Raw genomic sequence first — 55004 nt, forward strand, 5'->3', positions numbered from 1 at the left:
GAGCTTGAAATTTTATAAACAATGATGAGAAAGAGGAAGAAGAAGAAGCCCATTTAGAGCTTACCTCCTGATATTCAAATGCCATATGAAACTGAAACACTTAAAAGCAAGAAAGATCTGAGCTTGGAAATAGGATAAAACCAAAGGAACGGAACAACAGCTAACAAAAGCAGAAGCTTTTTTTTCTTCTTCTTTTTATTTGTAGAAAGAAAGAGAGTGGTGGAGGGTTAGCTACTCAGCTGCTGCCTGCTTTATATAGCTGTGATATTAGTTCAATTCATAATTTTATAATAAAAAAAGGTTTGCCTTGCTTTGCTGGCTTTTTAAGACATTATAATTAAGTAGTGAGAAAGTGGATCGTCAACCTATTTTTTTCAGTTCTTATAAATGTATTCTTTTAACATTCACACTGATTATAGAATTTCATAATGTAAATGTAATAATGGGAAATTGAGTTGATATGCATTAATCATGATTTAAATATAAGGTCCCAAATCGACAAAGATAGTCCCAGCGACGAGAGTCCATCATCTGAGCTATTTAACGAAGCCCACTTACCTTTTATTAGGAAAGGATTACCCCATCCATTCCCCATTAATTGCATCATTTATTATTGCAAGCTGCAAGCTCTGACGCATTGGGCTTCCCAACTCTACTCCCCTACCTAATCATCAAGCAACACTTCCATCCCTGCCTTTTTCTTCCCCTCTCTTATTTTTCAATAATAATACGTTTGAGGTGATGGTATCCATCAACAAAGATGTGACCTGGGTGAATTTCTTAAATATGAAAAATTTATGGGATTAGAGTTTTTTTTTTAATTTATTGGGACAAGTCGATTGTAAGGAGAGTATATATTGGACATATCTTCGGTGGATTTTACAGAAAAATACTTTTAATTAAATGTGCTTCTAATTTTAGTTAGATGGTTAAATATTAATGTTTTTATCTTTGAGTCTTTAATTCGAATCATTTCCTACTTATATTTGTATTTTTTATTTCATGTTGTTACTTTTTAAATTTTTAATTAATTTTTTTAACATGTTAGTTATTTTTGTTAGATGTTTAGATAATTACAGTTACATTCTTGAGTCTTGAGTTCGATTTTTCTTTTACTATTTTTTATTTTATGTTGCTTAAGCTTTTTTAATTTTTAATTAATTCTTTTTAACATATTAATTACTTTGTTAGATGGTTAGATAGTTGCAATTACATCCTTAAATCTTGAGGTTGATTTCTCTTTCACTCATATTTGTATTTTTTTTATTTTATATTTCTTCAAGCTTTTTTATTTTTAATTAATATTTTTAACATATTATCTCATTTTGATAGATTGTTAGATAATTGCGATTACATCCTTGAGTTTGAGGCTTCATTATTTTTATAAGTATATTAATGTATTTTTTATTTCATGTTGTTTCAAACTTTTTTTTATTTTTAATTAATGCTTTTAATTAATAAATATATTATTTTTAATTTTTTGCTATTAATCCATTTTTAATTAATAATTCTTTTATTAATTAAAACAATATATTTATTAATTAAAAATAAAAAAAGTTTGAAACAACATGAAATAAAAAATACATTAATATACTTATAAAAATAATGAAACTTCAAACTCAAAGATGTAATTACAATTATTTAACCATCTAACAAAAAGAGCTAATATGTTAAAAATATTAATTAAAAATAAAAAAATAGTTGGAAGCAACATGAAATAAAATATATATATAAATGTGAGTAGGAGAGGAATCAAACTCAGAACTGAATGATATAATTACAAATATCTAACCATCTAACAAAACTACTCATATATTAAAAAAATTAATTAAAATTTTAAAAAGCTTAAAGTAACATGAAATAAAAAATACAAATATGAGTAGGAAAGGAGTTGAACTCAAAACTCAAGAATAAAAGCACTACTATTTAACTATTGAGCAAAGTTGAAAGCACATCTAATTTGAAGCGTTTTCTTGTAAAATCTGTTGAAAATAAACGCGTTTTCACACTTCCTCCAAAATAAACCTATTCCAATAAATTTTTTAAAAAATCCTAATTTGTAATTTTCCCTAAAAACCAACATATTTAAGGAATTCACCCTATTATTATACGTGATAATCTTGTTCAAGTTGATTGTCTTGTCTGAAAGGGATAATAAGGAAGCGCTCAACCAACGTACAAACAATCAAGGAGCCACCTTGTTAGGTGACAAAAAGCTATCATGCCTAGACGGTCTAGTCAGATGAGTCCCTCTTCAAAACTTGTCTCTTCCATGTTGAACAAATGTACAAATTGATTTTATATAAAGGTTTTTCATTGGAAAAATTAGTTTAAAAATAATGTTTTAAAATATAAGATCTAGTGTTTTAAGTGTAGTGTTTTTATTATTTTGTATTTATAATTTTTTGAATTGAATGATTTAAATAAAATTTCATTATACATTAATATCATTTGTATTTGTCCTTAACGGTTTTTACACACAAAATAAAATGCAAGTAAACATTAGTTGATTGATTATCTAATATTTAACTAATATTAAGTTGCATTATATGGTCAGATCATAATGCAAAAAAGACAATTTATATCAAGTTCAATCGAGGAGATACATTGTCTTAAGCATCGGAGTGGATAACTCCAAAAGATAGAGATATAGATGTGATTGTTTGGGCCGACAATACATCGGACAAGACCCTAGTTAAATTTATCCTAGTTCTGTTTATGAATTTATTCACTTATGACGTTTATAGTATGACATACATTAATCTTGAATGGACGATGGACTATGTTTGCATAGTTAATATACTTTAATGTATAAAAAGCATGAGTTTAAATAGATAAGGAACCAAAAGCTAGTAGGTTGGGTATACAACTTCTGCATGATGTAGCATTATTCCACAACAGTGGGATCATAGCCCTATAAGGGTAAATGATATCCTCTCATTGGCATTGCATGATTGATGAAAAAAGAACGTGTCTACGGGTCATTTGTAATAAGGCAAATAATTTAATTACTATGTGTTAGTAATTGACTTTTTCACATTGGACATTCTATGAGAGTAACACTTATGACAAATTCATTAGACAAGCAGTTAATGAGTAACTTTCGTAATGATATTATAATAAGAAAGAGTTTAATCATGGTACTATAATGACTAAATGATTAAATAATGTTATAATTAATAGGTAAAGAGCTAAAACTTAATTGCGAATTATTTGAGCCCTAAATATATCCAACTGATCCCTCCGTTAACTCGAGATAAATCGAAACGAATTATTTACTTTGTAAATAAAAAGATATTTTAATAAATTTTCAATTGAGTTTATTATAATTAATTTTTGACACCAAATCAACTATGTATAGAAGATATTTATCTTTTACCTAAAATTATAAAATATCCTCATGTTAGTATACACTCCCACACTCATTAAAAAAACCAAAATGAACCATAAAATTAACATTGAAATTGATATAATTTATTTATGCATTTGAACTAATTCAACAAGTAATATAGCAAAAAATTATGCGCAAAAATGTTCTATTATCTGGGGCTAAGAAAAACTGAAAAATTGAAAATTGACCTAAGTCAAGATATTTTAACTATTTATGGAATGTAATTTTAAAAATTGTTGTTAATCGATTTTTTTTAATTGGGGATAGGGAACAGGGTTGTTGGGGATTGAACTCAAGCTCTTATGCATATAACTTGATACTCTTGCCACTAAGGCTGAGTAAAGAAACTAAGAAAACTAAAAAAGTATTGTTTGGTTCGATTTCAGGTTGGTGTTATCACCCAAACCGCACAATTGAGTTCGGGTTTGATTTTTTTCACATAGAACCCATTGTATCCAAATCATACCAAATGAAAAAAAAATCTATGTTTAAAGGAATAGTCCTAATAGAATAATAAATTGTCCATTTCAATATTTATATGGACTAATTCATTTAACCTTATTATTATTATTATTATTATTATTATTATTATTATTATTATTATTATTATAAACAACAACAACTAGATAGGACCATACAAAAAGATAAAGTTATAAAAAAAACTTTCATAAAAAAGTAATAAAAGTGTAATTTTATATTAGAATGAGGGGGTGTTTGATAAATTGAAAATTTAAGTGCTAAAAATTATGTACTGAATTTTTAGTGTTAAATTTTTATAAGTGTTGAATTTATATTAGAAATTTGTTTGATAAATTAATACATATAAGTATTGAATAAAAGTAAATACTGATTTTAAAAGATTATTTATTTTTTAATTATGATCTTATTAATATAATATTTTATACTATTTTAGATAGTTTTGGATAAAAGATAGGTAGGGAAATTTGAAAACCTCTTTTTTTTAATATGATAATTTATTTTAATTTTTAAAATCAACTTTATATTTTATATATTAAGTGATAAGTAGCCTACCTACTTATTTTATTCAACATTTTTTTATTGAAAATTTTATATTAGGTAAAAAAATTAAAATGATTATCAAACACATTTAAATTAAATGAAAGTTTTCAATGGTTTATCAAATACACTCTAAGTGAATCATTTCTTAAATTTAATAATTATAAGTATAAGCCTAATTCTAATTTTAGGAAAATAATTTATTAAACTTTATAATATTTTATTTATAAAAGACACAATTTTTTACAATTATATAAGTTTGATAGTTTTGAATTTAATTATATGACATTATTGTTGTAACACCCCTCGCCTAGTCCGGTTGCTGGACCCGAGCTATAGGATACTACAACAGTATAACTTGCACCTAAGGTGAATAGATAAAATGCGAGTAGACCTCGCAGGTAGACACAATGTGAACAACCTCGTGTACTGACATCTCGCGAAGAGTCTTATTGCAGTACGTTCCTCTAACAGATACATTACGGACTGTCCTGCGAACAACTACATTACGGACTGTCCCGTGAACAGATAAACTGCAGACAATCACGCGAACAAACAAACTACGGTCTGTCTCACTAACAGTCCAACAACGAACAAATTCAATATCTAAACTCAACCTAGCATATTCAGACGTTTGATAAATGCCAAAAGTAACATATTTTAGCCTTATTCTTAATGTGTTTTTGGATGATTATTCAATTTAAAATGGTGAATTTTATTCTCCTAATTCTTTAAATTCATGTTTCTATACTTAGAAGAGCATTTGGGAGCAAAAGGAGTAAAAACGAGCCAAAATCAAAAAATCGAAGCAAGTTTCAAGAGTCACACGGGTTAGACACACGGCATTGTGAGCTATACGGCCATGTTCCAGACCGTGTGGATTTTGCGAATCGCATTTCAAACATGCGAGAAAAATGTATTTTTTAGGTTTTTCGGGCATTCTAAAACCTATATATGACACAAATAAGAAGATAGGAGAGAGCTGTCATAGAATATTGAAGAAAACAACTCGAAAAACACCATTGAAGTAGATTCTGAAGTAGATTTTCATCAAGATTGAAGATCTCATTTTGATTTCTTTGAAGTTTATTATGAGTTTATTTTTTTTTCTTATGGTTATACTGTCTTTGGGATGTTTTTATTTGCTAGCATGAACTAATTTTCCAAATACCTAGGGAGATGAACCCTAAGATGGATTCTGTTATTTGATTTCTAATTTTACGCAATAAATACTTGGATCTTGTTTTCAATTATGTGTGATTAATTCTTGGTTTAATATTTCTAGATTATTAATTCATGTTTGATGTGCTTAAATCAGGGAGGAATAGACCCTGTTTAAGAATAGATCTAGCGTAATTGAGTGGAGTTGTATGCAATCCTAGAAATAGGACGACATAAATCTACCAGATTAGAGTCAAATCTAATAAGGGATCTATAGATCGAGTTAATGCGACAATAGGGTTTTTAATTAGAAAAAAAATTCAATTAATCAATCTAGAGTCAGTTGCCATTAGTCTTGAAGAAAGATATTAGCATAATTTATGGATTTCTTCAAATCAAGATACTAAGTGAAGAAATTGCATAATTTAGATTGATAGTGACAAATAAAGTCAAGGTGAATTCTTTATTAGGTATTGTCTCGCTTCTTGGTTGTTAATCGTTTATTTTCCTGATTTGTTATTTGTCGTGTTCTTTAGTTAATTAATTTAGTTAATTTTAGTTTTAATCAATCACTCTAATTATTCGGTTAAATAATAGAAAGACAGTAATTACTAATACTTTTAGTCCTCGTGGGAACGATATATTTGCTCACCATAGCTATACTATTAATTGATAGGTGCACTTGCGTTAGTCAGATTTTTAGTTGGTTTGCAACTGCATCAACGTTTATCAAACATATTAACAACTACAACATGCCAAAACATATATACACATACATAATCAACAACTTATATTACTTCTACATCCAAATGCCAATTACACTTGGTTACCATTGTAATAACCCATTTTGCCCGGCCCAATAAATACCAAAAAAGAAAAAACAAATAAATTAAATTAAAATATCCACTATTAACAATCTAGTTTTTTACAAATATTAAAATTAAACCAAAAATTCAATTAAATAAATGCCCATTTACAGACTCACAGCCCAATCAGCCCAAACCATAATTACAATTACCAAATACTAAACCCATGCCCCAAATATATAACCCAAGTCATTCTAACCTAAACTACCCAAAATTAACCCAATTTGACCCAGCTATAATGGCCCAAACAGCCCAAATTTTTCTAGAAACCCCTAGCGTTTCTAGATCCTTCTGGAGCTGCAGCAGTCAACAGCTCTAGCATCCAAGCACATACACGCGCCTTCAACTCCTTGCACACCAGATCCACGCGCGTTCCCTCCAGGCTGGCCTCGCACCTGCAACAAACAGCAACAACAGATAAGGGGCAACGAAAATCCGAGGAAAAAAAACAATAATAGAAAATATAGCGAAAAAGAGAAATTTCTCTGTATTTTTCTTTTATTTTTTTTGGCTATATAAAGCCATTTCTGAATCTGTAAAAGAGGATGGAATACTCGCATATTGAATATAAATAAAAAAATCAAAGCAGAAAGTTTTTTAGGAAAGGTGATTTTCTTCGTTTTTTCTTTCTTTTTTTTTATTTCTTTGGTTCTTTGTTTTCTTCTTTTGCACCAAACGAAAATAAAAAGAGGAAGAGAAGAAGTGTCTTACCAGGGTAGACGCCATTGGAACCTGGTTTGCTCCGTCTGAATCGGAGTAAGATCAGGTTCATGATTGGAAACAGCGGAGAAAGGCTAGGCCATTGATTTGTTTTAGAATGGCAAAACAACTTATTAGGGTTTTATTTTTTAGTTTTTCATGATAATAAAACGGTGCCGTTTAAGCCTCATTTAATGGCTTCAAAACGTCACCGTGTGGGATGACCCGGTGATCCGACTTGATCCGGGGTAGGATCCGCACATTTTGGTTCATTGGTTTATTTGCGCAACGAGCCCCTCTATGTATTGTGTTGTTTCAATTTGATTTTCTCTAATTTTTTTAAATCTGTACCGCACATTTGGTTCCGATTCCATTTGGATCCATATTTAAATGGCGTTGTTTTCAACAATTGGATTTGAGTATCCAGATTTGTGCGTCTAATTGCAGCAATAGTCCCTCTGGTGTGCAATGGTTCTCAATTTGGTCGTTTTCCTACTAATTTAAAAGTCGTCCATGAGATTTAGTTTTATTTTCGAAATTGTCCTTGTTTTTACTATTTTTTAATTTATTAATACTATTATTATTATAAGTATTATTATCGTATTAGTTTATATTTTTTTACATTATTTTATTTTATTATGTATTGTTATTTTAATTATTTTTATCATTTATTATTATCTAATTACATAATGCATTATTTTAAATATTCTTTATGACTAATTTGTACACATTTTTATGATTTTATTTTACAATATATTCATAAATTCCATTTTTATATATTTCTAACTTTAAAGATTTAGACAATAACATTTCATGATTCTTTCATATATGTATATATAATTTATATTGAATTATTTTTAGTATACATGTAACATCCCTTACCCGTATCCAACACCGGAATAGGGTACGAGGCATTACCAAAACACATACACTTGTAAACGTATTTAACCGAGTTATAAAATTTCATCTAAATTAAAACTTTCAAAATAATTAACATGATTCTATAACTTTTCACAATATATCCTCAAAACATTATAATCATAATAATTAGGGCCTACGAGACCCGATACATACTCATGCAATTCAATGTTTCATTTCCATTTCATTCAATTCACAACTTCTCATGCGCACAATTTAAATCAATTCACTAGCAATTTCCATTTAATTCACGTACAATTCAATGACATTAAGTTCAACACTAATACGTATTTACCATTTAACTCAACGTTTATCGATTATACCATTCAATAACACATTTATGAAATTCTCAATTTTGCAATGAAAATATCACTTTAGCTTAAATAACAACATCATCCTGGTATAAATACACTACCACTTATCCATTTACTTTAATTCTTTTGGGCCCATTTGTCACTTACCATCCTTAATCAAATTAGGGAACGGTTACGGAAAATTGAGTACTTCACTTTGATTTTGCCATAGTATAACTATGGTCTTACGTATGATCACTTATCATTTGTCCTTGATCAGATAAGTGTAGCTAAGGCTACCACTTATCACTTTGTCACTTGATCAGATAAGTGTAGCTAAAGCTACCACTTATCACTTTGTCACTTGATCAGATAAGTGTAGCTAAAGCTAACACTTATCACTTTGTCACTGATCAAAAGTACTCAAATCCGGCGTTCCGCTCAATTTGATCATTTATTCAGTTTTTCGCGTTTTTGTTTTATTCTCATTTCAACAATAAATATATTTCATCACACATTATATTATTCGTGAAATTAACATTTAATCATTAAATTTCAACCATATGAACTTATTATTTCATTATATTTCCACACTTGTTTCTATGCACATCACACAAGATATAAGCATATCATTCAACCATAGTTGCAAAGCTAGTGTATTTAAACATAACTCTTTTTGGAACTAACCACACGATAAACCATTTCAATGCATAACTTATAAATTTAACGTGGCATAATCTAGCCACTACTTGGCCAAAGCCTAAGCATATACACCAAATATGTTAGCCAAATACACATATAGCATAAGCATTATAAGCATGGATGAGCACAACATTTATTCATGTATCAGACTTACCAACATGTGTTAATTCATAAACCATTCATGACATTATTTCATGCCAAATCATATACCGAATATACCATACACACATACTATGAAACTTTATTTTCACACATGAGCTTAAACCATGACCAATAATGCACAGATATAAGCATCATTTCTATTTCATCGTTTATCAATTAAAATCAAGCATATGACCAATTAATTATACACAAATCACTCATATAATTCTCAATTTTCCTCTTCCTCCTCTCCATTCCACATCCTTAATGTGTATAACACACTTAAACAACATTAGCTATAATTTCACTATTCACTCACATGTATATTCAAAACTGTTTATTTGAGTTAGAGTCACTAAATTATTTTTATCCGGAGCTACAGAGCTCCAAATTAAGATCCGTTAATTTTTCCTGAAACTAGACTCACATACCTTCCTACCATAAAATTTTAAGAATTTTTGGTTCAGCCAAATAGTACAGTTTATTCTTTAAAGTTTCCCCTGTTTCACTGTCTGACAGTTCCAACCACTCTTCACTAAAAATGAATTATCTAATTTTACAGAATTTGGATGATGTTTCCGTTTATTTCCTTTGAAAATAAACTCATTAAGGATTCTAAGCATATAAATTATAACTCATAATTCTTTTTATTCAATTTTTTATGATTTTCCAAATTCAGAAAAGGGGAACCCGAAATCATTCTGACATTGTCTCACAAAATTTATTATATCTCATGATTTACAATTCCATTGCTTACACCGTTTCTTCTATGAGAAACTAGACTCAATAAACTTTAATTTCATATTTTATTCACCCTCTAATTCAATTCCCAAAATTTTTGGTGATTTTTCAAAGTTATACTACTGCTGCTGTCCAAAACTGCTTTAGTGCAAAATGTTGATTTCCATTTTGCCCCAAATTTCACAGTTTATACAATTCGGTCCTTTCTCAATTAACCTCTCAATTAATCTGATTTTCTCAATTAATACTTTACCTAGACATTATAAGTTGTTTCACAACTATTGAAATTTAGAATTTCCACATATAATTCTATCTTCAAACTCTTTTACTATTAGGTCCCAAACATTCACTTTCTATTCAATTCTTTTAATAAAATCAGCATATGAACAATTTAAAGCTCTAATTCCATGCTAAATCATCATATATTTCCAACATGTATTCATAGCAACTTTCAAATTCTTTCATAGAATCAAAAACTAATGAATACAACAAGTGGGCCTAGTTGTAAAAGTCACAAAAACACCAAATTTCAAGAAATAATCAAGAATTGAACTTACCTGCAGTAAAAATAGGAAGAACCAGCTTAAGGAAACCCTTCTATGGTGTTTTTGCTGATGAGAATGCAGAAAAATAAAGAGAAATCTAGATAATTCCACTTTGGTCCTAACTTTATTAAGTAAATTTTGCAATATTCCAATTTTGCTCTTAATTCTCCTTACTTTGCTGCTGATTTCATGCCTTTGCCGTCCAGCCCAAATAGACCTTGGGTCTATTTGCCTTTGAAGCCCTCTTCCTTTTATCATTTAAGCTATTTAATCATTTCCCATAATTTTACATTTATTACAATTTAGTCCTTTTTGTTCAATTAATTATCGGAACTTCAAAATTTCTTAACGAAACTTTAATACTAACTTTTTAACACTCCATAAATATTTATAAAAATATTTATGGCTCGATTTAAAATCTCTGAGGTCTCGATACCCTATTTTTTATTCTAATTATTTTAATATTTATTTCTAGTGCACTATTCACTATTTCAAAAATTTTCCTAACTTCACATTTAACTTATACTCACTAAATTAATAATATTTTCTACTCATTTGTCGAATTTAGTGATCTCGAATCACCGTTCCGACACCTCTGAAAATTCAAGCCATTACATTTTTTTTCTCGTCGAATTTGTGGTCCAAAAACCACTATTCTGTCTAGACCCAAAATCGGGCTGTTATAATACATATGTATATATAATAATATATTATTAATTTCAAATTTTAAATTTTTACCTATTTCCTATACATAAATACTCTATTTCTTTTAAAATTTCTATTTCATTTTACTTATTTCGACTTTTACATATGTTATTATTATATGTATATTATTATTTACATTAGGTCTTTTACTTATCTAGATTAATATATATATATTAATTTTAAGATTTATTCATTTTTATTTTCTTCTCACTTTCTTTAAAATTCATTTAAACTTTTTATTCGTTTTTAGTTCTATTATTATATTGTTTCAAATCTTCACATTAATTACTTATTTTATTTTTTTTATATTTTTAAAATGTATAATTTTGTGTACAAACTTTTTTAATCCCAAATTTCTTTTCTCTCATTTTTGTTTTTTATGAGTTACATTTTACTTTTCTTTTAGATTAATAGTTTTTAAATGTTGATGTTGATATTCGCATAATGTATGATTGAAATTATTGTTATTATACTTGTTTATGTTTATTTATTGTTCATTACTCATTAGTGTGCATTTTATATTCAAATTTTGCATGGTACGGCGCCGTTTAATCACACTACATTTTTTGAAAACCCTGTTTCATTAAAAATATTAAAATCATCTTATTTCGTAAATTGTCAAAATACTCGGTATTCACGATTCTCGAGAGGATTGTGCCCTAACTTACTGGACTTCAATTTTTCTCGATGAATTTAGATAGCCAAGTATTTCTTTTGCAATAAAACCATACAAATTCTCAAATAAAGTTTTTTGGGATTTCAAAAGTGTTGGATCCAAACTCACTGGATATGAAATTTTGTTACCTCGAGTTAAGGATTTTAAAATAAAGGCAATATTCGGTGTTTAGGAATTTCGAGAAATTGAACCCTAACTTATTGGATTCTGATTTCTCGTTTGACTCAAATAACCAAATATCCTTCTCAAAATGCATGAATTTTAAAATTTAAAAAGATAAACTTAATTTCGAAGATTGAACTTAATTTCGAAGATTGAACTGTTGCACCCTAACTCACTGAGTGTGACAATTTATTTCTTTGAAATAGGTATGTCTTATTATCCAATTCGATTATTCAGGTTTTCTTTTCAAAGGATCGTATTTTAAGTTCTTTTCAAATTTTCAACACTAAGACATTAAACAATTAGTTTGCTACCAAGTTTTGGGCGTTGCGAGGGTGCTAACTCCTCCTCGTGCGTAACCGACTCCCGAACCTATTTTCTAAAAATTCGTAGACCTAAAATCGTTTTCAAGGTGATCCAATCACACCTCAATAAAAGATTGGTGGCGACTCTCATTTTCATTTTCAATGTCGATTCTCGTTTTTTTTTCAAAAAAAATGGTTTCGACAACCATCAGATTTACATATATGTTTAAGCATTCCATTTCAACATATTAACTCCATCATCACACATTCAAAAATGACCATTCATATGCTTCAAGCATAGTTTGACAATTTACTACCATATATTTTTTGCAAGCATTATGCTCAAACAACCAAAACCATAACAATCTCAAATCAAATTCCAAAGCATGAAAAATAACATATATATAAAACAATTCCTATTTACGTGCACATAATCACATTTGGAACATTTAAAAGACTACTGAATTAGAAGTTGGATAGTGTGTGCTCCTAGTTTATCCGATTGACGTGTTCCGCAAATGACAACTACAGAAGCAAAAAAAATAAGACAGAGTAAGCATTACGAATGCTTAATAAGTTCATAGGTTTAAAACAATAAAACTCACCTCAATTCATATTTTACATAACAAAATAGCTAACTACGCACTTTCCTGTTACCGCAATTCACAACAGTAAGTGAGTTCATCACATAAGAGTCATATAACATTTCAATTTAGTCAATTCGATCCAATTCGATACCATTCCATCGAAATCATATGCAACATCAATCAGTCAAATTCCTTTTAACATTAATCGACTAGCCCGATAAACTATAATAAACAGATATAGATACACAGGTAGCTACACCACATTAGATAGCTTGTCAAAGTAATAACTACATTACACCAAAGCACTATATTGCAAAGCTCAAAGGCATCTATAACTTTTAACATGTCATCTTTCCACCACACCAAAAATCTCCGTAGAGATAACTTAGTAATCCGTAACAAATGTTGGATTCTGATAAATAGTGATTTCTCCGTACCTCAGTGAATTCGGTATCATTTCTTTTACATATCCTTTACAAGAACACAAATAACCCTATTGGCATGCCAATTGTATCCTATCCTATCATGCGTTCATCCAGGCACAATTTAATTCATTCATTCATTTCTTTTTAATTCGGTTCATTACTCACATTTTTGTAATAATTCAGAAAACAACTCACATACAAATCCATATTACAATTTCATAATTCAATTTTACACAATAAATTTATTCATATATTTGCACTGTATGAACTTACCTGACAAAAAACGATAATATACAAGGTGTCCGGGACTACTTCGCAACTTTCCCTTTTCCTCGATTAATTTCCAGTTAGTTCGAATCTTGATTTATAAGGTAATTCATTTCAATCTACCAGTTCTAAATACCTTATAATATTCAATTTCATGTATATGACATCTTACTTGTATTTTTTATAATTCCCTTAAAGTTTCACACTTTATTCAATTTAATCCGTAAAACCGAAACATGTACAAGTTTCACGCTTGGACATCATTCTACAATCCGCTTTTGAATACATTCTCTATACTCCTCTACTATCCATTTATATCAAAGACACATTTTACCAAATATTCATTTTAATCCATATATGCAAAACTAACATTTAAACTTTACAAATTAGTCCCATTTACAATTCTAAGCTTAAAAGCTAACCATTTAACAACAAAAGCTTCAAAATTAATCAGTGATAACTTTTCTAAACTTGAATAGTTCTACAATTTAATACCTAAGTTAGATAAATCAAGCAACAACAATATCAAAAACATAAAGTTTACAAGAAACGGGCTTGGATCAACTTACCATACAAGGGTAGATCGTTTAAAGCATTCAACAATGGTGTTTCTCATGTTTTCTTAGGTTGGACGGTGGAAGATGAGTAATGGAATATGATGGTTTGGTTATTAAGCTTTAACATATAAATTAAATTATTTAATCTAATTTTTAACACCTAATTATAACAAATCCACTAACCGTCCATTGATATAGAAAAGTGGTTAATTGCCACTTAAATCCTTAAACATATACTAGTTGAGTCATTTAACTAACAAAAATAAATAGTGATTAACTTTTACAGTTTTTACAATTTAGTCCTTACACCTTAATTACTACCCATTCAATAAAATTATCAAATCAGAAATCACTATAACACTATAAATGACTCAAAAATATCAATAAATGATATTTACCGACTCGATCATTGGAAAATAGGGTTCCAAAATAGCTATTTTTGGTACCACTAAAAATTGGATTGTTACAATTGTAATCACTCAATTATAACTAATTAAATTAATTTAAATAATGACACAAAAAGCATTAGGTATATTGATGATTTATGTATTAGCTTTCCTTTTAACAACTTTGAATGATTTATCAACTTAATAACTTAACTTAAAATGATTTTTTAAATAGTCTTATTGATGATTATGATATTAACTTAATTATTTAATCCACTTTATAAATGTATAAATGAATCTAGAGCATGTATTATAATTGTTGTGAAAAAAAAAAGAATTGCAATACTAGTTTTTTTTTTGCCCAAAACAAGGTGATATTGTTTTTTTTACAAAGCCCAAATTTGGTAAAAATTGGCAAATTGAACATCGGTTATCGATTTAAGATATTTTGGCTTTTATTCTATATTGTAAGGCATGAGATAAACCTTTGCCTGATTTTCTCACCAGAGAGTTTCTTCAAAAATGCCCCCAAACTCCGAAGACAAAGGAAAAGGGAAAATAGAAGAATCATCCAAAACCCAAATCACATCAAAACCAATTAAGACATGGTATGAAATTTGCCATGAAGAAGATGAGAAATCATCATCATCGTCAAAATCCTCCAAAAATACAATAATTCAAGATGAACAAGAAAGATTCCCTGCAACAAAATAATGCGTGAACAGGAGAGATTCCCTGCAACAAAATAATGCGTGAACAAGAAATATTCCCTGCAAGAAAAGACAAGTGAATAGTTATGTAATTTGTATTTTGTAATCAGAGAATATATTCTTTGAAAATTTTTATTCAAAAGTTTCAAATGTAATGATTTCCCGATTCGGGTGATGTAAAGAGAGAATAGCCCTCTATAAAAGGCTATCAGTTTGTGAATGAGAAGCAGAACTCGATTTACCCATTTGAGTTGTTTCTCCAAAAAGTTTCTCAAAGTTTCTCAAAACTTTTAAGTTCACAAAATTTAATTTTAAGTTTCCAAATTTTCAAATTAAGTTTTCAAATTTTTTCAAATTAAGTTTCCAAACTTAAGCTTTCAAATTACAAATATATTATTACCAATCCGGTCCTCAGATCCAAGTTTCAGTTTCGGTTTCAAAAATGAAAAACTGAATGAAACACTAAACTGAATCAAATCGAACTAAACACACCCTACTTGCAACTAGGCCAAGAGGTTATGGAGTGCAAGTTTAAAAACTGTAGTTACCCGAAACTATAACATCCCATACTCGACCTAATCACCAGATCCGAGCTACGGGATGCCACCTCCATTGCTGGAGCTGCTACGATTCAATTTACCCCCTTTTTTATATGCTATTCACAATATTATTAAATTTCATTATGATCCACCATTTTTAGGTCTTATACGAGCTTACGAAACCTTCTCGTCGTGATGATGCTCGAGCAACATCACAACGTCACTAACTATTTCTGCAACATCCATATATCAAAAACCTGCAAATCAACATAACATGATACATAGCCTTACTTCTACTCTATTCTTGACCATATGAATAGTACATTTAATAGATATGACACTTTCCACACATTCCTATTTCATGTTTTTATTATTGGTTCCATTCGACAACTCCAATATTAAACCTTTCCTATCAATTATACAAATATATGCCAAAACCAATGTCCATTTCATAAGTAATCCATATATGTTATCTTCCAATTTCAATTGCATACCTCAAGCCCTATCTAGGATACATATAACTTCATATATGTACACTTTCTAAACATTATTCTCTTTCAACCATTCATCACATACCAATATCACTAATCAACCAACCACCTACTAGCATGATTCATACCACTTTATATTTCAAATACTATGTCATATGTTTTTATATACATTTCAACCATTTCCAAACATGCCATTAACAACGAAGTATTAACCATTTGTACTATACTTGCATATATTCAATATATGTACACATTCATCAACTTCCCAAAATCAACATTCCAAACATATTAAAATATAATGAAAACTCTACTAGGTATAATTCATATCCATCATTCTCAATTCACCACCAAATCATCAATTTGTCATATCATATAACATAATTCAAACCAATTAAAGGTCGATTTAGCATTTTCATCAAGTTACCATATTTTCAGTTCTATTTAATTTAGTCATCTATATTCAATAATCGATCGAAATCATAACAATTTTACTTGATTTATCAAATTCATATCACCTTATAATCTTACCATGCAAAATAAAACAGAAATGCAACAACCGAAGTAGTTTAAATTATAGAATTACAAACTGAAAGCTCATGTCGAGCTCGTGTCACTCGTCGTAGACTCTCGCCTTTCCTTTCCCTATCGATGATCCCGTGTCTTTTGAGCTTTGATTTAACATCAAATTCTATCCAAATCACATTCAATTACAAAGTCATACGTATTTTACAAATTATTCAATTTAATCCCTAAAATTGATATAGCCATATCTTTTGAGCTTTGATTTTAAAATCAATCTCAATTACATCATTCTATAACCCTCTATTATATATAATTATAGAAATATTATACTAATTTCAAAATTTATGCACTTTAGTCCTTATGTTAAAATAGTAATTAAATTTTACAATCTAGTCCTTTTTCACTTATAAGTTCAAAATCTAACAATTTAACACCAAAAGCAACAATAATTCAACAATGGAAACTTTTGAAATTCAAAAAAGTACACGGGTTAGCTAAATCAAGCTCTCGGGATATCAAAAACATAAAAATTACAAAAAAAGACTAAATCAAACTAACCAAATTGTAACCAAAACTTTAAGCTTCAAAATAGGGTTATTTTCTTCCCAAGACATGAAGAGGAAGATGATAAAGAGAAAATTTCTCGTTTTTCTCCTTTATTTTAACCTTTTATACTAATATTGTAACTTAATTAATTACTAATTATTTAAATTAAACTTAATTAACTTAACCTTAAACCAATTTAACAAAAGTGAGCAGATTTCCTAATCATCCACCACCATTTGGTCATTTACAATTGGGTTAATTTCTCAATTGGTCCTTTGATTAATTAAAAATCTATAGCGATTGACTTTTACTACTTTTACAGTTTAGTTCTTGTACCTTAATTAACTATTGAATTGAAAAAAAAAATAAAGGACCAAATTTCAATTAAACTTTATACTAACATCGAAAATGGGATTTTGAAACCACATTTTCCGATACCATTGACTTTTGGGTCATTACAATTTACTTAACTTTAATTTATTTAATCAATCTACTATTAACATCACCAACCACTAACACCCACCTTGACATGGTCTAATTGTTATTTTAGACCTTAAGCCATTTTCAAATTAAAAATCTATAGTGATTGGACTTTACAATTTAGTCCTTGAACCTTAATCTATCACTAATTCGGCTAAGTTACCTATACAAAATTCAATTCACCTATATAATAAGTTCATAATTACCTATGTTTAGTATTTACAAACTCGATTTATGAAAATGGAGTCTCGAACCCGTAAATTTTGGTACCACTAGAAACCGAGTTATTACAACATGTACATAAAGGTCTTTGTTATGCAAATGGTCGTTTTAAGTTAGTTGTTGTATGGTAAATGTGGCAATGGTGAAATTTAAAGGCTTAACATGGTATTTAACTTATAGTTGCATGATTAGGTCAAGGTTGATGCCTTTGTGAATGAAGGTCACAAGTTTTTTATGATTTAATATGTTAAAGGTTGCAAGTGAACTAGTTGAAATAGCTAGGTGAATGAATGTTTAGAAATGGTAAGTTTGAATGATAAGCATGATACATAGCTTAGTGAATGTTTAGGTTAGCTCATGTCAAGTTAGTTCCTTAAATGGCTTAGTTCTTAGTTTGCATATTGAAACCTATTTGAATTGGTAAATGAAGTATTTAGATATGAATGGTTAAATTGGAAATTGAAAATGCTTAAATGAAAAATATGTTAATTGTGTTATGTTCAATGGTTGGTTCCAAGAGATATAGACTTGTGTTAGCTTAAATTGTATTGTTTTTGCATAAGAGGAATTGGTATATGAATGGATATGATGATATATTGTGATTAGAAGCACTTGAATTAGGTACCAAATGTGCATTTTTCCAAAAAACAAGGGCAATGTCGCAACCTCACCCGACAATGAATGGCATCGCGACGTGGATCTACATGTCATCGTGACGTAACTCACTAAGTTGACAATGTCACGATGAGGAATTATGAAGTCGCGACGTCGGCTTGAGATTTTAAAACTTTACATTTTGGTCCTAATTCATACTTGAGTTAGCAAAAGAGCTTTTATAAGCTCGTGTAGGACCCCGAAATTGATTGTGTAACATATTATGAAAGTGAATGATACTTACATGTTTTAAATGATCAAATAGTGTATAATCGTCTATAGTTGCTTTGACAATGAATGAAGCATCTTGTAGCTCAGACTTGGCAAACAAGTCGGGCAAAGGGTGTTACACACTTGGCACACAATTTGGCTATCTTTGACACATAATGTCTTAACTAGTCACTTGTCAACATTATCATCCAAACATGTTAGACATACTTACATAACATGTAACACCCCTTACTCGTATTCCGGCTCGGAACAGAGTATGAGGTATTACTATGTTTTTTTAAAAAAAATTTCGACAGCATTTCTGCTTAATTTTGCTTAAACCTCCTGCAAATTTAAATCACAATCCAATATATATATATATCAACCAAACTCATTTATAATAATACTCACAATTTAACTATTAATGAACACCACATTTTAAATCAAACCATAACATATATTTACATGATGATTCCATATTTCATAGGTCGTCTATACATGCCATAATTTTCCGGAACGATAGTAGCAAAATACCCCAAGTGTGAAGGATAGTGTGGATGATTGTCTGACTTCGTTCCAAATTTCCGAGTTGTCGGAAGTCACTATAATCAAGGGAAAAAAATAAAATCGAGTAAGCATATAGCTTAGTAAGTAAACACATGATAAATAAGTAATTACTCACATAACTACACCAAAATATAAACTTATTCATGAATAACTTCATTGTTTAGGCAATTTCCAGCAAACTGTTTTTCTGCGTCATAGTCGCTAATTTATTTTTATCCGGATCTACAGGGCTCCAAATTGAGTTTCGTAAATTTTCCCTGAAACTAGACTCATATACCATTTCACCATAAAAATTTCAGAATTTTTTACCCAGCCAATTAGTACAGTTTATTCATTAAAACTTCCCCTGTTTCTCTGCCCAACGGTTCTGACCCTTCCTCAAAAAAATTCACTTAACTCTCTGTACAAAATTTTAAAAATGGTTTCGCTTGTTTCTATTAAAAATAGAGTCAATAAGGAATCCAGGAATATAAATTTCACACCATAATTATTTTTTTACAATTTTTGGTGATTTTCCAAAGTTAGAACAGGGGATCCCGAAATCAATCCAGCCCTGTTTCAGTAAAATTCAGATATCTCCAAAAATACAACTCTTTTGCTTATTCTATTTATTTCATATGAAAATAGACACATTCAGCTTCAATTTCATATATTATTCAGCTTCCCATTCATTTTCCACCATTTATGGTGATTTTTCAAAGTTACCCATCTGCTGTTGTTCAACACAGTTTATAACTAAAATCGTTCTTTTTTTCGTTTTTGATATTTTCTCCCATCTCATACATGGATCGATTTAGTATCCAACTCAATATTTGCCCCATAAAAATTTCCACCATATGGCAATATTCACCTTCCACACTTTTTCGTTGAGCACTCGGAATGTTAACTGTTATTAGTGGATCTCGCACTTAGCACCACCACTTAATCGGGGAATCAGCACTTAGCAACCCCTTGGGGGAATCAGCACATAGCAACCCCCTTTTTATTTCAGAGATACGGTGGATATCGCACTTAGCACCACCAATGAACTGGGGAATCAGCACTTAGCAACCCCTCGGGGAATCAGCACATAGCAACCCCCTTTCACATTTCAAAGATACGGTGGATATCGCACATAGCACCACCAATGAATCGGGGAATCAGCACACAGCAACCCCTTTATGTACAACATACTTCGGCTTATTCCGAGTGTTCAACCCATAAATCATATATTGCAACCCTTTACCACCTTTCCCGATTTAACAACATTTTTAGGATATGGCCAAACATTTATTTTAATTCCAAATAAATCTCAACATATATCAATTAATGTCAAAATAATACATCAAGTCACGTGTTTACTTACCTCGGTGCAAAATATCGTAATTTTGCACTTCACTCCACTATCTTTTCTTTTCCTCGTTTGAGATAATCTTCACGTCTTTCTTGATCTATAATAGCAAATTTAACTCATTTAATGTTCACATTCATTAAAATAATCCACCACCCAACTTTTTAAAAAATTACAATTTTGCCCCCAAACTTTTGCATAATTACACTTTTGTCCCCAAGCTCGGAAATTAAACTTCATCACTTATTCTTAGGTTTTATGACATGCTGAACATTTTTCCCTTCTATGGCAACATCAAATTCTCACTCTAACATACACTTATGAACAATAATTATTTTTACCGATTATGCCTATTTACCCGTTTTCGCTTAAAATCGCTTAGCAAAAGTTGTTTAACATAATTTATAGCTTCATATTCCACCATAAAACAGCAAAATAAACACATTTCACCTATGGGTATTTTTCCAAATATGAGCCCTAACACGAATTATTGCTAGAATAAGCTAAACCGAGTTACGAGGATTCCAAAAATGCGAAGAACATTAAAAACGGGGCTAGGATGCACTTACTATGAGCTTGAGAAAGCAAAGAAACCTTAGCTATGGCTTCCTTCAAATTTCGGCAGCAACTAATGAGGAAGATGATGATTTTTGTCATCTTTTTCCCATTTTATTTTTTTATTACCAAATGACTAATATGCCCCCACTTAAAAAAAATCTATTTCTCTCATTTCTTATGTCTATTTTTGTCCATCAACTAACTAATGGTCTAATTACCACATAAAGACCTCCAATTTAAAATTTCATATCAATTAGATACTTCTACATATAGAACTCAACTTTTGCACTATTTACAATTTAGTCCTTTTGACTAAATTGAGTGCCCAAACGTCGAAATTTTCGAACGAAATTTTTACGAAAATTTTCCGTGAAATTGTAGACCATAAAAATATAATAATAACCATATTTTCCCTCGTCGGATTTGTGGTCCCGAAACCACTATTCCGACTAGGCCCAAAATCGGGCTGTTACATAACATGAGTAACATCACTTAATACCAAAACAATTTCATGTTACACAACAAGTTATAAACATATTCCATTTTATATTCAATACATTTTCAAGCTTTTCTTATTTCAATTAAGATAAATATTGCTTGATGGAATTATAGTAAAACTGACTCAAATACACAGGTGAACTAAGTTGCCCACACAAGTTAAAATTACATCAGGTTACCCGTTCGAGCTAAACCTATGTTACATATAACTCGAGAATTTGTAACAAATGCTAGATCTCATTATAACATGTATAATCTTTGGTCAAGCGTGCGTGTAACCCTGTTGACATACCAATTGTATCATAGTCTTTTACTGGGTTCACACAGACAACATTTATACATAAATTCATTATCATACCTATAATCATTCTTATTTACCTGTCATACCCTGTGTATTGCCACATTTGCATTTTCGTACCTTGTACACTATTTTATCGCATGACATTCATTTATCTCATTTTATTTCAATTTAGTCCAATTCATATACATATAATTTCACATTAAATTTCAGAATCACATATCAAAATATCATCAACCCACAATTCATCATATCACATACATGTTCAATTCATTCTCATATTATATATCATACTCCCAATAAATCATAATAATTTTTATTTCATTCAATTCAGTCCACTATTTGGCAATCAATATCTATCATAGCAATTCAATTCATACGATCATTACTAACTCACTTTGATATTCAAAAATGCAATATGACGTGAATATGCAAAGAAACAAATTCATCTCGAATCATAAAATCAGAAACTGATATCTTACATCACTCGACAACGTCTCTCGTTTTTCCTTTCCCTCTTAATGGCCTGACGTCGTTTGTCGCTATATTCGATAATTCAATAATTAAATAAATAAAGAAACAGCAGATTTCATTCAATCCACATCCAAATACAAAGCCCACATATTTTTAATTTTATTTAATTTAGTCCATGAACTCGGGATAAACATAACTTTGATTCCTAGCTTTAAATTAAAATCTGAATTCGTATATTTTCATTAGGGACCTTATATATTCTATTTCTAACATAATTTCATGATAGGTTTTACATTTATTCAATTTGGTTCCCAATATAACAAACTTAACAAACAAGCTAAATTAACTTTACAATTTAGTTCTTTTTATAATCTAAGCTTAAAATCTATCAATTTCAAACCTAATTCATCAATTAATCAACAATGAAAGCTTTCCAAAACTTTATCAGTTTATCAAATTGGTACATGAGCTAGTTAAATCAAGCTTCCATGATCACAAGCCTATAAAAATTGCAAGAAAATGGATTGATTTCACTTACCAAATTAATGGCCGAATACCTACAATTTTGAAAGCTTTCGTTTGGTTTTTCTTTCTTATTTGGACGGTAGATAAATGAAATGAAGGAGATGGTACTATTTTCTCCTCTTGTTTTAACTTATATAGTTGATTAAAATTAATTAATTAAATATAATCAACTTTAACTTCTAATTAAGGTTAATGGTTTCTCACATCATCATCCACTATCACTAATTTAAAAATAGTTTAATTATCATTTTGGATCTTTGTTTAATTTCTATTTAGGTCCTCAAATCTTGTGTTAATTAAAATTTAATAACAATTGAATTTTTATAATTTAGTCCTCGAGTCTTAATTAACCACTTTTTCGGTTAAATTACTCAATCAAACTTCAATATATTTTTATAATAACCCCGTAAATATTTTTATTTAATATTTACGGATGCGGTTTACGAAAATTAGGTTTTGAAATCACATTTTCCGTCACCATTGAATTTCGAGTCGTTACAGAAATCGAACCGAATTCTATTTTTTATTTAATATAAAATAATTTTAATTTTTATTATATAAAAATAAATATTTTTATTTAAAATAGTGAAAATAATTTAAAATTTTGTTGAATAATATTCAAAAGTCATAAAACAAAGTTTATTTTGTCAAAATAAGTTTAAAAATTCAAAACAAAAAAATTAATGTGAAAAAATAAAAAACTGAATCAAGACGAACCGAATTTCAGAAAATATAAAAAAACTCGACCGTACCAAACTGATATCAACTTTACTATTATCTCTCGGGTCTGAATTAATTAAACAATTTAAAATCCAGGTTCATTCACTAAATAATTTGGGCCATAAGAATTGACTTTACAATAGATGATCGCAACAGTATCCGTTTTTTCATTTAAGCAGAGAAAGGCCCAAACCTTAGACAAGCTAAAAAGCCCAACTCTAACACTCCAAAACTGAAAAACCCTAGTGTGGAACCATATATTCTTTACCCTCTGCACCAAGCATTTGTGACATCGCCGTCTTCAATACCGAAGATACAGAGCTAAGGTACTCTCTCTCTCTCGCTCTCCCTCTATCACTGCTGTTAGTCTTAGTCTTTCTCTTGTTTTTCTTTTTAATTGATTTGACCAAGTGAAAACGCAGTGAGTTGGTGTGAGGATGAGTCGTGGTGCAGCAGCTGGAGCTAAGGGAAAGAAGAAGGGAGCCTCCTTCACCATCGACTGTGCGAAGCCGGTTGAGGATAAGATCATGGACATCGCTTCTTTGGAGAAGTTCCTTCAGGAAAGGATCAAGGTTGGTGGCAAAGCTGGTGCTCTAGGTGACTCCGTCACTGTCACCCGCGACAAGACCCGTATCACGGTTACCTCTGACTCCAACTTCTCTAAGCGGTACTTTCTCCATTTCTCTTTTGATCTTTTAGTTGTATTATTTGAACCACTTGTATGTATAGATCTTAAAGTTTGTTTGAATCTTAAGCAACCAAAAATGGCAGAAATCTTTTAGATTTAGGGTTAAGTTGAGGTCGATGATGACAAGTTTTAAGGCTTGTTTCTCAAAACATTCGCAGTGGCCGCCTGAGAGCTTTCGCCTTCGCCGGGCTTGAGAGCTTCTGCTGCTTTAATCCGTCCTTGGATGTCTGAGGCCTTGCTAGTTGATACTCTCGTCTTTACTTTGTAGGGGAAGCCATTTGTTTGCTTTATAATTTTAATTGAATCCTTTTAAAGATATGACTTCTTTTATTAGATAAAGACAGATAAAGCGTTTTGGTTTATGACCAATGATGACAATTCTTTTGCATTGTTTCTTCCTTGATTGTGTACACTTTTTTCTGTGGTATTTGATTCTTTGTTTTAAAGGGGAAAGAACCATCTTTTAATTTGAGTTTTGGCTGACGGTTGCTTGGTTTTTAGGTACCTTAAATACTTGACTAAGAAGTACTTGAAGAAGCACAATGTCCGGGATTGGCTTCGGGTGATTGCTTCCAACAAGGACCGTAATGTTTATGAACTCCGCTACTTCAATATTGCTGAGAATGAAGGGGAAGAGGAAGAATGAGCAATCAGTTCAGTTACTTTTCTCTGTTACCTATCTGGTTTATTAGTTCTGAGGAAACTTGTTTGTGTCAAATCGTTGGACTTGTTTGGGTTTGCTTTTTGACCCTTGGCTTTATTTTCAATGAAGTTTTGGTTGCTGATAGTTAATTTTTTTGTTTATGTATTAATATATTAGATTCTATAAAAGAAGTATGCACATTTCTTTTCATGAGTTGATTGTTTAGAGCTCTCAATTCACTGATGCTCATGGCTGTCAGTGCCATTTTCTATCAAGTATTCTCAGTGGTGATATACTTGCATATGCAATCCATTCATGGATGATTATGCATGGTAATTGGTGGCAAGATTAAAGCCTTGGAATATGTAACCAAATTGAATGATTATGTTGTGTGTATCTATATTGTGGATAATTTTATCCATGATGTGCATGCAAATTCAAAGCAATTCATGGATGAGTTGCCAATGATACATTCTACGGTAACTTGTGCATGACAGAGAATTGGGTGTATGTATGTGTTGTTCAGTGAAATGATTGCCAGGCAGCTAATCATTAATCAGTGCCAGTGATGTAAGTAGTATCAATTGTGGTTGAAATGGTGATTTTTTTTCCAGTTCCTTCTCTTTACAAGAATGTAATTGTAGTATGTGCTTATTTGTGTTCTGAATATAACTTACCTTAGACTTGACCGGAATTAGGATAATAATTAAGCTTAAAATAATAAATTATACTTTTGCCAATATAAAGATAAATGTCAATTCCCAATTCTCGTTGCTTGATAAAGGATTTCAAGAGAATTCCCTTTGGCGAGCATGTAACCATGCCATTGCTCCAAATGGAAAACTTGTTTCGAGGTCATAGATGTGGGGAAGAGGTTGAATGTATGAAATTCCTGCTGATTTATATGGAACAGCAAGAACACCAGCATTTTTTAAGGCACTATAAAAAATTGACTCAGGTTTGGAGTGACGGATACTCGGAATTGATGGCTAACTATGTTGAGAACGCTCTGGCTCCCCGACAGCAGAGGGAAGGCAAGAGAAAATGTGCTTCATATCCACCTGTCGCGGAGTCTCTAGCAGTTGGATTGGGAGCTTCGCTTGCTGAGAAATATTAATATTTCTGGGAAAGGAAAAAAGCCGCTAGGAATTCTCGGTTGTTATTGACGATCTGGTTGGTTGTTTGTATGTATTGTGGTTCTTGTAACAAGGCTAGCCGATTGGGTTGCAAAAAACACAAAAATAAGATTATGCCCAGTCGACTGGTTTTACCACATGACCTTGTTGCTCTACTATAATGAAGATTCATTTAAAAAATAAAAATAAAGGATTTCAATAATCATTATTAATTATAAAATAAACATCTATATAATACAGTAAAAACAATCCTCTTAAGGATTTATCATTATAAGGGTTCTCTGCATGTCATATGTCCAATTCTGTGTCATTTTAATTTTAGATTTTTTTATTCTACTTTATAGAATGGTATTTTAAAGGAATTGATATACATGGATATTTTAGTTTGGATTCTAGATTTACCAATTTTGCAAAACCAGTCATATTCCTAAATATATAAAATAAAATTCAATTAAAACTCCTATAAATAAATGAATTCAATAATGATTAAGTCATTAATCTAATCAAATAACCTAACATTACTAATGCCATACTTTTTTATTAGTTGTCAATATATGCATTTCCTTTTTCTGGTGACAAGAAAGTTAATAAATGGCATTAGAAAATAAATTCAAATAAATATGAGTGTAACTTAAGGGTGAAAACAATGAAAGATCAATTTAATAAATAATTTAAAATTTTAATACAGTTAAGGAATGTAGTTTTAATAAGAGTGATATAACTTATTTCAATACTAAACTCAAGCTACCAAGGCTTAGGTTTTCTTTTCCAACAATGTTTCGACACGCCTATCAGTAAGGGTCTTAATTTTAGCAGTGTTGATAACCTCGATAAATATTTTGGACTCCCTTTGTTGCACAAAAGAGTTACTAAGGAGACATACCAGTACTTTATTCAGAGGATGAAATTTAAGTTAGCAAGGTGGAAGTCACGTACCATATCTTCGGCGGCTTCAAACACTCTTGCTAAACTCTTCCTTGCCACCATTCCTATTTATGCTATGCACACCAAAATCATTCTTAAAGGGATCTGCATGGTATTGATGTGGGAGGATAGAATAAATTATGAGAAATTAATGAAAGCTTCAAGATGTATATCAATATCACTTTCTTTAAGGCTTTATTCATCCCCACCTATATTTTGATGTGCAAAAAAGTTACTGACAAATGAACCTCGAGGATACAATGAAACCCTATGACTATGACTGTTTTGCACTAATGGAAACAATCCACTAAGTATTGAGCGGAGCATAGCAAGAGTATCAATTTCTATAAAGAACTTCTAGAGTAATTCTTTATATAGAACAATCTAGGAAATAGAAAGAAACTTTTGTTTCTCAACTTTTGATGTGTTTTTGATGTACTAAAGAAATAAATTTTGACTCCTATTTATAAGAGTTCTCATGTCTCTTCATAGAGACATAATTATCCAAATGGATAGTCACATCTTTTAGCAATAAGTATAATTATTCAATAGATATTTACTTTTACTTGAATAATTATGATCCTTATTATTAATTAAGTGATATAACTTTTGGTGATAAGATACATAACTCATCACTATGAATAGTGACAACTCTTGGTTGATAACCAAGTGACATAACTTTTGGATTGGAACATTAGAAATATTTTGAAAATGTTTCAACATATGGGAATGAAGAAGATTATTCGAACTTTGTTTAGGGTCATGCAAATGAGAAGAAGGGAACTAACCTTGTTAAATGGGATGATATTTGTAAAAATTTGGATGACGGTGCATTGGGCTTTTGCCAAGTGGACTCCCTGATTAATAGATTGTTTATGAAATTGGCCTTTCTTGTAACACCCATCTCTTGACCCAATCATCCGGTATGAGTTATAGGATGCTACAGTTGATACTGAAACAATTACATACATTTAATAATAACATTACACCATAATTCAAGCATTTAAAATCAAAACATTTCATAATTATATTATACGATCATTTCCGGGACTTACTGGAGCTTACGAAAGCTCATTTAGAATCCCAACCTTGAAAAATGACTAAATTACAATGCTTTTAAAATTTCCACAACAGGTATCGATACCCTCAAATAGGTACCGATACCATTTTTAGCTTTGATGTTTTAAAAAAAAATCTTAACAAAATCACAAGTATCAATACTTTTATTACAAAATACCGATACCTATTATAGTATCTATACTATTTTACGACTTGATGTTTTGCAAAAATCAAATAAAAATCATATGTATCGATACCCTTCTAAAGTATCGGCACCCTTATATAGACTATTGATACTTTAGTCCAGTATTGAAACCATTTTGGAGTTCGAAGTTTGAAAAATTTAGAAAAAAAAATGGTAAAGTACCGATACCTGTTTCAAAGGTATCGATACCTTAAGGCAACAAGGTAAAATTTTTTGCATTTTAACACCTATTTCAAGCCAATTCATTAAATAATCCAAATGGTGCATAAATACACCCTAAAATCTGCATAAAAACTAATCAAACTATATCTAAACATTTCATCTTAATCAATTCATAACATTCAAACCACTATGCCATCATTTGGCACCCATCATACTTGATCAACTTATTCAATTTCACTTATTTATTCATATTTTCAAACCATTCAATCTCACACATAAACATGCCATATCATTGCTTATTCATGCAACCAAAATGCCATACACCAAAATGCACAATTTACCAAATATGCATCTTCCCATTTGAACATTGACAATTATAATTCAACATTTTCCCAACTTTTAAACCAACTAATAGTTCAAGCTATCACTTATATGAACTCCTATATACACGCTACATAATTGACTTAAAAATGATCAAAAGTCTACCGAATCGAAGACTGGATAGTGTGTGCTTTGAGATGATCCGATCAACATGTTCTGCAAAACCAACAATCTATAAAGAAAAGGGAGACAACGGGTAAGTAGTTTGAATGCTTAGTAAGTCCATAGGTATTTAAAATAGAAACTTACCTTGATTTCCAACTAAACATATTTAACTATTTAACTCGATAACATTTTCCTAACATAAAAATCACAACAACAAAGGTGAGCTTTAAGACATGATTAATCATATAATGTACCAACTTATAACATATCAATACATGTCACTCAAGAAAAAAAATGTATATCCAAGCTTTAGGTATTCAAATCATACACTAATACCATATTTGAATATTGATTACATTTTGTATCTTGTCGTTATTTTATTTTATATTATCTGTATTACCTGATGAAAATCAGTAAATGAACTCAATTACACTGGTATTAATCATATCTATTGTTCGTCTGAGCTAAACATATAATCGTGTCAGGTTACCTGTTTGGGCTAAACCTTTAAAACAACATCAGGTTACTTGTTTGAGCTAAACCTGTGTCACATGTATCTTCGAGTCCGCAACAAATGTTGGATCTCGGTAACCACCGATAATTAGTTTGTACCCATGTGTACAAGACATTTACTGAGTCATCAAGATAATTTCAACATATATGCTCACATTCATTTCTTTACAATTTAATTTAAATATCACATTTTGTAGTAAATCATAAACAATTCAAATTTCAACTAAACGCACATAAATTTATACAATTTTAAACACATAACAATTTAAACATAATACACCATATGAACTTACCTAGAAAAAACAAAATAAACAAGATGTTAAGGGCTAATCCGTAATTTTTCCTTTTCCTAAAATATCCTCTAGTTTATTCAAATCTCGACCTATACGATAATTCATTTCAATTCATCAATTCTAAATACCTTATATTATCCTACTATATGAGCCTCAATTTCAAAATTGATCTCAATTACATCCTTTTAAGGTTGTCTACTGTCCATAATTCCAAAAATTTCATACCAATTTTGAAATATTTACACTTTAGTCCCTATATTAAAAAACTAAAAATTAAACTTTACAAACTAGCCATTTTCACTTCTAAGCTTAAAATCTAACAAATTAGTACCAATTTCATCAAGTATTCAACAATGGAAACTTTTAAAAATTTTAACAATTTTACAAATTGGTACACGGGCTAGCCAAATCAAGTTTTCAGGACCTTAAAAACATAAAAATTACAAGAAACAAGCTAAAAATCACTTACCAATTGAAGGATTAAAATTGGAAGCTCCCAAACCCTAGTTTTTCTTCTTTGTTTCGTGAAGAAGATGATGAGAAAAAAAATAAATGTTTCCGTTTCTTTTAATTTGCTTATATACTTATAATTAACTTTAATTAATTACTAATTATACTAATTAAACTTAATTAGTATAATCTTAAACCAAATTAACTTAAACTAGTGGATTTCATCATATCCACCATCGAATATCCAATTAAAAATGGACCAATTGCTTAATTGGTCCATTCAAATACTTAAAAATTCATAAAGATTAACTTTTACCACTTTTACAATGTAGTTCTTATACCATTTTCACACCCAAAGATGTTAAAGGATAAGTACAATAGTAATTCTGGGTGTCTAATTATAAAACTTTCTGTTTATGAGGGTCTTACTATACATGAAAAATTTATCATAGAAAGGTTATGTTGAATCACGACTTCTTGTAACTTGGGTAGCAATGATGCATTGCTAGATGCCACTCATTGCTTGTATCATTAGAAATGTTCCAGTATTACTACTAATGTTGTAACACCCCTCACCCGTGTCAGACGTCGGGGCAGGGTACGAGGCATTACCAGACTTAAACATAACCAATCATACAAAACCGGGTCTTGAAATTTCATCCAAATTAAAACTTTTCATATTTCATCATAAAGTCCCTAATATGGGCTTACGAGACCCAATACATACTTTGAAAGTGGTTCGGGACCAAACCAGAACTTTTTAAAACTTTGAAAATTTTCTTGAAAAATAGGGGCACACGCCCTGAGCACATAGCCATGATGCCAGCCATGTGGATGAAAGTTAGGCTATTTACCAAGCCTTTTTCCATCCTAATATTTACACACTTATACCAAATTTATCAACACACAACATGACATTATCATAAACGTACAACTTAACCGATAATAGCCAACGTCAATGGCCTTATACAAAATGAACTATCAAATAACATAGGCCAACATTTTAGGCCAAATAAATTATGACACATAACAAAATAATCAAGTCCTCTACACATGCCATAATTCATAATATTGCTTTCAAAATACCAAAAGAGTGTTGATAGTGTGGATGGATCTCCAACGATCTCCGTACCCCGAGCCAGCTTGGTGACACTATAAGACAAGGGAAAGAAAAGAGAGTAAGCATATAGCTTAGTAAGTTGGTATGTAAATAATAAAAAATTTATTAACATGCTTTTATCAATCCTCATAATGTGTTTTCAAGATAATACAATCATATTTGCACATAGTTTCATTATTCACTCATGTTCATATCAAGCTGTCTATGCGAGTCATAGTCAATAAATTATTTATATCTTGAAATAAAGAATTCTGAATTAAGATCCACTAAATTTCTCTAAAACTAGACTCACATATCTTCTCACCATAAATTTTTTATAATTTATGGTTTAGCCAATAAGTATATTTTATTCTTTAAAGCCATCCCCGTTCTGCTGTCTAACAGTTTCGACCCTTCTTCACTAAAAATTAATTATCTCCTCGTACGGGATTTAGATGATGTTCTCGTTCATTTCTATTGAAAATAGGCTCATTAAGAATTTTAAAAATATAAATTATAACCCATAATTATTTTTATACAATTTTTAATGAGTTTCCAAAGTCAGAACAGGGGATTCCAAAATCACTCTGACCCTATCTCATAAAAATTCAAATATCTCATAATATGAAATTCTTTTCTCACACCGTTTCTTCTATGTAAAACTAGACTCAATAAGCTTTAAGTTCATACCTTATTCAACCTCTAATTCGATTTTCACAATTTTTGGTGATTTTTCAAATTTATACAATGGCTGCTATCCAAAACTGTTTTATTACTAATTTTACTCTTTCATGTTTTCTTTGTATTAAGTTTCATTTACACACACATAACACCAAGCATGTCCATAACTAGCCATTCCAATAGCTAGTCATTATCAAATATTTACAAGTCTTCATAGTCATACGTACTCCACATCATCCTTACCAAAATTCGATCATATATCGAGGACATTGCTCATGAATATATATACACATGTACCTGCACTCATTCATCACATAATCACAACCATTTACACTTAGCCATTTCCCATTGAACACATCAGAATATTAACGGATACATCAGAATATTGCACATAGTGCCACACTTGTAGCCAAAGCTACTTCATATCACTTATCACCCATAGGCTCATTCTCGAGCTATTCACATTTGCGGGTCTGCTCACACAAGCTGTCGGTCATTCATAACTATTCAGTGTTGCTGACACAAGCTGTCAGGTATCTGCAACAAATGCCAGATTACCCAGTCACTGGTAGAACTTATAAGACTAGCACCCAGATTCACTTAGTCACAATTTCACATAGTTTTCACATAGGTTCCTAGTGACATGTCACTTGTATCCTATTCTATTCTTAAGGTTCAACCGGAAATTTCTCACTTGTCAATATTTTGTCAAATACATCAAATATTCAGCCACATACATCAAATATTCAGCCACATTTCACAAAATATATCAAAATATGAAAGCGTAAGTAAAAACGATGCATTATTTACATACAAACTTACCCCGATCCAAAATATCAAATGTTTGCGTCTTAGTCCACAACCTTTCCTTTTCCCCGGTCAAGGTCAATTCCTCATCTTTCTTGATTTATAATAACACATTTAACTTATTTAATACACACATTTTCAATTCAGCCCCAAAAACACCTTATGGAAAAAATTACATTTTTACCCCTAACTTCTCACATATTTACAATTTTTCCCCTAGGCTCGTAAAATGAAAAGTACTCATTTTTTCTCGTTACTATAGCAGCCCAAAATTCTCACTAAATCACATTTTTTTCTTTTTTTACACATATTTTACAACTTGTACAAATATGCCCTTTTATGCAATTTCACTAAAAATCACTTAGTAAAAGTTGTTTATTACACTTTAAACTTTCATATTCTACCATAAAACATCAAAATACTTGCAAGTCATCCATGGTAAATTTTTAAACACAAACTCTAGCTCAAAATAAAGGTAGAAATAGCTAAACCGAGCTACGAGGATCTCAAAAATGTAAAGAACATTAAAAATAGGGCTAAAACGAACTACAATCGAGCTTGGAAGCTTGAAAAACCCTATCTATGTCTTCCTCATGTGAAATTCGACCAAGGGGTTGAAAATGATTAAAAATTGGCTTTTAATTTGGCTTTTTAATTCATTTAATCAGTAAATTACTAAAATGCCCTTAACTTAAAAATATTTTATTTCACCTATTTTATGTCCATTTTTGTCCAACAAATTAACCAATGGTATAATTACCTTTTAAGGACCTGCAATTTAAAATTTCATAGCAATTAGACACCTCTAGCTTTTAGAACTCAAGTTTTGCACTTTTTTACAATTTAGTCCTTTCGACTAAATTGAGTGTCCAAACGTCAAAATTTTTGAACGAAATTTTTATAAAATCATTTCATACATATTTATATTGTAAAATATAAGAATATTAAAATTTTTCTGGTCGAATTAGTGGCCCAAAACCACTGTTCCGATTAGTCCCAAAATCGAGCTATTACAAATGTTACAAGAGCCTACATGGTCACACCCTATGGTTAAAGCAAGCAGAATCCAAACACAGTTGGCATTTGTTTAGTTGTCACATGAATTAAAGTAATTATTGAATTAATTTAATTTGACAGTTAAATATTGAATGCATTATATATACAAACTTGTTGTACACAAATAGAGAACATAGTTAAAATAAATGTATGAATTTGATTCATATGAAATATTAACTAAATATTATTAAAATAAATAATTATAATAATAATTTCGGTCAAAGATTAAAACATGAAAGTTAATATTCATCTAGAAAAGATATGATGTTTTAATATTTTCCATATTTTCTCTAAACGGATAAATTCTCTTAAGGAATTGAATCCCTAATTTTGTTATGTGTTACCAAGGAAAAAATATTGAAAAGGGTCTAGCAGCCAATTTGCTTAATGCTCTCTGTGAGGTTCAAGGAGAGTTGGCTGTTTGCTCTTTGACTTGGTGGACTACGTAAAGGCCGAGACGATTTTGTTGTGGCTTGGGATCGACATCGATCAAGGGGATCATATAGAAAAAGGTATATCTTCAAACCTGTTTAAATCTAATTTGTTCCTCGTACTTGGATCCATGGTTGACGATCGTTGGAATTTTTTTCTGTTGCACGACGGGGCACATTGGCGTTCCAGTAGTGGTATTAGAGCCACTTGTACGATATAGATTCCAGATTAAATTGATTAGTTGATGCAATTGTATGACATACATGTTATTTGATTTGATTTACTCGATTCGTTTTATGTATATATGATACATGTAATCTACTTAATAAATAGTGTATGATTAATCTGTTAAACCTATGTGATAAAAAGTTTCTCTCAATCACTGATTAAATGTTAGTAATTGATTTTGATGCATATTGGGTCTTATATATTATTTTTTAAGCATTAACGAATCTATCTTGGGGCAGTTCGGATTTTGTTATTCGAATTTAATAATTAACTTGTTGGTAACATTCGAAAAAGAAACAAAAAATTGTTCTAGTAAGAAGCCTCATAGATCGAAATCCTGAAAATATTATGTTTTTGAAAAAAAATTGTGAAATGTTGATTTTTTTCACAGAGATCTGAGTTTGATTTCTTACATTTCATCGGGATCTGCCGTTCAGCAGCACCACCAACCGTTGTCTAGGCTGCGGGACCCTTGTAGGGGGCTCCGCCTATTGTGCCCTATGCATAGGTGACATTTTTGTTATTCACAGTAACAAGCGATTGAATAAATACATATCATATGTTGTATGCTATGATAGATTTGCACAGTGGTTGGAAATGCATAGTTATAGCCCGTTCATTTGATTTATAATTTACAAAGGTTGTAATCTTATAAATATGGCCTGTGTATCATGCCTTTATATTTTTCTCTTGTATTTATCTTCTCATCCTACTCTTTCGTATGCAAAATGAGTTTCTATAATTGTAAATTGTACGAGTTGCTACGAACTAGAGGAGATGAAGGTCGAGCTACCTAAAGTGGAAGAGAAGCTTGAGAAGCGACTTGCACCCTTAGGATTCCTTTCGGTTCTCCCATTGGCTTGGGAGGAACCACCTTAGTTTTATGGGCTATAACTATTGCATTTATTTATTGCTTTATATTATTCATGTATATGATACAATGAACGATACGTTAGCATGCATATTATAGGAAATTGATAAGATAAATTAAAGGACTAATTGGACTAATGTTGACCATTAATGGTGAGATGATTTTTTTTAAATACCCTCAGTAAAATATTAAGTTAAAATTCCCTTACAATATTTACTCTCGTTAAAGCCACGATCGATACAATGTGGGTTCTGCTAAAGTGAAGTACTTGTATCTATCTTGGTCAAACGCGAAGAATAAGCAAGTGATATTTATCGGTTATAATATTGGTTAATAACTTAACTAGGTGACTCTAATAGGATTAGAAACATAGAGGCAAAAGATTTGGATAATCATGAGATGATTGGAACAAGAGTTGTCCACCAAATAATGAGTTACATATGATGTATTTAGCAAGTATTGCTTACCTAAATAACCATAATATTGAGAGTAAAGCTAAAGATGACTTAAGAGGAGGTGAAATATGGATCCTTATGACTTAAGAAGAGGTGAAATATGGATCCTTACCCACTAGAAAAACTTTAGAATTTTGTTTTCAAAAATTAATGAGGGTTATTAGTTTTGAATAAAATAGTGGGAGCATCATTGTTTACTCATGAGCATGTTTTATTTTGTAGATTTATTTAACAACTCAAACTCTTTATCATTGTGATCTTTCCTTGAGAAGGAGCAGTTTAATTGCTTGAACTTCCTTGACTGGTTCTGTAACTTGATGATTATCCTCAAACAAGAACAAAAATTATATGTCATTAAAGAATCCGTTCCTAATGAAAAAATAGCTAATGCTTTTAGAGTTGACAAGGAAGCTTATAAGAAGCATCTTGATGACATGATAGACATAAAATGTCTAATGCTTGCCACCATGACTCTCGAGCTTCAAAAGCAACATGAGGATATGGTTGCTTATTATATGATCCAAAACCTAAAAGAATTATATGAGGGGAAATCACGTCAAAAGAGGTATGAGACCTCTAAAGCTCTGTTTCAATGAAAAATGGTGGAGAAAACTCTTGTGGGAACTCATGTTCTCAAGATGATAGGCTATATTGAAAGCCTTGAAAAAGTTAGATTCCTTCTAGGTGAGGAATTGGCCACCGATGTTATCCTACAATCATTGTCTGATAGTTTTAGCCAAAATTTCCTTAATTTCAACATGAATGAAATTAATAAGACTTTGCCATAGTTCCTCAACATGTTGAGAACTATTGAAAGTAACATGAAAAAGGCTGGACCTAAGCTCATTTTGATGGTTCGCAAGGAAAAGGTCAAAAGAAAGCCTAAGGCTAAGACCTTAATGACAATGGCAAGGCCAAACCCAAAAAAGGAAAGACTGGATTGAAACCTAAAGGAGAAATTGCTAAGGAAGAAAATGTTTCCATTACGGTGAGATCAGAAATTGGAAGAAGAACTGCCCTATCTACCTTGAAGAGGTCAAGAAGGCAAAGGAAAGTGGAGCATTCGCTTAAGGTATTTATGTTATTGATATTAATTTATCAATGTCTACTTAGTGGGTATTAGATATCAATTTTGGTTTTCATATTTGTACCTCTGTATAAGGAGTACAAAGGAGCAAGAATCTGGCTAAAGGAGATGTGGACCTGCGAGTTGGAAATGGAGCAAGAGTTGTTTCATTAGCTGTAGGAACACATATTTTATCTTGTATAGTGGGCTTGATTTATGTTTGGAGGATTTTTATTTTGTGCCCAGTTTAACTAGAAACATTATTTCAATTCCTTGTTTAGATAAAATTGGTTTTGAAATAATTATTAAGAATAATTGTTGCTCATTTTATCTCGATAATGTTTTCTATGGTTCGACACAAATAGTAAATGACCTCTACATTTTAGATCAAGATATGCCCATGTATAACATAAGTACTAAAAGATAAAAAATAAATGGCTCTAATCAAAATTATCTTTGGCATTGTCGCTTGGGCCATATAAGTGAGAAGCGCATATCAAAGCTCCATAAAGATGATTTTTTGAATTCTTTTGTTTTCGAAAAATTTGATATATGTGAGTCTTTCTTGTTGGGTAAAATGACTAAAACCCCTTTTAATAGTAAAAGTGAATGAGCTAGTGATTTGTTAGGCTTAATACATAGTGGTGTATGTAGACCAATGAAAACACAAGTAGGGGAGGTTTTCAATACTTCATTACTTTCACTGATGACTTCAATAGATGTGGGTATATTTATCTTAAGTTCTATAAATCTGAAGCCCTTGAAAAGTTCAAGGAATTTAAGAATGAAGTATAAAAACAACTAGGTAAAAGTATTAAGGCACTTCGATCAGATCGAAGATGATAATACTTAAGCTTAGAGTTTGATGAGCTTTTAAAAGAATGTGAGATTGTCTCACAACTTGCACCTTCTGGTACTCCACAATGGAATGGGGTTTCTAAGAGGAGAAATCGAACACTTTAAGACATGGTTTGATCAATGATGAGTCATGTTGATCTTCCTACTTCCTTTTGGGGACATGCACTTGAGACTTCTGTCTTCACACTAAATCGTGTTCCATCTAAATAGGTTCAAAAGACACCATATGAGATGTGGACTAGGAAGCGTCCTAGTATGTCTTTTATGAAGATTTGGGGTTTTGAAGCTTATGTTAAACATTAGACGTCTATAAAGTTCAAACCTAAATCTCAAAAGTGAATCTTTGTGGGATATTCTAAGGAAACTATAGGATATTATTTCTTTAATCCTACCGAGAATAAAGTGTTTGTTACTCGAACAGGAGCCTTCCTTGAGAGAGAATTTGTCTCTAAAAAGAAAGTGGTAGAAATATTGAACTTGGAGAAATTTTAGAAAAACAATAGATCAGTGAACCAGAGATTGAACAACAAGTTCCACAAGTTGTTGCGGAACAACCAATTATTCTAGAAACATAACCACCGCAAAGATCTTTAGGAGAACACCATGTACCTAATAGATATGAATTTCTCATTACAACACATGGTGATCTTCTACTTATGGATAAAGATAAGCCTATGACATATCAAGAAACGGTGGTGAGCCTAGATTCTGAGAAATGGCTTGAGGCCATGAGGTTTGAGATAGATTGAATGCAGAAAACTAGGTATGGATCTTGGTTGACCTACCTAAAGGGGTTAAACCCATAAGGTGCAAGTGGGTTTTAAAAAAGAAAACTGACATGGATGGTAATGTACAAACATACAAAGGGCGATTAGTCACTAAAAGTTTTCACCAAATTCATGGTGTTGACTATGACGAAACTTTTTCTCCTATTGCTATGTTTAAATCCATACGGATCTTACTTGCAATAGCTGCATTTCATAATTATTAAATCTGACAGATGGACATCAAAACAACTTTCCTTAATGGGAAACTGGAAGAGGATGTGTACATGACACAACTTGAAGGTTTTGTCGACCCGAATGATGCTGGAAAGATATTCAAGCTACAAAGATCCATTTATTGATTGAAGCAAGCTTTTCAAATTTGGAATCTTCATTTTAATGATGCGATGAAAGAGTTAGATTTATCAAAAATGAAGATGAGCCTTATGTTTACAAGAAAGCTAGTGGGAGCACTATCGCATTCTTGGTACTATATGTAGATGACACACTTATCATAGGAAAAGAGATAACTACCCTACAGTTTGTTATTAGCAAGTTGTTTTTCTATGAAGGACTTGGGGAAGACTACATACATATTATGAGTCAAAATCTATAGAGATAGATTAAGACATCTTTGACCGCCTCCGGATATTCTAACGTCTAGAGTGTGAATACTATAACTAAATATATGAATTTGAGGCGATGTCCACAAGTATACGGGTTAAGTTGTAATATAATTTTTACAATGAAAGTATTCCGAGGATCGTACCCAAGGGAGGTGAGTACTAAGTTAAAGTTAACCTAAACGCAAATAGAATTAATTAATAGTTTAAATAAATTATATTACAATAAAGCATAAAGAAATGATTTTTTATATTACAATAAAGCATAAAGAAATGATTTTTAGGTTTTAATAAACAAAGAAATAAAAATTGCATAAATAAAAGGGTCTTTAGAAAACTAAATTCTAAACTTTAATCAAAATGTAGACATGGGTGATTAGCTCGCTTTGGTGATCATGACTAATTCCTATTTCGAGTTTCTATTCAATAAACTAGCCGTTACCATTGTAGGATCTCTTGATCTTCAACTAAACTAACGAGTCAACAAAAAATACTTATCTTTCAACCTCACAGTCCAGAATGGTTAGGGACTAAGGTGTTTATGGATAGGTCATACTAATTTTGAGTTAATTCCCACCTAAATGACTTCCTATGGTCCTCATGCCTAGGGTTTAAGTTCTTCCTCTCCCAAACAGTCGATCTGTTAAAAAAACCCTACATAGTAATTTATTAATCACTTCCACTCACTAATCCCTTATAAAAGGATTAGTTCCTCGTGGAATCCATAAACATCATTAACTCAATAACAAGATATGCATAAAGAGTAAATCAAGAATAGAAATTAGAGAATCATGTTTGTATTTGATAGATGAAGTGTAGAAAATCCAGTAGCGTTTGGTCACATTACAAGTCACATTCCCCGAAGGAGACAAAATAGAAAATAACTAAAAATAAACCTAAGGCCTAAAAGAAAGGAAATTGAAACTACAATTACAAAGAAAACTTAAAGTATGAAAAGTTGTCCTTAAAGAAATGCTAAATGAGCTTCTTTAAAGAATTAGGATAGCCGTCATCCTCAACCCTAGCTTAGCTGACGTTCTCGTGTCTAATTTCCATTGTACGGGCCAAAATACCCTTGATTCATAATTAATCTCGTACAGGGTCAATGTTGTGACACCCTAGTGTCTATGTCACGACATCAATGACAATATGCTCAGGTTCAGAGGTGGCTTCAGAGGTGTGTCGCAACATCCCATGGTTGTGTTGGGACACCAAAGGCAGACTTGAAATTCTCGTGTTCTGCTCCCTATATTGCGACATAAAATTTCCCATGTTGGAACACAACGACTAGCTATGAGTTCCTACGCCTTTGAATGGTCTACTGCACACTTACTAAGTTGTTAGCTCACCTTTAGGCTTCATTCGGCCCTTAAAGTCATTAAAAGACTCAAAATACACTTTTTATTAAATTTAAACTAAACTAAGAAAACGTAACTAAAATGTACTAAAATTGCTCGTATTCAAGCTCCTTAAATATAAAAACTAGTTTAATTTGCTACACCGAATTACGACAGATTAGTCTCCTAGGTCTAAGCCAAAGTACATACATAGATAAAGTATTAAAAAGGTTCATCATGGAAGAATCTAATAGAGATTTCTTACCTATGAGACATGGTATTTCACTCTTGAAGCAAATGTGTCCTATAACTCCACAAGAGAGAGAATGTATGAATAAGATTTCATATGCTTCGGCTGTTGGGTCTATCATGTATGCCATGCTATGTACTCGTTTAGATGTATCGTATGTTTTATGCATGATGATTCGATACCAAGTAGATCCTGGTGAAGGTCATTGGGTCGTAGTTAAAAATATTCTTAAGTACTTGAGAAGGATTAATGATACATTCCTTATATATGGAGGTGAGGAAGAGCTAAGTGTAAAAGGTTATATTGATGTTAGCTTCCAAACTGACAAGGATGATTCACGATCGTAATCAAGATTTTTGTTTTGTCTTAATGGTGGTGCTATGAGCTGGAAAAGTTCAAAGCAAGATGCAGTTGGTAATTCTACAACTGAGGTTGAGTGTATTGTAGCCAGTAAGGCTGGAAAAGAGGTTGTTTGGATCAAGAAGTTGATATTTGAACTAGGGGTTGTGCCTAGCATATCAAATGCTATAGAATTTTGTTGTGACAATAACAAAGACATTGCATAGTCAAAGGAACCTATATCTCACTAGCGATCCAAACATATACTTAGGCACTTTCATCTCATTTGAGAATTCATTGATCGAGGATATGGGGAAATATGCATAGTACCAATAGATGACAACATTGTTGATCCATTGAGGAAGCCTCTAACACAGCAGAAGCATGATCGTCTCTTGGTATTAGATGTATGATTGATTGGTCTTAGTGCTAGTGGGAGATTGTTAGAGTATGCTTAGAGACCAACCATGAGATGATTGTAATCACATACTCATTTTACATTGTTAATATAAGACCTGTCCATTGTTATTTCAGTTTTTTTTTCCATGTTTATAAATAAAGTCCTGAGAATAATATGATTATTCTTAAAAGGTTCTTAGTCAAGTATTATTGTGGGCTTGGACAATAATAATGCATTGAGACTAATGAGTAGTTTATTGATGATAAAGTGTTGTCATTGACATAGGGATGTCAAAATCAATACATGAGTATGTGTTAGAGAACAACATATTGGACTAACCTGCTATGAGTATGTTGTATTATTATTTAATAGTTACAACATTAATCATAGTGATAACTATGTACATGATTCTCAGACTTGAGATCATCATTGTCCCAACATCGTGAGTCATATATTTTGATACAATCAAACATCTATCGTAACAAGTTGTACTATAAAGACTGATGTTGGGTATGCCACAATCTATGTAGTGGGATAAGACTAATCAAGATAGGATTTTTCCCTCCTACATAATGGGAGCAATATCTTAGGCCACTTGATGGAGTGAGACTAGAAATACATGACCATACTTAAATAAGTTGATATGAGATACCAAACTCATTTGTTCATTGTAGTCTACTCAGAATATCAAGAAATATGAAATTGAACTATACAGGTGTGACTATTTCATGACTTGTGTCTAATCTAGATATAAAGGATAAAAGGATATAATACATGAAAAATTTATCACAGAAATGTTATGTTGAATCACGACTTCTTGTAACTTGGGTAGTAATGATGCATTGCTATATGCCACCCGTTGCTTGTAACATTAGAAATGTTCTAGTATTACTACTAACATTACAAGAGCCTAAAAGGTTACACCCTCTGGTTGAAGCGAACAGAATCCAAACACAATTTGTATTCTTCGGTCAAAGATTAACACATGGAAGTTAATATTTTTCTTAAATGGATATGATTTTTTAATACTTTCAATATGTTTCTCTAAAAGGATAATTTCATTTTTTATGTGATATTAAATAAAAGGAATTGGATCCCTAATTTTGTGACGTGCTACTAAGGAAAAAAAATTGAAAACGGTCTAGTAGCCAATATCATCAATTCTCTCTGAGAGGTTCAATGAGAGTTTGTTGTTCGCTCTTTAACTAGGTGGAGCTATGTAGAGGCCGAGACCATTTTGTTGCGGATTTGGATCAATATCGTGCAAGGGGATCAGATACAAAAAGTTATATCTTCAACCTTGTTTCAACCTAATTCATTCTTCGTACTTGGATCCATGGTTGACGATCACCAAATTTTTTTCTTGTTGCACCACGGGTTTATTGACGTTCCAACAGTTTGCATGTATGAGTTTGTCATATCTATGAATCTTATTCTATGAATCCACATATATGAGTCCGCCATATCTATAAATCTTCTTCTATGAATCTGCATGTATGATTTACTCATATCTATGAATCTTCTTCTACAAGTTTGCCTGTATGAGTTTGCATATAAGAATCCGCATGTAGAAATCTGCACGTACTTGCTTGTAGGATTGTTCACTAAGTTAATCTGAAATGACTCTCTCCACTCGATGGGTTTTCTATTAAGATTGTATGCAACAAGTTTGTACGAAGAGACTATATGTTTCATGATCTTTCACAGGAGGAATTCTCATGTATTATGTATTGCGCATGGATTAGCTATTTAATGTTATAGTAATAATGTGCAAGCATACACTGTCGATGCAAGTATAGTAGACAGATATGAGTCTGTCAGTTATCGATCCCACAGGGATGGTTGTCTCTTGTCTATTAATGTCGAAGCAATAACTAGATAGAAACGAGATAAATTTTGAGGATAGTTTTCAGAGCAATAACTTGAAAAAAATAAAATAAAATATGATAATGATAAACTGGGAGCCGCACCATGAATCTTCAGTAGAATACTAAGTGCTCACAAGGTATAAAAGGGTAGTGATTGTCGAGGCAATAAATTTCAATGTATATCTTACCAAGCATCACTCCTCTATTTAATCTGAGACTTAAATATGCACATTAACCCCACCTTCCGATGATGGTAGTATGGCACTTTTAAGAACAAGAGGACTAAATTCCTCTAATCCTTACTCAACTTTCATTGTAATGCTTGTTGGCTCGAATTGTCACTGCACTTTTCAGTGTCAGTGACGACTATAATACTTCCGTGTTAAGAAACAGTCAAACCTCAAGATTAAACAATAAAAGAAAGATTGAATAAGATAACATTTAACCAAGAATTCATGTGTACTTCCATACAAACAGAAAACAGAGTGTAATGACCAGCATTTAGAAAGAAATAAGAAAGAATCGAGTGGAGAATACTATTCCTAGACAACTAGACTGGATCTCTCTATTCCCTCTTGTCTCGTACTTAGATCTCCTTGTCAGAAGCTAAGCTGAATCAATTTTCACGTTGGCTCACCCGTGAGAGGCTTAAGCTGCCATAGTCGCAATCTTCAAGGTAGGATGAAGGAAGTGACGTTAAGAAAAAAGTTCTCCCCTTTTTTTTTCTTCTCACGTCAACCTTTTATGTCCTCCTTCAACAATACAAATGTCCTTTCCTCAGAATTATTCTGTCCTTGTACGTACTGGTTGGTTATACCAGACTAGACAGCTCACGCATTTTTAGTTCTTATCCGGACAGCTGTCAGGTGTGACGACAATTCCGGACACAATCTAGAATTAACTCATGCAGCGACATTAATGCAAAAAGATAGGAAAATTAAGGATAAAATAGGATAGGATTCACTGAGTTATAAAATGCAATTTACTAAAATGAAAATGCTAAAATATATGCTAAGGATAAATAAATGAGAATAATTTAACCAATAAGTAAGGAGGAAAGCCTATGTTCTTCCTAGTGCTATCACACCCTAAAACTTGATCTTTTACTTGTCCTCAAGTAAGATAGAAACTAGCAAGAGTACAAAAATTTTACTAAGGCAAATGATCATTCTAGCAACTTGAACCCTCTAAATTCCCAATGAATAAATCACATTTAGATGAAAGAATATTGCATCGACAATACATAAGCATGAATGAATAAGGTTGCAACTTCATCAATGCTAGCATTATGCTTCAAACCCTAAGTTATATCTACAAACGCAACATTTATTGTACAATACGAAGTATTTATATATTATATATAGTTTTTGGAATAAGGGATATCATTGCATTACTGTACCCTTCTTCCTGAGAAGTAACGATGGAGTGCAAGAAGCGCTTAGGGAGTACATAATTGCGCTGACACACACTCATGTAGCGACAGCCTTTGGCCAAATTGATTTTTCTAACTCTTGATTGGAGTGTTCCCTCTTTAACATTCCATACTACACCCACTTTGGAGTGTCTATAATTTATAACTATATATATAAGTAGCTGTAAAAAGTAGATTCATTCAAGATTTAAGGAATGATAGCAGTCATTCATTACTAATGCAACCTAATCCATTCATCAAAGAATTGAAGCTACAACCTTCTGTCAAATTTATCCAACTCATTCATTGATAATTCACATGATTCAAGAATTAACCATCGAATGTAACAAAAATTTTTGAACAATTTTCATTAACTATAATTAAACCTTGCATGCTTCATTACCGAAAAAAATTTAAAATGTGGGTGAATTTCCAAACCCCATGTGCATTCCCCCAAACTTAAAGTTTGCATTTTCCCCAATGCACTAAAATGAAAATGTAATAACAATAAAAATGCAATGACAATATGTACTTATCAAAATAAAATTTACAACTACATGCAATGCATGAATACTACAACGGAAGCTTAAAATAAACTAACTCAGTTATCCTTAGCCATCGATGTGGCTGCACGATGTTTCTTCCTCCTCCTTTTCTTCCTCATCCTCTTATTGTTATCCTTGGAGCGCTTTCTCTTCTTTTTTTTAGGATTCACATGGTCCTCAAATTGCTCCTCAATTTTTGACTCTTCCCTGACATCATCAACTACTTCCTGTGTAAGAGAGGCCACCTGGAGTGGTCTAGTGCAGACCACTATTGCCAATGAATTGCATTGCTCCTCACTGGTTACCTCAGCAACTTTCACTGGTTTCACTCCATCTCTCTCCAAATTATCAATATTTGTACCCACAGACTCGGGTGCGGTGACAAAGTTCACAACAGAATCTTTCTCTTTTTTTTCTTTTTCATCTTCAACAACTTCTTCTTCTTCAACAACAACTTCCTTCTCAACAAAAGTGTCCTCTTGATCAGCAAAAATACCAACCTTGAACAAGCTATCAATCTTTCGCAAGCATTCTTCAATGTCCCTAGATTCCTCTTCTTTGTCATTATCAGAGACCTACACAATGGGAGGGGATGCCACCGATCTGTCTCGGCTGTCTAAGTCGTTATCCACGGATGAGAGTTCATAATTTTGAATGATTGGTTGAAACACTAGGAATTTCGATAGTGGGGATAGGCTCAATTGGCTTAATGTGGCTACAATAGAACTGTTCCAGGCTTTAGTATAAGCATAAAACAAATTTTGGGATTTCTCCATATCCTCTGTTGTAGCGACAAGCCTGATTTGCCTATTGTTGATGGAATTGACCATTTTTTTGACATCTTTCATTTTGTGCCGTAATGATGTCTCTGCATTCAATTTTGTTCCTCTGCTGTCGGCTTTGGTTTTGCGCTTCCTTGTCTTGCTTGTTTCTGCCTCCTTCAGTATCGGTGTATCTTTGTCGCAAGTCATTCTTTCTATAAAGGCTTCATTGATCGGACCCTTATTTTCCAGGACTTCCTCACCATCACGGGGCACAATTCCTCTTTGCTGGCACAATAACATCACCAATGATAGGAAAACAAAGATTCCAATTTGCTTTATGGTGCAGTCAACAATTTCTTGGTGAAGGATTGCACCGACATCAATCTTTTTGCCCTTGACGATGGAATGTATTAGACACAATCTATCAAGGGTGACTTTGGTGCTGTTAGTAGTGGGCATTAGCCTACAGTTGACAAAATGAAACCATATTTTTCTTTATAGCGTCAGGAAGTGACGATGCATCGTATAATTCTTTTGATGAGAACCCGTCCACAATGCTCCTTCGACACACAAGTCTTTCACAATCAGGTCTTGTTTTTCATCTGTGATATCCTTAATGAACTCGGAGTGTTCATCTACATCCACCTTGGTGTTGTACAGCTCGTTGATTTTTTTAGCGTGCCATGGTATTAAGCCTTCTCGAACAAAAATGAACTCTAACTCATGATCATAAAGGTTAGCATAAATATCACGTACCAGTGAAGGAGAATGGCTTCTAGGATGGGTGCAAAAAGTTTCCCACTTCAACTTCGAGATGGTTTTGCAGACTTACTTACCTAAGTCTTGTTGTTGCGAAAGGGAAATGCGCTGTTCGAGGTGAATTTTTTGCTTCAACATTTTGTCTTAAAATCGTTCCTTTGTCGCTTTATTCAAAATGATTACTGGCTCATTTTTTTGCACTGGCCTGGGGGATTCTAATTCACGAACTGCGGTAACAAAGGACGCATGTTCTTCAACAGATTTGGCGGCTTCCTTGACCGAGCCTCTCATTTTTTCCCATCTTTTGTTGAGGGAAAACAATTTAAAGTTGAAAAGATATGATCTTGAGAATAAAAATGAAATAAAAATGGTTGCTTGAATGTGTTACAGTCGGTACTGTGGATGAGGATTTATAGTGAGTGAAAGTAGGAAGATGGAGATGAGTGTTATTTTGTGGAAAGATATAAAGCTTTCGGGAATAGTTGTGTCCAATAGAAATTGTACCCATACAGAAGTATCAAATAGCTTAGTGATTTTTGATCTAATGGTGGAATCTGAATTTCCCTAAATTCTGATGAGTTATAAATGGTAGTACAGAATTGCGAAATGCGTTGACAACAAAATTTCAATGCGTCGACAATGGTACCTAATTATTTTGCAAAAAGAAAGGAAAAAAAACTTTAACAAACATAAATAAAATTAACTAAAATCATGGAGAAATATTTAAAAATTAAAAATTTTGAACCAATTTAATAGTCTCTGCCTGCTTTTGATCACTATTGCCAAAATAGTGTTTCAGCCTCTATCCATTTACTTTGAATTGGTGTCTATCACGTAAATCTCGAATTGTGACTGCACCATAAGGAAATATGTCGACAACTTCAAAAGTTCCAGACCACCATGAATGCAATTTACATGGGTGCAATTTAAGTCGAGAATCGAATAATAAAACCTGTTGACCCGCGATAAATTGTCGCTGTAAAATAATCTTGTCATGCCATAGTTTGGTCCTTTCCTTATAAATGATAGCGTTTTCATAGGCATTTCTCCTAATCTCATCTAGTTCAATAATATCCAACAACCTTTTCTTTCTAGCCGCTTCATAGTCTATGTTTACTTGCTTAATTGCCTACATTGCTTTGTGTTCTAGTTCAACTAGAAAGTGACACGCTTTCCCAAAAATCAATTGATACGAGGACATCCCTAATGGAGTTTTGTATGTTGTCCAGAATGCCCATATTTCTATAATTAAATCCATATTTCTTCAGTGCGGTTGTCACTTGGTTGCAATGAAAGTGTGTACCTTGATCACTAATCAATGCCTTTGGTGTGCCAAAGCATGTGAGTATACGCTTGTGAAAAAAATTTTAGCACTGTCTTTGCATCATCTTTTGGGACTGCAACAGCTTCAACCCACTTCGAGACGTAGTCAACAGTTACTAATATATAAAGATTTCCAAATGAACTTAGAAACAGTCCCATAAAATCCATACCCCAAACATCGAATAATTCAACCTCCATAATTGGCTATTGCAACATTTCATTGCATCGAGATATAGAACCGGTGTGCTAACACCTCTCGCATTGAGTCACAAAATTGTGGGCGTCTTTGAATAATGACGGCCAATAGAATCCTGATTGGAAAACTTTAGCAGCAGTTCTAATACCACCGAAATGACTTCTATAAGGAGCACCATGACAATGCTTTAGGATTGAAAGCATCTCCTCTTCCAGAACACAATGTCGAATGATGTTGTCATTGCATACCTTGAATAAATACAACTTGTTCCAAAGATACTTCACTACGTCACAAAGAAATCTTTTTTTTTATGGCCTGTGACACCCAATGTGAGTTTCCCACACACTAGATAATTAACAAAATCTGCATACCAAGAAGTTGCATCTACAGCAAATAACTTCTCATTTGGGAATGCTTCGAAAATTTAAAGTATGTTTTTGCCTTCGCTGCCAACTTTTAATCAAGGCAGATGGTCTGCAACTTGATTCTCTGAACCCTTACGGTCTTTTATCTTGATGTCAAATTCTTGCAACAGTAATATCCAATGTATTAGTCTTGGTTTGGCATCTTTTTTCGCAAAGAGATATCTCAACGCCTAGTGATCAATGAATACAGTAACCTTTGCACTGACAAGATAGGAACGAAACTTGTCGAAAGCAAAGACTAAGAAAAGACTACTGCCAACAATTCTTTCTCTGTGGTGGTATAATTGAATTGAGCCTCTATAAGAGTTTTGCTAGCATAATAGATGGCGTGAAATATTTTTCCCTTTCGTTGTCTTAGAACTGCACCCAGAACAAAGTTGCTTGGATTGCACATAACTTCAAAAGATTGAGATAATCTGGTGCGATAATGGGTGCATTCACTAGCTGGTTTTTTAACTGAACAAAGGAATCTAGTCATGCATCGTCAAAGAAGAATTTTTGATTCTTTTCCAGCAATGAACATAAGGGCTTTGCAATTTTTGAAAAATATCTAATAAAACTTTGATAAAACCCAATGTGTCCAAGAAAACTGTGAATACCTTTCACGTTTGTTGGTAGAGGTAATTTCTTAATGATTTCCACCTTAGCTTTGTCCACTTGAATGCCTTGACTAGAGATGCGATGGCCTAACACAATTCATTCAGTTGCCATGAAATGACATTTTTCCCAATTCAAGGCAAGATGTGTGTCCTCACATCGCTTCAATACTTTATTCAAATTGTCAGCTCAATGATCAAAATCATTTCCATAGACTGAGAAATCATCCATAAAAACCTCTAAATAGTCTTCGATCATATCTGAGGATATTGCCATCATGCATCTTTAAAATGTTGCTAGTGCGTTGCAAAGACCGAAAGGCATATGATGAAAAGTGAAAGTACCAAAGGGGCATGTGAAAGTTGTTTTCTCCTGATCCTTCGATGCAATAGCAATTTGATTGTACCTAGAATAGCCGTCTAAAAAGCAATAATAGGCCTTTCCAGCAAGCTGATCTAGCATTTGGTCAATGAAATGAAGTGGGAAGTGATCCTTCTTTGTGGCCGCATTTAATTTTCTATAATCCATACAAATTCGCCATCCCGTGGAACTGTATGTAGGAATTAATTCATCCTTATTATTGTGAACCATAGTGATGCCACTCTTTTTAGGTACGCAATGTATTGGACTTAAACAATTGCTATAAGAAATCAGGTAAATAATTCCAACATCAAGCCATTTTATGATTTCTTTCTTGACTACTTCCTTCATCTTCTCGTTTAATCTTCTTTGCTGTTCAATCGATTGCTTGCCTTCATCTTCCAACTTGATCTTGTACATGCAAAAAGAAGGACTAATACCTTAAATATTGGTAATAATCCAAGCTATAGCTTGTTTATGTTGTTTGAGAATATGAACCAATTTCTCTTCTTGAGTTACATCTAGTGTTGCGGAGACAATAACTGGGAGAGTATTGTGATCACCCATAAAGACATATTTAAGATGAGGAGGTAGTGGTTTTAGTTCCAAAGTAAGAGCTTCTTCAATAGATGGTTTAAAAATTGGGGTTTTTCTGTTTGCTAGGTCTAAGGATTCAATCTGCCATCCATGGTTGAGTTCAAGATTATTAGCTTCAATAATGCTGTCACAATCATCTAAGGAATTGGCATCAGATGTCACTGCAAACTCTTCAGAAAGTACTATGCTTTGGTCATTGCATTCTTCCTCAATTAGATCATCTAGAACATCAACAGTATGACATTATTTTTTGTCCTTACATTGAATAGATTCAAAAACACTAAAGGTGACTTGCTCGTTGTTAAGTCACATGGTTAGCTCACATTTGTAAATAGTAATAAGAGTTCGGCCAGTGGCTAAAAATGGTCGTCCCAAGATTATCGGGACCTCCTTGTCTGCCTCACAATCAAGTATGATAAAATCAGCCGAAACAATGTATTTATCCAAAAAAACTAAGACATCTTTGATTTGCCTTTCAGGTTGAGCGAAGAATCGATCAGCTAGTTGTAATGTCACTGCAGTAGATTTCATGTGACCAGTTCCCAACTTTTTGAAAGTAGATAGTGGCATTAGGTTAATGCTAGCTCCTAAGTCGCATAAAGCTTTGCACAAATAATGATTGTCAATTGAACATAGGATGGTAAAGCATCTAGGATTTTTCAATTTAGGGGGAAACTTATTTGTCAAAATAGAATTACAACCTTCTGTGAGTACAATAGTTTCAATATCAATGAGCTTCTTTTTTTTGGATAAAAGGTCTTTCATAAATTTCCCATACCTCGGAATTTGTACCAAAGCGTCTACTAAAGGAATGTTGATCTGTAGTTGCTTCAGTGTGTCCAGGAACTGCTGATACTGCTTGTCATGTTCATTCTTCCTGAATCTTTATAGGAAAGGTAAAGGTAGAGATACATCTACTTGCGTCGATACCTTTGATTTTGCCGACAGTTTCGAAGGTCGGACATTAGGCATATGAGTGACAATTTGTGGAACTTCTTTATCTGATGCATCGAAAAACTCTTTATATTCAACTTTTTCACCAATGATCACTCCATCCGTATCTTGAGGTGCTACAGTAGAGTCTATAAACGGTTCGCCAGTTTCTTTACCACTCCTAAGAGTGATAGCTTTCAAATGTTCTTTCCCCTTCAGATTGGGATTTTCTATGTCACTAGATAATGAGCATGGTGGTCGAGTATTTAGATTTGAAGCAAGTTGTCCTAATTGTGCCTCCAATGCTCGAATGGAAGATGAATTTCCTTGTACGATAGTTTTCGTACGAGTAATATGCTCTCGCATTGACACCTCAAGAGTTGCTAAAGGGTCAGAAGTCGAAGCTTGAGTGTACGGTTGTTGTCGATGTCCTTGAACATGATGATTCAGTATTGAAGAGTGTTGTGGCTGCATCGAATCTTGGTGTAGATGTGTATGGCCTTGTTGTGGATGCATCTGAGTATGCTAGTTGTAGTTCTGCTGTTGTTGATTGTAATTCCCTTGTCTTGGATTATAATTTCCCTTAGTAGATGTATTACCATATCTGAATGTTGCAACATTTTGTCCAGCATTTTGAGTTCCCCAAAACGGTTGGTTGCGTACAGAGTTGTTGTAAGAGTTACCATAAGAATTGTTGTGGATGTTACTAATATAAAAGGCATTCTCTGCATGTTGTGGACAATCTTCATAACTATGGTTGTCACTACAAATCTCACAACAAAAAGTAGGAACATCAACTTGCTGAGCGACTTGTATAGGTGCAACGCCACTAGTCCCTTGCATATTTTTAATCATGTTTGTGAGAGAAGAAACTTAAGCACTTAGTGTAATTATTGCATCCAATTCAATAACTCATAGAATTGTTTTTACTTGTGCAGCTCTGGAGATAGGGTATTGATAATCATTCTTAGCAATTCTCTCAAGAATTCTCACAGCATCATTATAAGTACAATCCAGCAGAGGTCCATTAGCTGATACGTCGACAAGATTCCTTGTATGTAAATTTAGCCCATTATAAGAAATCTCAATTTGTGTTTCTGGTTGAATGTCGGTGCAATAACTAGATAGAAACGAGATAAATTGTGAGGATAGTTTTCAGAGCAATAACTTGAAAACAATAAAATAAAATATGATAATGATAAACTTGGATCCCCACCATGAATCTTCAGCAGAATACTAAGTGCTCACAAGGTACAAAAGGGTAGGTGATTGTCGAGGCAATAAATTTCAATGTATATCTTACCAATCATCGCTCCTCTATTTAATATGAGACTTAAACATGCACATTAACCCCACCTTTTGCTGATGGCAATATGGCACTAGTAAGAACAAGTGAACTAAATTCCTCTAATCCTCACTCAACTTCTGTTGTAATGCTTGTTAGCTCGAACTGTCATTGCACTTTACAGTGTTAGTGACTGCAATAACACTTCCGTGTTAAGAAATATTAAAACACCAAGATTAAACAATAAAAGCAATATTGAATAAGATAACATTTAACCAAGAATTCATGTGTACTTCCATACAAACAGAAAACAGAGAGTAATCACCAGCATTTAGAAAGAAATAAGAAAGAAACGAGTGAGAATACTTTTCCTAGACAACTCGACTGAATCTCACTATTCCCTTTTATCTCGCACTTAGGTTTTCTCGTCAGGAGCTAATCTACATCAATTTTCACATTGGCTCACCCATGAGAGGCTTAAGTTTTCATAGCCACAAGCTTCAAGGTAGGATGAAGAAGATGATGGTTAAGAAAAAGCTCTCCCCCTTTTTTTTCTTCTCACGTCAACCTTTTATGTCCTCCAACAGTACAGGTATCTTTTCCTCAGAATTATTCTATCCTTGTACGTAAAGGTTGATTATACCAGACTAGATAGCTCACGCATTTTTAATTCTTATCTGGACAGCTGTCAGGTGCGACAACAATTCTAGACGCAATCTAGAATTAACTCATGTAGCGACATTAATGCAAAAAGATAGCAAAATTAAGGATAAAATAGGTTAGGATTCACTGAGTTATAAAATGCAATTTACTAAATTGAAAATGCTAAAATATATACAAAGGATAACTAATGAGAACAATCTAACCAATAAGTAAGGAGGAAAACCTATGTTCTTCATAGTGCTATCACGCCTCTATGTTGTTCCTGACCAAGTATAACTATGAAATATGAATGCACAAGTTTTGTCTAAGCGAAATTCGTGGCAAATTCTTAATTTGAATTAAAAAGGTAAGTAACCTTATTATGGAACTCATTAAGTTCCTTATGAACTTACCATGATTCTCTCCTTTGTTTCAGGTATTCTAAATTGTTGTTCGTAGGAAAATAGGAACTAAGCTACAGTGTTCAAAGTCTAGCATGAGCATGTTTCTTTTCGTTTTGTAACATGTGTAGATATTGAGGCAACTTGTAGTCTTAAACTTCTTTTTTGTATATGGATAAGAACTCTTTAAACTTAGTTCAAATTTTAATTAGACGAATGAAGTGAAATTGATAGATTTCTATAAAAAGATTAATATTATCAAAAGTTTATTTTATATATGTTGTGATTTCACGACAACACACAATGGAAGTAATGAATGATTATTAAATTATTTTGCATATGTTGATAGTTGAAATCTCGAAGGGTTGGTCGTTTGACCTATCAGTTGGGTGTTACAACATTAATTAATTATCCAATTGAAAAGTTTAAATGATCAAACTTTAATTAAACTTTATGCTAACCTTCTAAATATAAAATAATAATATTTACAGACTCAATTATCGAAAATAAGGTTTTGAAACCAAATTTTTGGACACTACTGAAAAATGGGTTGTTACATTCCTATTTTAGGTGAAATAAGGTCATCTATGGGTGAATGTGTTGTGTTTGAAGTATAGATTAAAGATTCATTTCCAAAATCTATTGTTAATAGGAATGGATCTAAGCTATAGAATGGAATTTGTAACGTGTGAAATGCAATTAGGGATGATATAGTTTGGAACCTTGAAAATGGCGTGATGGCTTATGGATAGTGAGCCTTTTATTAAGTATTGTTTTCAAAAGGACTTATTTCTAACTTGGCAAGTTATAGTCAAGGATATGGTTTTCAAGTCGAGGCAATGTGAATGGAGTTGATTTGATTTCATGCTTTCATTTAATTGTTTAGTTAAGATTGCAACAACTTTACCTCCTTATAGAAATTATGCTAAAGACTTTTTGGGATGGAAATGGGAGAATGAAGGAATTTCACGATCAAATTTTCTTATAAAGTTGTTTCGAATATAATTACAATTGGTGATTCTAGATAGAAAGCTATTTGGAGGGCTCGATATCCTCAAAGAATTAGAACCTTTTTATGACTCGTGTCTAAGGGTCGAATGTTGACTAATACTGAAAGATTTCGACAACATATGAGTGTTGATCTAAGTTATGGATTTTGTGAGTCAGAAACTAAAGATATTAATA

The 55004-nt window shown here is 32.0% G+C and overlaps 3 protein-coding genes, 1 long non-coding RNA gene and 1 other non-coding gene across 6 annotated transcripts in view; 2 read left to right on the forward strand and 3 right to left on the reverse strand.

Annotated features, from left to right (window-relative positions):
* LOC107913659 (caffeoylshikimate esterase) overlaps positions 1-354 on the reverse strand; it is a 3058-nt gene extending 2704 nt beyond the window's left edge. Inside the window, exon 1 of one of the 2 annotated variants that reach the window (XM_016842311.2) lies at positions 65-354. In XM_016842311.2, coding sequence (XP_016697800.2) covers positions 65-85 — 21 coding nt within the window. In that variant the 5' untranslated portion in view covers positions 86-354. The remainder of the gene's footprint in view (positions 1-64) is intronic. The other variant, XM_041099879.1, reaches the window with a different exon arrangement.
* A 6104-nt stretch (positions 355-6458) lies between these two features.
* Positions 6459-7295, reverse strand: LOC107913668 (uncharacterized). The gene is made up of 2 exons (XR_001688608.2): positions 7147-7295; positions 6459-6830 (listed from the first exon to the last, which is right to left on the reverse strand). It is a non-coding gene; the product is annotated as an uncharacterized lncRNA (long non-coding RNA).
* Positions 7296-23988: 16693 nt separating this feature from the next.
* Positions 23989-25429, forward strand: LOC107913672 (60S ribosomal protein L22-2). The gene is made up of 3 exons (XM_016842327.2): positions 23989-24214; positions 24311-24555; positions 25078-25429. Exons 2-3 carry the CDS (start codon positions 24326-24328, stop codon positions 25220-25222), a joined length of 375 nt encoding a protein of 124 aa, XP_016697816.1. The 5' UTR covers positions 23989-24214; positions 24311-24325; the 3' UTR covers positions 25223-25429.
* On the forward strand, positions 24688-24811 carry LOC121220526 (small nucleolar RNA SNORD14). Its single transcript, XR_005917736.1, has one exon. It is a non-coding gene; the product is annotated as a small nucleolar RNA SNORD14 (small nucleolar RNA).
* A 24973-nt stretch (positions 25430-50402) lies between the features above and the next one.
* On the reverse strand, positions 50403-52007 carry LOC107907828 (uncharacterized). The gene is made up of 5 exons (XM_016835144.1): positions 51864-52007; positions 51505-51704; positions 51260-51435; positions 50882-51145; positions 50403-50779 (listed from the first exon to the last, which is right to left on the reverse strand). Exons 1-5 carry the CDS (start codon positions 52005-52007, stop codon positions 50403-50405), a joined length of 1161 nt encoding a protein of 386 aa, XP_016690633.1.
* Between the last annotated feature and the right edge of the window lie 2997 nt (positions 52008-55004).

The sequence above is a fragment of the Gossypium hirsutum genome, chromosome D08 (genome assembly GCF_007990345.1).
Source record: "Gossypium hirsutum isolate 1008001.06 chromosome D08, Gossypium_hirsutum_v2.1, whole genome shotgun sequence".
NCBI classification, from domain to species: Eukaryota; Viridiplantae; Streptophyta; class Magnoliopsida; order Malvales; family Malvaceae; genus Gossypium; species Gossypium hirsutum.

Coding starts and splice junctions, on each gene's coding strand:
- LOC107913672 (XM_016842327.2), top strand. CDS start 24,326: ATGAGTCGTGGTGCAGCAGCTGGAGCTAAGGGAAAGAAGAAGGGAGCC. Junction 24,556..25,077: donor GACTCCAACTTCTCTAAGCG/GTACTTTCTCCA, acceptor CTTGGTTTTTAG/GTACCTTAAATACTTGACTA.
- LOC107907828 (XM_016835144.1), bottom strand. CDS start 52,007: ATGCATCCACAACAAGGCCATACACATCTACACCAAGATTCGATGCAG. Junction 51,705..51,863: donor ACCCTTTAGCAACTCTTGAG/GTGTCAATGCGA, acceptor CCCAATCTGAAG/GGGAAAGAACATTTGAAAGC. Junction 50,780..50,881: donor TCTTATTACTATTTACAAAT/GTGAGCTAACCA, acceptor TTGATGTTCTAG/ATGATCTAATTGAGGAAGAA.